The sequence below is a fragment of the Cavia porcellus genome, unplaced genomic scaffold, assembly GCF_034190915.1.
Source record: "Cavia porcellus strain 051 isolate PalLab524CR breed Dunkin Hartley unplaced genomic scaffold, mCavPor4.1 scaffold_32, whole genome shotgun sequence".
Taxonomy (NCBI): Eukaryota; Metazoa; Chordata; class Mammalia; order Rodentia; family Caviidae; genus Cavia; species Cavia porcellus.
In genome coordinates this window covers 18,786,790-18,854,172 of record NW_026947515.1, presented here as the reverse complement: position 1 = coordinate 18,854,172, position 67,383 = coordinate 18,786,790, and the positions used below count along the sequence as shown (strand labels likewise).

The following is a 67,383-nucleotide window of genomic DNA, read 5'->3' as shown; positions in this document are numbered from 1 at the left end:
CAACCAATATTGAATGCTGTTGGGCTGTCAGGAAAAAGGAACCCTTCTCCACAGTTAGTGGAGCGTAGACGGGTGCAACTGCTATCAAAAACAGTGTGGAGATTCCTCAAAAAACTAAACCCAGAGTTTCCATCTGACCCAGTTATTACTCTTCTTGGTATCTTCCAAAAAGGATTAAAAACATCGTACCACAGTGATGCTTGCACACCCGTATTTACAGCAGCACAATTGTAATAGGTAAATCTTGGAAACACTCAAATGCCCATCAACTGATAAACCTGGAGGCATTTGCAGGTAAAAGGGTGACTCTGGACCCATATTCAAGTGAAATAAACTGGACACACATGTATAAATATTGCCTTGTTTCTCTGGTGTGAGAAACTAAAAGTGTAACTAAGGAACAAGATGTGTACTAGACTCTATGAAACAAGAAGAAAATATTGAGAAGGGAAAGTAGGGAGGGAAGAGGAGGAAAGGATAGATAAAAAGAAGATAAAAAGAAGGAAATACAGAAACAAAGATTTGTAAATGAGGAAAAGGAGGGATTGAAGGGAGAACAGGGAATGGTGAACAAAACAGGTTTTAAGATAAATTCGTGTACAGATATGAAGTCCCTATGATGCAAATGATCATTGTATATATTTAAAATGTACCTTTGTATATATCATATATAAAATGTACTATTGTATATATCTAAAATAAATTTAATAAGTATAGCATTAAATAGGACAGATTAATAAAGGTTAATGCTAATACTAGTAAGATGAAATGAATGGGTAACGACAAATGAAATAAATAAAATACAAAAAAATAGTTGGGCGTGGTAGTGTGCACCTGTAATCCCGGCACTTGGGAGGCTGAGGCAGGAGGATCGGTGAGAGTTCAAGACCAGCCTGGGCTACAAAGTGAACTCAAGGCCAGTTGAACTGTATAGCAAAACACTGTCTCAAAAAGACAAGAAAGATGAGGAAGAGGAAAGAAAAGTAGGATAAAGAGCTTTCTTAAGGAGTAAAAGAAAATTAATAAAATTGGATAAAAATAACTAGAAACAACAAACAAAAAGAAAAGAAAGTGGGCTAGGGATTTAGCTCAGCAGCACACGTGACTGCCTAGCAAGTGCAAGGTTGTGAGCTCGATCCCAGGTACAAAAATTAATAAATAAATAAACTAAAAGGGAAAAGATAAGAAAAAGAACAACAAAAAAAGAAAGAAACCCAAGCCTTCAAAAACACATGAAAAAAGAAAGAAAGAAAGAAAGGTATGTCTTTCCAAAATTTTCTCCGTGCTTTTGAACAAGTGGTTTCTTTCTAGGGTCAGCAGTATGGGAATCCACTCTGCAAAGTATTTTGTTTCCATAGTCATCACTTGTGTGTGAATGCTGAATTCTGTCCCTGCCTTTTCTGCTGGGCGTGGTTGGTTAATGACTTGCATCCTGGGGATGTAGTCACCTCAGCAGCTCCCAGGTTCTGATGTCTTCTGAGTGCCACAAGTCAAGTTTCTGGCCTGTGAAATTGTGAGGTGCCCTCCCTGCCCCAGAAGCCCCTCTGTCTGTATACCCCAGGCTGGGGCAACCATCCGGACTAAGGTATATCCCTGCTTAGGTTGATAGGTGGAGAGTGCAAACAGATTACAGAGTGTTATGCCTAATGAGGGTAGCGGGGCAGGGATGCCAGTAGACAGCTGGACTTAACCCGTGCAATTTCAGCCCATCACCCTCTGAAACCACAGGCGACTGTCCTAGCTTCTCATCACGGAGGGCTGGGCCCCTTCATATCCTTCCCAGCCTGAGTTTAAACTTCTCAGGTGGTCCTGGTCTAACCTGCACTGTTGCTCTCTCTTGTGGCTGTCTCCTACCCAGTCACTGTGGTACAGTGGCACCAGAAACACCGAAGTATAGTTGCTCTGTGGGTCAGTCTTAACCAGTTAACTTCTTCCCAACATGGCTCTTGATTTAACTCTTCCAAATATGGTGGCTGCTGTGCTGAATTTTTTTTCTAATTCTAGTCTGCCATGTGGAAGGAGTCATTTTCAGAGTAAAACCCTACACTATTTTCGTAGCTTAAAATAGCCATGAGCTTGTTGGCTGTGGTGGTGCATGACTGTAATCCCAGAACTTGTGAGGCTGACGCAGGACAACTGCCATGAGTTTGAGGCCACGTAGTGAGTATAAGACTACAATGAACTGTCTAGTGAGACTCTGTCAAAATAAAAATTAAAAAGCTGCGGGCTTTTCTTGGGGTTAGTACTGCTCGCACCGTCCAGTGTTTCTCGCTGGACATGCTGACTGTCTCCAGGCTTACTTTGCTCCACAGAGACAGGTCCCCTCCTGGGAGCTGGAGTCACATTTCCAGACTGCATTGTTCTTTTCTCTGTGTTGTGCTCTGTTTTCCAGCTTCTCTGTAGTTTTTAGTTTCTTCTGTTAACTCCTCCTGATTTCTGGAGATCGACTTTTTTTCCTCTCATCAAGTTCTTGTTTTTCAGGTTCCTGAATACCGGGTCCTGAAGAGACTGCATGTTGCAGGTGTTCCCTACTCTTCCATGTTTAATTCCAGCCTATTTTTTTTTTTAAGGAGACAAAGAGAAGTGCCAGAGAGGTGTAAAATATATGACTGGAGGTTGCTGAAAGTTTGAATTATCCCAGTAGGTCCCAAGGAGGGCAACTCCTTTAGAGAGATATCATAATCTCTCTTTAGAGAGATATCATAATAGGAATTTGGTGCCAGAAGCCAAGCAGTGGCCCCATTTTTAGAAAAAGGCACCTCCCTGATTTGAGTGTTGAGTTAGAGAGGGGAATGGCTTTGTCCTTAATGGGGTATGCTCGGTCCTACAATGCCTTCTATGGTCATACGACTCAAGCCTAGGCTCGGCCAGATAGTATTTAGTGTGCTGAGCTGGAATTAAAAGTCTCCTGTTCTTACTTTTTCTTCCCAGCAGAGAAAGAGTTGACTGTTGAGCTTGTTGAAGATTCACTCAGCCTGAACTGATTGTCCCAAAGCTAACAGGCTCTGGAAGGACATGACCTGCTGGTCTTTACTATGATACCTTTTGCTATCACATGCCCAGTCTGTACCTGTGAGTAAATGCTGAGTGTCAAGGCTGAGCTCGTTACCCCAACTCCCTTGATAAAATCTGAAGTTACTCTTACAGACAGCTCCCCAGACCATTTTTCATCAGTACACTTTGAAAGCACATTTTCCTGCAAGCCTAAGGACAGCTGGGTCTTTTCCATGTAGACAGAAGAAGATCCTCTTCCAAATATATAGAAGTTTTTCAGCCAATATGCTACACCGCACTTAGTCTCCTTAACTAGAGGGATGAATTTGCACTAGGAAACCTGCAATCTCTCTGTAAGTAAGTAAGTAAGTAAGTATAATAATAATAATAATAATAATAATGCAATCCTATGGCTTGCTTGTTTTTTTTTTAACAGATAGATAAAATGAGTGTAGAGAGGATTGGAATTTTTAAGGCCACCTAACTAGCACCTAAATCAGACCTTCTGGTTCTTTGTCCAAAGGGGAGATTAAACATGATCTTGAAGGCAAGAGGTCCAAGAAATAGCCATTTTCTCCGACTTACATTGATGACAGTGAAGTCCTGAGTAAGGGGGGAGCTGCTCTGACAGGAAGAGATTACTGATGAAGGCACAGGGAAAGGACATCTATTTTGGGGTCAGCCTGCCCAAGGCTGGGTGAAGAGCCACATCATGTGACTCTTCCTCTTAAGGACCTTGGAACAAATCTTCTACCTCTCAATACTGAGCACCTCTCCTTGGTCATATCTGTTGGAGAACATGACATTTGGTTGAAATCACAGAATAAGCACTCGGATTTCCCACCAAGTGCTGCTAAAAGGATAAAAAAAAATCAGCAGAGATTGATTTACTGAAGGCCTGCTAGGAAATAGGTCCCGGTGCTCAAAGTATCTTATTTTTCGGTACTGGTAGAAGAGGTAGAGAAAAGCAAATACATACATAATTTCTGCTTCTAGCTATGACTAAGTAATTGTAAAAGACTTTCACTTTCCCAGTAAACAACCGTAATTTATGACAAACTGTTTGAGGAACTACTTTTAAGTATTGACCAATATATGGAACAGAACTATAATTCTCAAAGGACAGAAAACATAGGACGCGGGCCCTCTGTTTTCCCGTTTCTTTCTTGGGATGTTTTCTGGATGGCAGTGAAGGAAGAAGTTAAAAAGCCTAGAAAGAAGCCAGCAGAGGAAGTAGATTAGGTTAGAGTCACAGTGGAGTAGATTAGAGACAGTTCAGCGCTGCTGCGGAGTATGTCATCTGAGGGGAAGGTGTTTAGGGAGGAACCAGCTGAATGGAGAAGGGCTCAGCGGTCTGCCTGGGTTTTCCCCAGAGTTTTTGGGAGGCATGATGTGCTGCAGATGCCCAACGGAGCTTTTCTAAGGCTTATCAGAGGGTAACTGAGAGTGAAACAGAAAACCACAGGTTGCACATAGCTTGGAAATGTGATCAGCCTAGTTAGAGTAAAGGAATCGACTAGATACTTAGATGATTCCCTAGAAAGTCCATGCTTTGGGAATATTTTCAGTAGTTAAACATGATTTTTAAAAAAAGCCTAAAGATGGAAAATATACATATGAAATGCTGTTCTTTGTCTTGTGTTATCATGGGAATATAAATGAATACAACAGTAGAATATGGCTTCATATTTTTCATTATGACAAAAATCCAGAATATTTATATTCATACAAAATCCTATATGTGGATGTTTAAAGTAGATTTATTAGGGACAGGGATTTAGCTCACTGGCTCACACATTTGCCTGCTAAGTGCAAAGTCATGAGTTTGATCTTCGGTACAAAAAAAACTAAAGTAACTTTAGTAATAATTGCTAGAATTTGAAAGGAACCAAGATGTCCTTCAATATGTGAATGAATAATAAACTGTGATACATCCTATTTTTAGCATTATACAATGCTAAAAAGAAGTGAACTATCAAGCCATGAAGACATGATACAATTTAAATTCATATTACTAAGCAAAAGAAGACAGTTTAAAAAAGGTTATACACTATATGATTCCAATTATAGACAGTTCATAAAAGGAAAAAACATGAAAACAATTAAAAGATCAGGAGTTTGATTGAGGGAGGTTAAACATGCAGAGTCCAAAGGAGGTTGAGGGCTATGAAAAATACTCTGTATGATAACATAGTGGTAGATACATGTTATAACAAATTTGTATAAAGCTATAGAATATATACTATCCAGCATGAGTTCTCACATCAACTATGGACTTTGGGTGATGATGTGTCAATATAGTTGCATTAATTGTAATTGTAGCAAGTGTACTACTCTAGTGGGGCATGTAATAATAGGGAGTGTATGGGAACCATTTGTATTTTTCATTCAACTTTTTTCTGTAATACAAAACTGCTCTGGTTGGAGGTAGTAGTGCATGTCTATAATTTCAGCTGCAGGGAGGATGAGACAGGAAGATCACAAGTTTGAGATCATTCTGGGCCATTTTATTAAGCTCTATTAAGATTTATTAAAACTTGGTGGCAGGTATGGTGGTGCACGCTGTAATCTCAGCATTTTGGGAGGCTGAGGCAGGGTAACTGCAAGTGTGAGCCCTGCCTGGGCAGTTTAGCAAGGACATGTCTCAAAATAAAAAAATAAGAAAAGAGGGGCTGTGAATCTAGCTCAGTGAAAAGACCATATTCAATGCCCAGTACAAAAAAAAAAGTGAAAAGAATAGAAAGAAAAGAAAGGGTCAAGATACAACTCAGTGAGTAGAGCACTTGCCTTTGTGTGTGAGGTCTTGGGTTTATTTCCCAGCACTGCAAAAAACAAAACAAAACAAAACAAAACAAAACAAAAAAACAACAACAACAACAACAAAAAAACAAGACAAAAGAACAACAGAAATTCCCTAAAAAGTATATTAAAAATTCACCTTAACTTGAAAGGATGTTTGAGGAAAGAAATAGATACGTAATTCCTTATGCGTGAATATGCTTTTGACAAAGATTACAATTTATTTATTTATTTTACTGGCAAGGCACTTTGTATAGTTTTATTTTATTTAAACATTTGAATATGTTGCAATATTTAGTGATTACATCGCTTGGGAGTTTGATACATAAGCCTATTGAATCTTGATCATTTTTATGTTTCCCTACCTTTCTCCTTTGAAATTTAAATTAAAACCAAAGAAAACCAAAGCAACAACAACAACAAAAACTATACCTTAAGACTAAGGATAAAAAACATAAAAAGACTAGTCTTGAAAAAGAATACAAGCAAATCTGCCTGGAATGAATTGCTTAGCAGAACAAAGCTTAATACCCTACCAAGGAAGACAGCACAAACTCTAACAAATAATTTATAATGTTCAGTATAGAACACGCTTACCCTACACACAAAGAAGGAAAACAGAACTGTTTATTTATTTGAGACACGGTCTCACTGCATAGTTTAAACTGGCCTTGAACTCACCATGTATCCCAGGCTGACCTTGAACTCGAGGTAATTCTTGTGCCTCAGTTTCCCAAGTGCTGGGGTTACAGATGTATTGCTACCATGCCAGACTAGAACTCATGATTTTAAAAGAATAAAAGGCAAGCAAGAGAAACAGGCCCTTAAATGAGCCAGAAGTAACTGACTGGAATTTTAAAACAAGTGTTGTACACATGTTTAAGGACCTAAAAGACAACATAAATGTAGCGATTGAAGAGTTGAGGAATCTCAGTAGAGAAACTGAAAGTATGAAAGAGAACTAAAACAAAGTCTAAAAAGAAAATTCCTCCAAATAGGCTTAACAGAATATTAGAGTTTGCAAAAGAAAAGACTGAACAACTTGAAAAGAAATAAACAGAATACTTAATCTGTAAAACATAAAAAAATGTCGAAAAAGAACTCCAGGACTGGAGGTGAGAGTGCTTGTCTGGTGTGTATAGGGTCCTGGTTTTGATCCTCAGCATCACAAAGTAAAAAAAAACCCAAAAACCTTCAGCCACTCAGTGGTCTGTCAGATAATATCAAGTAAGCTTAAACATGTGTAACTGGGGTTTCAGCAGGTAAAGAGAGAGAAAATGGGTAGAAAAAATAATGGCTAAAATTTTTCTATATGTGAGAGAAAATAAACCGCTCTTTTTCTAAAAGTCTCCTCAAAACCTAAACAAATAAATGCAAAGCAAGCACTTAGTCACTTTGTAGTTGAGCTTTTGAAAATTGGAGATAAGTGGAGACAAAGAAAGAACACAAAAGCAGAGAGAGAGGCACAGGGCACGTCAGGCTCAGGCTGCCGCAGCCCCTCAGGATTGGCTTCTCCTGCTCGGCTGTCGCCTGCAGCACTGAGCTCTGTGCCTCATAGATGAATTACAAGGGCTGGAAACTGGCTGAACAGATGTTTCAAGGATTATCTCTTTTTCTGTGCTGATACTTCTTCCAGGGCTCATCTAATCGCTGACATCCCCTCAGTGGTGACCTGTTCAAGAATCAGGCACAGGAGACAGGAAACCAGGGGACAGAAAAATTAAGAGGCACACTAAAAATACTTCGGTGGGGTTTTCATGGTTCAACACCTTCTTTTGTTTCCTGTGAGATGAGCTGTATTGTTTCATACCCAAAACATGAGCTAAAACCACCTATATACTCTTACAGAATTAAGCTACACTTAATTTTTTTTTTTTTTCTGGTACCAGGGATCGAACTCATGACCTCATGCTTGCCAGGCAGGCACTTATGCCACTAAGTTAAATCCCTGGCCACTTAATTCTTAATATTTAATTTCTAACCCAGTTTTAGCCTAAACATATCTGAGTTCCTATCTTGGTAATCTTGTTCTAAAATGGAGAACAGAAAATACAAGTATAACGAATAAATCTCTTATAAATAATACATTTCTCAAAAGTTGTATGGTTCATTATAAATCAGTAAGCTGTTTCAAAAAAATAGAAAAATATCTGGGACATTTTTCAGCAATACAATAATAGCATTTGATCACAACTCATGAAACAAAATAAATTACTCATGAATTCATACTGATATAAATAAATCAATTTAAAAATGTTAGAGAAAGAAGCTTTTCCTTATGTAGAGTACCAGTTAATAACTACTGAAGGAAATAAGGAAGTAGAAATCACTATTAATCAGAGTAGTAATTGTTGCAGTTAAGAACAATTGATGTGCTAAAATTAGTGGATGAGTTTATGAAAAGAAACATGATATTTTCACAGAATTAAAGTATCCTCCCATAAAGCATGTATTAATAATAAAGACAAAAATGGTAGCTTTATAATAAAGACAGTGGGCCAGACACTATCTTAATTATGTAAACAAAGTTAATTTTGCAAGTAATAATTCATCAATATCATGTACTTCCTAATATGATAGACTGAGAAAACAGTATTACTTTTGTTGTTTTCTTGTACAAACATGCCTTGGTATAATGATGAGAAACATCAGACAAACTCAAACTGGAGGGCAATACTTCCAAATAACTGATTTTAACTTTTCAAAAGTGTCAAAATGATGAAATAGACTCTTCCAACTTTCTCTACCACTCTTCCTGTATACCCGGAAGCTTTCAGGTTTGGACAGATTTTCCCAGTTTGCAATTGCTTCTTCCTCTGCTTGCAGGACCCCTCAGCCTGCCCTCAAATGGCTGCATTCACCTCCACCTTCATGGCAGCTGGTAGCTCCCAAGGTTGTATTGTGCAGAGCCTGTCACTCCGAGCAGGGCCACCACCCCAACTGAGGGTCTTGGGAGGGAGCTCTCATTGGATGAACTTGTACCATATGCACATTTTGTCTACTCATCTGTGGACACATCAGAAAGCAGGTCACAGGCAGAAACATGGCCTCTAGGAATCATCCTTGTTCCCTAGGGGTTGGAGGGTGTTCTGATTTGATTCTGGATGTTAACCCAAAGCCTCATGTATTCATAGATGGGGCTTTTCAGAGCTGGCTGGATCTAGGACATGTGATGCTGGGATTAAGGGTGTGTGGTACTAAACTAGTCCACTGATTGGAATTAGCATAGTTCTGGGTATGGGTAATGGAAGCTCCACCTGAGTGTGGCACCCGTCAATAAGTTTATAGCCTGGATGCTGTATAAGGGGAGAGGGAAGGCATGATTGCTGGAGCAGCTTGCTGCTTTGCTCTCTCCTGCCTGCTTGCCATGAACTGTTTCTCCTCTGTGATGTCCTTCTGCCATGCCACCTGCCTTGGAATTAGCTGCTACGTACTGAAACTTCTGCAAACTGTGAGCTGAAATAAACCTTCCCTCCTTTAACTTTGCGTATTTTATCTTAGCAGTGAGAAAAGTAATTAAGACACAGGGTCAAGAAGAAGATGCAGGTTTTTGGAAGAGGGATGGTCCATGGACCCCACTCATGAGTGCTCCATCTCTGCCAAGTCTTTAGTGTGCTTGCCTTCTTGCAGCATTTAATGTATGGGGAACTATCCTTTTATATTTAAAATAAAGAATGGGTTTAGTAAAAAGATAGGAAGAAAAGACTGATAATGTCAGATTGAAGGAGAGTAGGGAAATAGGAACACTAAACACAATATGAGAGCTGGGTATGGTGGTACATGCCTCTAATTCTAACTACTTTGGAGGCTGAGGGAAGAGGTTTGAAAGTTTAAGACTAGTGGGGGCAATTTAGTGAGCTCCTATTGTTGTGGCTTGGCATTAACTGACACTATCTTTAGCCTCGCATTTAACTAGTGCTCTGTATTTGACTCAGAAAAATGGAAAATTACTCAGGGTCCAAGTCCCATGAGAAAAACAGAATGAGCTGTACCTACAGGAGAAAAATTAACCTGCTCAACAAAAGAAGCAGGATATAGGTGTCAACTGAAAATTAATGAAAGATTTGAGCTAAATTGTTTCCAACAAGATGTCTTTTGTGATTCTTTTAAAGCCTGTGTAACTTTTCAGTTCAGGGCTTGTTTGGACCCTAAACCAGGGGTTCTGTATACCAGTAGACCTGAGTTCAATTAATAAACTCCAAATTTATCAGTTTGGCTGCTTGGATTTCTATATTGGATTCCACGAACCTATCTCACCTATCTCAAAATAGTGGTAGAGATCAGTGGTGGAGCATTTGACTCCCATACATGAGGTCCTGAGTTCAATCCTCAGTACCTCAAAACAACAAAATCCAAGAAAACAATGTGGGATCTTGGATTGGATTCTGGCCCAGAAAAAGGACATTAGTGAGAAAAATTGGCAAGTTAAAATTTTATAACTATGTTATTTCACAGTTTTGAATCCAAGTTATTTTTCTGCATTCATTAATTCTGACTTGGTAATGTGAAGTGTGAATATTAAGGAAAGAAAACAAGGGAATTTTCTTCAGCATCTTCACATTTTCTGTAAGTGTAAATAATTTCAAAATTCACAAGGAGATGGGGAGGGATAAGTGGGAAGAGGAGGAAGAGAAAAAGAAAAGGCAAAAGGGAGAAGAGCACAACTGATGGTGGACTTCTCATCAGAGAGGATGGAGAGCAGCGCACAGTGACACGGTATTTTTAAAGTACTCAGAGGAAAATGCCCCTGACAATGTAGAAATTTATTTCTATTAAATATAATTAAAATGGGGGCAAAACATAAAAGCTGAGCACATTTCTTTTCAAGGAAAGTTTCATTTTAATTTTTACTAAATGTAAGAACATTCTTTAGGCTGAAAAGAAGTGATCCTAAATAGAAACTCAGAACTAGAGGATGTCATAAAGAGCACCAGCAATGGTAAATATGTGGGTAAACTTAAAAGACTATTTTTGTCTCCTTATTTAATTAAGAGACAATTAGCTGAAGCAAAATTAAAACTACATTGTGGGTCTGAATCGGCACAGCAGGGACAGAGATGTGCGAAATCTCTGAGAGTGGAGAATTGGTGAACAGAGTTGAGAGCGGGACTGGTGGGGAGCTCTGCATTGACCTGTGGTGAGTGAGAGGAGCGGGGACCCTTCCATAGACTAGGAGGCTCCAACAGAGGACATTTGGGACTGGGCAGACTAACCAGAACAGGGCGCTGCAGTGACTTCAGTCACATATTCCCCTCTCAAGTGGGATTGGTGGGGAGCGCTTGGCCTAGGTGACACCGTAGACTAAGACCCAGTAGGCTAGCTCAAACCAGGTCCCAGAGCCTGGTGGTGCACCCTAGCAGTGAAGCCATCAGTAGGTTGATGTGGAGGGATGGGCCCAGCAGAGGTTGCCCAGGTCTGTGTCTCCCTAGTACACTGCAGTGGGCGGGAACACCTAGCCGGCATATTCAAACAAACTGTAACTGACAAAGAAAGAAACTGGGCCTCCTATATACATTTGTATGGAAGGAACAAAAAGTATGAGCAGAGGGAGCAACAAGAAAGGGTCCTCGGTCCCCAATCCTGAGAACACTGATCCAGTAAAGGTAAATGCAAAGGAGAATGAGGACAGAAAACATGCAATATCAATCATGGCATCAATAGACATAAAGCGATATCTCCAGAGCCTCATAGACGAGTTCAAAAGTGAAGTATTTAATGAAGTAAAGCAAGATATAAGTCGAATAGTTAGAGAAATGCTAAGCACTGCCCAAGAAAAAACAGATGGTGGAATAGAAGAACAGAAAAAAAGGGGGAAATTGTTTGATGGAGAAAATAGAGAAAACATAGAATACGTGAGGCAGGTTCAAAGAGATTACCAGGAAACTAAAAACTCTATTGAAAGCTGGCATAACAGCTTGAAAGAAACTAAGGATAGATTATCTGAACTAGAGGACAGATTTGTAATGTGGGAGCATGAAATGAAAAACTTCTTAAAAATAACAAGGAAACAAACAGCAATAATACAAAGGCTAGAAGATGATAAGAGGATCTATAACTTAAGAATTAAGAACATAAAAGAAGAAGTAGGGACACAAACAAATGAACTACAAAGGCTATTCACAGAAATAATCCAGGAGAATTTCCCTAATTTAGCAAAAGGTAAGGATACTCAGATGTATGAGACATACAGGACGCCAGCCACCTACAACCCAAACAGAGCTACACCCAGGCATATAATAATCAAAATTCCAGAAATCCAATATAAGAACAGAATATTAAAAGCCATCAGAGATAAGAAACAGATCACTTACAAGGGAACACCCATCAGAATTACAGCAGACTTCTCGGCACAAACCATCAAATCATGAAGAGTGTGGGGGGAAATAATTCAAGCTTTGAAAGATAATAACCTCCAGCCAAGATTGATATATCCTGCACAACTGTACCTAGAAATTAATGGAGAAACAAGGTGCTTCCAGGATAAAAAGGAACTAGGGGATTTGCAACCACCAGTTCAACTCTACAGAGAACACTGCAGGATATTTTAAAAAAGAAAAATACCAAGATTCCAGAAATAGTGGCAAGGAGGCCACAATGAATGGAGCAGAAACCGAAATGAAGACAAACTGACAACTAATGACAGAAAAAGAGCTCAACAGAAATGAGGCAGGGAAGGTTGGATGGTAGGAACAACTATTTTGGAGAAAACAAGACATCATAATAGCTAGTGCTGATTTAATATCATCTTGTTTTGAAGTTCCATCAAGCTTTTGTTCTTCTGTCTCCATCGGTCTTAACATGTTGTATCTTATTGGATTTTATTATATGTGATAATATAAACAAAAACTTTTATTGACAAGGAGATTATACAGAAACCATTGTTCATTTTCTGTTAGTTGACTCTAAATACCCTGTACTACTGTCCTTCCTCTTGAATGGTTTTATATTATCTTGATATGTTTGTTGCTACAGTATAGGAAGTTATACTCAAAGATTTCAAGAAAAGAGACACTATAACTACTTTTATGTTGGGATATCTTGTGGTGAAACACTATTTTGCTTAAATGGTTATGTTTTGACCTGCGCTGTTTTGTTGTTATGCCCTCTTTTATCTCAATCTCCTTTTTTTATTGTTTACTTTTTTATTTTTATCTTTCTAATTAAGGGAAAAATAAATAAAAAATAGCAGGATATATTATAGTAACCCACTTTGATTTCCTATTAACTTAATTTGAAAGCCTGTATTGCTCTCACCATCTTGTTTTGACTGATTTTCTTCTATTCTGTTTTGCTTGATAGTACCAAGTTTGAAAGTATAGGCAACAACTGTGAAGACAATAAGATTCATTATGACACCCATTCTGGTTGACTGTTATCTTCTTTTGAAGTCCTGTAATGTCTCCAGTGTTTTGGTTTTGTTGGTTTTGTTCTTTACTGTTTTGTACAATTTTATTATAACTGATGATATAGGCAATTCTTTTTAAGATAGCAAGAGGCATTGTGGTAACCATTGTTGATCACCTTGTATTTGTTTTTACATTATGTATTATGTCTATCCTTTTGATTTGACTGACTCTGTTTTGTTATGTCACATTTGGTTTTACTCTCTTCAAAAAAAAGTAATCAGAACTGTGGGAGTAATAAAACCCAAAATGTGTAATTGTCATTGTACAAAAGAAAGGAAAAGAAAGTGCTCTAAAGGATATAACTGCATGTATGTTTAAGTGTATAAGATAGATAACCATATTACTGAGTTTTGTTGGATCATTGAACAGAACTGTTTGCAGTCTCTCTGTTTGAATGTCCACTTTATATGCTTTAATTTTGTAACTTGAACAACTATTTCTAAGATGACAATATGTACTCTATTAACTGGTGATTTCCTACTGTTTATTTTTTCTGAAATTCTGTATAACTTGTACCCTTTTTCTGTTTTTTTCTCCTTAAATAAAATTAAAAAAAAAGAAAAAAGAAAAAAATAAATTAAAAAAAACTACATTGTAAATCACTATGTAGTTAGAAGTAAAATATATGATAATAATATCATAGAGAATGCAATTGTATTAATGAAATTATATTGCTTTAAGGTTCTTACACGTTAGATGAAATGGTACAATACTAATTCTGGGTAAAGTATGTATAAATTAGGGATACATATTGTGATCCCTAGAGCAAATGTATATTTGCCCACCCACACACATCCTATAAACAAGAAATGCAGCTAGAAAAACAGTAAAGGCGAAAATAAAAGGATTATCTCCAAAGAAAGCAAAATAGAAAAAAAAAGAAACAACTAAGATGTTAGGTGTGAATATAAAGTCAGTTATTATACAAAATGTAAACGGACTCGCTCCTTCCCTTTCCTTGGGCTGGGTGCTTAGCAGGAACTCCCTTGCACAGCCATGGCATGTTTGCCAAGTTTGACCAGGGTTGGGGATTCAGCACATTGTTGGGGCAGGTTGTTGGTGTCAGCGGGGCAAGGCTAAAGAGACACCTAGGAGACTGGAAACTGGCTATCTATGGAATTAAGCAAATAAATAAATACCTAGGCAAAGGTGTAATCAGGGTCTGCGATGTGGCTTTTGCTTATGGATATAATGGCAACACTGTTTAAATGGCTTCTGGCTTAGTGGGCCTCTGCTGCCGTGAGAGGTAGGTAGAGCTGGAGTCTCAAAGCCCAGGACAGAAAGCCTGGGGGGCTTTCTTCATGGGGACTAGCACTTCCTTGGCCCCTTGCAGGTTCCTAGTGTACTCTTGCTGGTGCATATCACTATTAAGATATATTCTAGTGTTTGAGTGGTCTGAGGAGGAAGTGCCCTGCTCTGCAGAGGTGGGGCCTGGAGAAGGATTTATCAGATGAGAGTACAAGGAAGAAATGACATCTGAGATGTTTTGAAAGATAAGTGGAATTTTCCAAGTGGAAAAAAGAAGGAAGTTCAGTCACACAGCAAGGCATGGAGTGCCTGGGAGTGAGAAGTATTTTCTTGGGTTAAAGATGAAAGGTGGGTCAGGGCCACTTGTCAGACACAGTTCCCGCCTCAGGCCTTGTTCTTTACCCTCAGAGTTACCCATTCTGATAGCCTGTACTGATCCAGCTACTTTCTCGTGGCCTCCTGCCCCCAGAGTATTTTGCCCCTTTTAGTTTCTAGAGGTTTTTGGTTTGGGAAAGACCAAGGGACCAAGAGGAAGAATGGGGGAAAAGAGAGTGAGCAGGTGGCCTTTGAGAAAAATAGGACAAAGCTCCGAAGCCTCTGAATCTGAGTTTTGCTGCAGTTAATGACTGTACTCTAAAATGTTTATCCAACATCTATTATTCGCAAGGATGTACTCATAGAGAGACTTCACAATCCCACAGCCTGAGACATGAACTTGTCTTCAGGAGGCTTATAGTCAATGAGAAAACCAAACGCAAGGGAAAAAAATTAGTGCATAAGAAGGTCCAAACTGGTACACAGAAGTATTGAACGGATGTTTGTCAGTTATGTGAATGGCAGCCTGAATGAATGAAGCTTGCGATGACCTGACAGTGCCCCAGGAATCCAAGCGAAATTGTCCCCTGTCTCCGGAGAGGTCCAGCGAGTGGCCACGGCCACCTGGGGCCGGGGTGCGCTGGCGACCCCCGCTGGGCGCGGCCTGGCAGGACCCGCCGGCCAGCGATCACCGTCGTGGGCGGAGGAGGCGAGGCCTGGGGCGAGCGCCGGGCTCCCACCGCCCTCTCCCCGGCGCGCAGTCCAGAAAAGGGCCCGCGGGAGGAAGCGAGAGTCCCGCCCACCGCGCCCCTCCCTCGGCCGCGGGCCAGGCGAGCGCCGCGGGGCGGTGGAGCGCGGCCGGCCGGCGGACACGCGATGCGGGCGGTGCGAGCGCTGCGGCTGGCCCGGCCGCTCTGGGCCGCCGTGCTGGCGCTGGGGGCGCTGGCGGCCGGAGGTGAGTGAGGCTCCGGCCCGCGCGGTGCGGGGCGCACGTCCCCGGGGCGCTGAGCTGGGGTGGTGGGCACCCCGGGGTGCAGAGCGGGGCTGGGATCGGGCTGTCCCCGCGCGCTGCAGCGGATGCAGCTGCGGCTCCTCCGGCGAGTGTGAGTGCGTGCGCGCTGCTTTGCCAGTTTACTCCACAGTGCGCCTTCCTTGTGGGTTATATTTTCCCCCGAGTTTTTAAATTTTAGCGGTTTTCCGCGAGAGCGCTTTTGGAGCAAGATGAGGGCTCTGCCTCCTCCAGTGTCCCCAGGCGGCAGCGGTGCTTCTGCTTCTGGGACAGACCTTGCACCCGAGCTCACTTGGTGTCTGTCCACAGGGACCCGGGACAAGGTTCCCCTGGGCTGGCTGGTTTCCCGGGCTTTGTCTGTCCTGCTGCTGCGCGCTTTGGTGAGGGGAGGTCATGGAGCGCTGAGCCCGCACAGCCCAGGAGAACTGCCCATGGTCTTCCGGAGCATTTGGTGATCTTGCCAGGCTTGGGGAACTCCAGGCTCCGTACATATAAGTGTGCAAGGTACATCAGTACTCATAAAGCAAGTTAGACCTTTCACACCCCAACCCCCAGATTAAGTCTTTAGTTGGTTTTTAATGCTGGGAATGGAGCAATGCATGGGGCACCTCTGTCTGCTGCAGATACACCTGCTTTCATGAACTCAATACATTTATAGTTTATTGCTTCTAAAATTTTACGTGTTACATGTACACACATAATGGGCAGCGTGATAGCTCACACATATATACTTGTACAATGTGTAATGATCAAATCAGGATAAGTTCCCTTTGTGTTGGGAATCTTCCAACTTGTGTTTTAGTTGTTTTGAGATATATAACACATTAAAAACCTTTTGTGATTTTATTAAAACTTCTTTTACAAACCCAGCTTTCTAAATTCATGTATGAGTGTAATTACATTTTCTTCAAGTTTTACAAGCAAATGCTGCAGTAACGTGAGACAGTGCCTAGCACAGGGCTTGGCTCAAGGCCAGTGAAGGTGAAGAACATGTTATTTAGTTCCTCTTCCCCTCCACCTTACCTCTCTCCCTCCCCGGTATCTCTCATGTTGGTGTAGTTCACACAATCGTAATGATCCATGTAGGATCACACTGCTTTGACATTTGCCTTTGCATTAAAGACCCTTTGGGTTTTCTTCTCGCAGAGTCATCTTTGTGATTGGGCAATTCTAGGAATGGTGATGAGAGGCAGGAGAGAGTAGTGTTTAAGAGCTGGCCTCCACAGTCAGCGTAGAAGTGCCTTGTCAAAGCAGGTTCTGTTATATTTACATCTTCTACCCCAGTATTGGTGGCAGAGTTGCCAGTATCAGATCCCTGCAGAAGCAGCCCCCAGCAGGATGCCACTAAGACAGTTGTATTGAAGGGACTCAAGGAGGGCAGACAGGGGATTGGGTGTGGCACAGACAGGTTGGCACAGACAGGTTGTCCCAGAGTAGCAGCTTCTGATACTGGGGGAAGAAAGGCTCTCTGAGGACAGCACCGAGTTTCACATTTTATCTACAAAGATGATCTTTTAGCTTTTTCTAAGAGGTATTGAGTTTTGTGACTTTCTCATATTTAAAGTCTTATTCTAACCTAGCTAGTTTTGAGTGGAGGTGCTTATTTCTTTCCCTTAAGTTTGTATTCTGAAAACTCTCAAACTGAAGCCCTCTAGGGTCTTCAGGCACACAAGACTTGACAGTTAGGGGAAGGGACAGCTATGGCTTAAACCAATAGGATGTAGGTTTGATTCTTCACTTTGCCTCTAATTGGTTGTGTGACCTTAGGTAAGTTACCTACTCTATTTGTTCTCAGTTTCTTCATCTGTAAAGTATAAAAAACAGTGTCTCTGATTATGTTAATTAGATGAAAGGTACAAAATAATGTTTTAATAAATGGCAACTACTGTTGTCATTATTCTTCCAATCTATGGTCTCTACAATATATTGTGGTTACTGCTTCATGCATGAGTACAATTCCGGCATCTAGCAGGAGGCTGATGAGGTCCCTCTTCTCTGGCCACTTTTTACTTTAACCCATGCCTCTTTGGTGGTTTGGATGGACGTCAGTCCCTCTCATCCAGCAAGAATTCAAGATAAGGCCAAGGAGAAAAGAGATCTATACATTTGCTTTATCCATGGGAAAACCTCGACTCTTGTCCCTAGGACCAGAGGAAGGTAAAAGATGCCGACAAGCTGGGTGTTGTAACACTTGCCTGTAATTTCAGCACTATGGGGGACTGAGGCAGTAGGATCAAAAGTTTGAGTTCAGTCAGAGCAACTTAGCCAGACTGTCTCAGAATAAAAAGGTTCAGGATGTTTCTCAGTGCAAAGACCCTGGGTTCAATCCCCAATGCCACCACCATTAAAAAAAAAAGAAAGAAAGAAAGAAAGAAAGGTGTCCACAAAGACTTCAGCCTTCTTGGGAAGAGCAACGCTTCTGTTTTGTGCAATACTCTGTGCCCAGTACCTGGAAGGTAGGCAGCAAGATAAATATCTAGGGGTTGCTATGAAAAAGCATGTAAAGGTGATGTGCCTCACTTTAGGAAACGCAGTATTTCAGGTGAGAGGGTGGGCTTGGGAGGCTGAGTCAGGAGGGTCACAAGTTTGAGGCCAGACTGGGCAATTTAGCAAGATCCTGCATAAAACAAAACAAAAAAACAAAGCAACCAACCGAAAACACAACAAAAGGCCTCTGGGGATGCAGTTTAGTACCAGAGCACTCCTGGTTTCAACTCTCAGTACTGAAAGAAAAAAAAAAAAAAAAAAAAAGAAAATCAGTATTTAAATATTTGCATTCATTCTGAAAAGATTTCCACCTAGACCTTCTGGAGGGTAGTGTGTGTGTGTGTGTGTGTGTGTGTGTGTGTGTGTGCCTGTGTTCTTTACCACTAAGTTACACAATCAGCCCTGGAAGGTGTTAAGGTACAGCCAACACCGTAGTTTCATAGGGTGTTTGAGCCTCTCTCTACTATAGTACTATTTTGACCTCTGATCTAGGGTGCTGGAAACTTAGGGGAGTAACTGCCTTTTTTTCCTCTCATGGTAGTAGCTACCAGGAAGGTAACGTTCTCCTTCACTCCTCTCAGACTTGTGAGTGTGAAGGCAAAGGTGGTGAATGGCAGGTCTCCTGGGGAGACCTTAAGGCAGGACCAGGAGACCACAGTGTGATGGGAGGGGAGCCGGACTTTTCCTCCACAACTCCCCACTCCTCTCAGGATCTCTGGTTATCATCCCCTCCCAGCCCCAAGAAGCTTTCTGCCCTTGTTGGCAGGAGTGGCCAGGAAGCTTGCCCACAGGAGCCACAAGTCATGAATCAGCAGACAGATAATTAACAGGGGAGTGACTGAGCAGCTTTAGGGAGAAACCGCTTGATTTACCCAGTCTCTCTGCTGCCCACGGAGTGGCCGGCTGCTTCACCCTGTCGCCTCTTCTCCCTTTTCCGGAGCCTTGGTCCTTTCTGAGTGGGCAGAGCAGTGTGCCTGCAGCGGCTCAGGTCACTAACTGAACAGGAAGTGGACATGGCAGCACAAGAACGACAGTTTAGGGAGACTGCCTGCTCTCTTCGTGTAACTGCTGGCAATTAATTTTTATTTTTACTTCTGGCATTTATGGAAACTTAGGACTCTTCAGCAAAATGATAAAATCTAGCTTTCTCTCCATGCTCATTGTATCCCCAGAAATAGTTTTTAAAAAGGCTATTTTGAGTTATAATTTATGTACTATACCTTTAAGTGTGCAGTTCTATGAATTTAAACAAACATATAAGGAAGTAACTGCCACCATAATTGAGATAAAGAATATTTTTGTCACTCCAAAACGTTCCCTTCAGGTCCGTGGCAATCAATTTTCTATGTGCTTAGTCCCTGGCATTCACCAATCTGTTTCCTGTGCCTACAGTTTCATTTTACAGAATGTCATCTGAATCGTATTACATAGTTTGTAGCCTTTCAGGTCTGGCTTCTTTCACTTGCTATGATGTGTTTATTCATCCATGTTGTTGCAGATATAACTCTAAGAGGTTAATCTAGGCTATTCCATCTTCTCTGGGTATTGAGGCAATTACCCTCAAAGTAGGCAGGCTAGATTCATTAAACTCTGAATTTCTAGTGTTTTCTAATTGGATAAATGCATTTGCACCATGCCTAAGCTATTAGATTTTCCAACTGCTAAATAGTTAAAAGACTGGAGGATTTTACAACAGCGAACACTTTTATTATTCTTGGTTCTAGAGCAATAAATATTTTGTAGCCAAATATGGTATGTTACAATCCTTGGGGCCAAAAGCTGTTAAGTAAACCTGGAGCTATTGTACTGTCTATTGTTTTTGGTAAATCTCCGTAAAAACTGCCCACTGGGAGTCTTTCTGTTTTTCTGTCATATTTTCACCAAAAGACAACCCCTTTTCTCCATTTCTTATTTCACTAATTCAGTTTCTTTATTTAGTTAGTGAAAATGTTCACATATTCAAGAAACGAAGTTATAAGGTGATGCACATTTATAAGAAAGTTGAATGCTGGAGAGTAAATTTGCTGGTTTCTTTCAATCTGTCTTCTCTATAATACACACTATTAATCAGACACTTTGCTTTTGTATACATGATACTCGTGTGTGTGTGTGTGTGTGTGTGTGTGTGTGTTCTTTACCTGAACTAACATCCCACGTCTCTTTATACAGAAAACAAACAAACAAACAAAAACAAAACAACAACAAAAAACCCTCAGGAAAATGGCTGTGGCTCTGAAATTTAGAAACCAGAGAGTTTGATTAATGGTTCTGCAGGCTTTTAAAATCATCTTGCCTAGAGGTTAGTCAGAACTCATTCTGACTTTGAACGAGTTATCTTACCTCCAAGCCTCAGTCTCTCGAGGTCTCATGAGCTGTGCAGAGGTGAAGGGGAGGATGAAGGACAGATTTCCGTTTATTCCTGCCCTCCCCCAACCTTTACTTGGGGAAATTCGTGCTTTAACTGGTTAATAAGTTGGAGTTCCACATGAGGATTTCTTCACAAAAAAAGAGAAGCCTTGGGGTTGAAGTCAAATTTGAAAAGCTGCATTTGGAATGGATTTCTAGGAATTTGGCAAAATGTACAGTTGGTAGCCACTTTAAAAGTTTCTGTAGTCAACCTGAAATCTCGTTGCTAATGGAATTCTTGGACAGCGAAAACCTGGATCTGCGAGATTCCCTGATGGTTCCAACACCCTGCCTACCACTGCCTCCTCGTAAACTTCTACAGATGAAGCCGTTGTTGAAGCCGCCTGTGAGGAGCATGTCTGACCAACACATCACATGCTGAGGGGAGTGTGGTGCCTCTGTCCTGGGACTTCCACGAGTTGAGAGCAGATAGCGGTTGCCCTGGATGATTTCTGAAGGCTGTGGGAATGGGCTGGTCAAGTTTTATTTTTTTTTTTTTAGAAAAAATTCTCTTCTGTTATTATTAGTCAACAAATTAAAATTGTGTATATTTTTGATATACAACATGTTTTGCAATATGTACTCCACGACATTGTTATTAGTGTAGTCACTATGTGGTACTCCAGATCTCTTGAACTTACTCCTCCTACCTGAAATTTTTCATCAATATCTTCCCATCTGCCCTGTCCTCCAAAGTTTACTTTTGTTTTTCTGCCTAGTTTTGGGATTCCAAAGGCTTTTGAGTTTTGATGCCAAAGTTTGAATTTGTGGAAAGCCCTGCAGCTTTGCCAATGTGGAAAGGGAGGTAAAGCAGAGGACATTTAAAACTGTTTACAAATTTAATTTATGAAAGTAGTTCTACTTGTAAAAAGTGCCACAGTGCAGAAACATCAAACTATAGTATGTACAAGTTCCTTGTAATCTCAGCCTTAGAGATCTCAACAAGGAAACAGGTTTTTAACCTATGTATATGTCAGTATTATAACTATCTATCATTACTATTCCTCAAATGGGATCAACCACAATAGGGTCATTGTCACTTAGTGATGTAATCCAGGCATCTTATTATGTTGGTTTATGGATTTACAGTATTTATGCCAACAACTGTAATTTTAGCCAGGAGGCAGACTTATATGGATTTATCTCATTAAGATCATTTCCAATTATTTGCTACAACTACTACTTCAAAGAGATTCTCAGGGATATAACCTTATTCATTTATTGTGAACCTTTGTTCCAGTGTTTTTACAGACTAGATTTTCTGACCCAAAGTTTCTAGGTCAAAGGGCATGGTATTTTATTTATTTTTTAACTGTTTGTGGTACTGAGGGTTGGTCCAGGTTTCTCAGGCTTATGCATACTTGGCAAGCATTCTATCTCAGTGCTACACATTGTTTTTGAGGTGGAGTCCTACTATGTTGCTCAGGCTGGCCCTGGACTCTTGGGCTCAAATGGTCCTCTTGCCTCTGCCTCCTGAGAGTCCAGAACTACAGGCATGCACCATTTCGTCTAGCTTGAATGTTCTGAATTTTAATGGATGCTTGCAAACATCTACAAAACAATCTTCTAAACAATCTTCTAAAACAGTTGAAGCAGTTTTTCCTCCTACTATGACAGACGGATGGTAAAGACCAGTCTTAGTACTGGTGCCTACTGTCTATAACCATGAGATATGAGCTGAAGAGAAAAAGCCTCTGAACTGGAAAGCTGGGTGCTAAGGTCACTTACAGGGCACCACTGGGCTAGGCCTCAGACAGAACTTGGTATGGGCCTGCCCCTTCTGCAGACTGAATGAGTCAGATGGGAGGCAGGGTCAGTGCCAGTAAAAATTTCCAGAACTCTGAAAGGCAGCATTTAAACCAAGTATCAGATCATTAAGAAGAAGAGTATTGGCCACTTAGTCTCCTAGAGTGTTGGTCACTTTCTGTTGTCTGAGAGCATGTGTACGTTCAAGGTCAACAGAATATTCAAAATCATCTAATCCAACACCATTTGTTTTACAGAAAAGCAAAAGCAAAATGGGAATTCTTGCGAGGTGAAGGGACTTGCACAAGATCACACTAGTTTAGTGCCTTTGGAGGGGTCTATCCCTCCTGTTTCCTGGATTACCTATTTCTTTCCTATGTCCCATCAAAGATGAAACCCCTCTGGTTTTGATTCTGAGGTAGAGGGGAGGAGGGGCATTCCTGGTACAGAAGGTGACTGGAGGGCAGATAAGGGGAAGAGCATGGCTATAGATTGGTATTTTACACATTACCACTGTGAGATAAATATTACACCCACATTTGAGAGCATGGGGAGAGTAAGGAAGGACACAGCTGTTTGGAGTCTCTAGAGCTTGGCTGATATGACTGGGTTAGATCTGCTAAATGCTAGGAACAGTTTTAAATCATGAATAGGGATGTGACTGGATGTTAGAGCACCAGAGCTATGCAAGGGTGTGCCTGAGGTCACCTGGTCAATGGGGATGGCAAAAGTGACTTCAAGACCAGGTATAGTGACACACACTTGTAATCCCAGCACTTGGGAGGCTGAGGAGGAGGGTTGGTATGAGTTCAAGGCTAGCTTAAATTATAATGTAGCAAGACTTAGTCTCAAAAAAAAAAAAAAAAAAAAGAGGCTCATAATGTGAGGTCTCCTGCCAGGCGGCATGCTTTCCCAAACGTCCAAACGTCCATTGTGTTTTTCCAGTACTGGTTGTGACAACCATTCAAAAGATAGGGCTTTTCCACGGGTGGCTTTTATGTAGTCTTCAGTCTTCAGCACATGGCTTCCAAGTAACTTGGTAAATGATCTGGCTTCATTTCTACGCAAGGGGCGGAGTGGCTGAAGGTCAGTGAAATGGGGTTGTGATGCTTAAGCCTTGTCCTACGGGAGTCCACTTGCTCAGGCCCAAACCCTTCATGTCCTCCCTCTGCCCACATGCCATCCATCAGCATGCTCGTGGAGTACACCAGAGTCTGCCCACAGGGTGTGTATCTGCCACCTCCAGAAACAAACCCTGCCATCCTGGATTATTTTGATGATGTCCTAGTTGGTCTGGCTTTCCTGCTATGTGTCTTTCATTTACGGGCCCGGATGAGCTGTTTCTGCTCACTTTTTGTTTAAATCTTCCAATGCTCCCCATGTGTAGGGGATGAAGACCACACTCCCTGCCCAGCCTGTGACTGTCATGTGTTCTGGTCCCCGCTTTCCTAGTCTCCTCCCTGCCCTGTTCTCTTCCTTCCTACTCCTCCTGTGTTTCTTCAATGGGCTGAGGTCTTCTGGCTCTGGCCTTGGGCTCTTTATGGAATGCTCATACTCTAAATCCTCCCGTGATTTACTCCTGCATTTCATTTTGGAATGTCCTCTCAAAGAAACCTTTCCCGACCACTTTTCTAAAGGAGACTCCCTTTTCCTTTTACTCTGCTTTATTTTTTTAAGCATTTGCTGCTGTTTGAAATTGGACTGTTTTTTCTTGCTATGTATGTTTTTATTATCATCTTCCTTACTAACGTGTAAATCTCACAAGAACATGAGCTTTGTTCAGCTGCTGGATGTGGCCCCTGTGTCTAGGAGATGCTGGCACAAGTAGGTGCTCAGCGTTTGTTGATGAATGAATGAATCAACATTGATATCTATAGAGAAAAATATAATGCTAAAGGACCACTTTTCTGATTGGATATCGTGATATTTTCATGCCAAGCTTTTTTTTTTTTGAGGCAGAGTCTCACTAAGTAGTTCAGGCTGGCCTTGAACTTGTGGGAATCCTCCTGCCTTAGCCTCCTGAGTGCTGGGATTACAGGCATGCACAACTATGCCAGGCTAGGCTGTTTTTTTATTTTCAGTCCATGCAAAGTATTTCAGGGTAGTGTTCTTCAAAACTATACTGTATATATTATGGAAATATAAGTCCATTTTTGTTAGTTTTGTAGGGGTTCTGTAACGAAGTACTATAAGCTAGGTGGCTTCACACAGCAGAGAAAACTTTATTCTGCTTGGAGGATAAAAATCTCAAGTCACAGTGTCAGCTGGACCGTGCTTTCTGGGACACTGGGTAGAATCCTGCGTGTCCTTTCCTTGCTGTTGGTGGTGGCTGCAGTCCTTGATGTTGCCTGGCTTCTAGGGGCACCACTCCAGTTTCTGCCTCTGTCACCACGTGGCATTCTCTCTGGGTATCTTATTCACATGGTGTTTTTCTCTTCTTATAAGGGCACCAGTCATGTCAGGTTACTGCTTACCCTGATGACCTCATCTTGATAACCTCGGCAAAGAACTTAGTTCCAAATAAGGCCACATTCCTGTAGGTACTGGGGTGTTACGTCAACAACATACCTTTTTGGGGAATATAATTCCACTGTAACACTCTTTAATATTGGTAGAGGAAAACTGTACAAAAATGTTTCCCAGTGTTAAATATGGTATTTAATTGATCCTGATGCACTTTTAAAAGCCTGAAAATCCCTGAAATCAGATACATCTTAAATCCTTAGTCTTAGATTTGAGGAATTTGGTTACTTGAATTTCTTATTGCTCTTTTGGAGTGTATCCTGGAACTTTTTCTCAGAGCACAGAGGTGTGTGTTGCCTTAAACTACCTTTTCTTTCCTTCCCCTTCCTTGGTTACTGAGCTCTGACTACCTTTAAGAAAGAAACAAAAGTACAGTAAAATTTCTCTACAACTTTGAGGTAGAGAAACCTCTTGTGTATACATAGGGCAATTGGCATGAGACATTTGTGCTTTGATGACTTGTGCAACCAGGTGACTGCGATGAGAGATTGGACACAGAGTCACCCAGTGTCCCTGTGGACCTAACTGGGGAGTGGCCAAAGGTCAGAGGATCCAACCCAGGAGTCCCCTCTGGCAGGGAGTAAGAGAGATACCGAGTATTGCAGCACAAACCTCCTTGTTTCCCAGTGAATACCACGTACTCTAATTAGGATAGTCTTTCCTGAAAGCCCCTGTCCTCATCAGAGTGGCTGGCTCCTGTGCTCTGACATCCCGTCTCATTGAACGGCCTGTCCTCAAAATAGCCTACACTGACGCAGTATGACTTCCCCTGGTGCCAACTCCCTTTTTATGTTTCCTTTTTTCCCCTCTGTTTTTCCCAGCCTTTGTCTTCTTCTGACTCTGAATCATTCTGATGTGCCAAACCACAGCCTTCTACTTCTACTTTCCAGGCATACTTCTTGGCTGGCTTTGTTTCTTTTTTTCTGTTGGACTTCTTTTCTTGTCCCTCCTGCCTAGATTGGATTTTTTTTTTTTTTTGAGATAGGGTCTTACTGAGTAATTCAGGCTGGCCTTGAACTCACTGTGTACACCAGGTTGGCCTCAAACTCATGGCAATCCTCTTGCCTCAATCTCCAGAGTGCTGGGATTATAGGCATGCACCACTACACCTGACCCCTAGATTAAATTTTTGTTTGTTTGCTTTTGTTTTTTAGACAGAATTTTGCCATACAGTTCAGGCTGGCTTTGAACTCACTTTGTAGCCCAGGCTGGTGTCAAACTCTCAGAACTCTCAACGGTTCTCTTGTCTTAGCCTCCTGAGTGTATGAGCCACCACATCCTGCTTCTAGATTGGATTTTTGAACCTAATATTCCTGACCCCATTTAGAAGCCAGTTTGGACAATGGGTCATCTTACCTTAGTCTGATAGATATGTCTCTATGCTTCCATATTTATTGACCCCGTTCAGGGCATATTTAGCTTTGTGCTTAGTGTTCTACAAAATGGTGTCTTGAACAAATACTATGAAAATTAAAACCCTCACTTGTCCTAAACAATTTAAAATTAAGGACAAAAACAGCAGCTACAAAAAATAGCAATTATAGCAGCAAAATTTACTAAACACTTTCTGTGTGCCAGCTGTTGGGTTCAAGAATATTTTAGAGCTTGCATCATTTCATCCTTGTAACTACCCTGTAAAGACCAGGCCCGTTCACCTTGTTTTGCTGGTCTAGCAAACTGTCAGAGAAAAGGGACTGTAGGATTTTCTCATGCTTTTCAGTGACATGCTGGTGAGATCTCCTCTTCTCCAGCAAGAGATCTGAGCCTCTCAGAGGCTGAGCAGAGCACCAGCTTCATGAATGACTGGAAACAGAGTCCCAGGCTCCCGCACAAATTCAGGAGGGAGGGGCAGCTTCAGAGAAGCAACTCACTGTGTCAGCCTGGGCCCAATTTGGAGACTTCTGAGTCAGTCATTTTCAGCCACTGGGTTCCAGGGAAACTCCCCTTGGCGGGACTTGGTTGGGGGTATTATAGGGGGAGGGGAGAATTCACTGCTTCTCACGAAATCAACCTGTGATTCATTAAAAAGGAGGGATAAAGGGGAATGGGTCACCATGACTCCCAAGCTGACTTTCTAAAATATAGATCTCAGCAGCACAGCTCATCTGCTGGGGAAGGGGGCCCTTTTTACCCTGGGAGGGGCCTGATGTTTTTTAAACATCTGCAAGTTTTCTATTGTGGCTACAAGTCAGGGACTGAGGAAAATGCTAATTTAAGAATGAATCGCTGGATACAGGATAGACTGGGAAAAGTTTTCAAAAACAATTTGAAAGTAGTCACACCTCCCACGTTCCTCTTCTGTCTGTAACTCTTTCGTGGTCACCTGTACTTCTCTTCTTCCTAATGAACACCAATGGGATTTTGTCCAGCAGTACCCCCATGGATGACCATCCCCATGGAAACTCCACTCAGAACTGTTCTGACAGGGCAGTAAAGAGAGGCTATAACCATGAGACAGGGTCTCAGTATGAAGTTCAGTATGAAGTGGCCTTGGGCTCACTTTGTGGCTGGTCTTGAACTTGCAAGGATCCTCTTATCTCAGCCTTCCAAGTGCTGGTATTACAGGAGTGCGCCACCACACCTGCCAACTCGTGGGTTTATCACAGCATTCCATTATGGTTCCATTTATGATATTTTAGAATTGAAAAGATCTTTAGAGAGACTCAAGGTTCTGAGGCAACCTGGAGCTTTGAGGAGGTGTTTCAAGGATTCCAATGTAAAGTAGTGTTTTGGAGAAAGCCACGAAAATTGAAATTGAGGAACTCATTTATGCATTTTATATTAGAATTCTATGTATAATTTTGAGAAATGGATATGGTTGTTTAAAAACAAAGCAAAATTCATCTAGTTCACTATCTTTCTATTGGCTCCAATAAATAGTTACTGACCATCTCCTTTGAATAAGAACCAGGGCTGGTCTGGGAGGGCAGAGCAGTTGGCGAGGGACTTAAATATATTGGGTGGTAGCTCTGTTAAGGCAGATACTACATAAATAATTATAGTATGGTAGGAATACTACAGTTGAAGAAAATGAGACTGAAAGGAGTTAAATAAGTCACCTAAGAGTACATACTCTGCTAAATTACATGTATACCTTTTTTTGTTAGATCCTTCAACCCTGAAATACTTTCTGTGAAACTGTAATTTTCTTCTTTTCCTTCCTTTGCTCCCTTCTTTCATGCTGGGGATTGAACCCAGAGCCTTGAGCATGCTATGCATGCATTCTACCTCTGAGCTATATCCCTAACTCCTTAAAATTCAAAGAGTTAAAAATATGATTTCTATACAAATATAAAAGTACATGTGTGTCAAAGATTCGATTCAGTTGGTTAATGGGGGAACCAGTAAGATGCTGGGATTAGTTTGGAAATGGATGCAAGGAAAGAAGATTTGTAATTGGCTAAATAAAGAAATACAGAAATAAATTAGCTAATGTATTCAAAACTAGTTAATGTTCTGTAAAGTAATTAACTTTAATTTTCAGGGGCTACTTTTTCTATGAGACAGAATCCCTGGTGTTTTTGTTGGATGATACTCAGACATTGCTCTCATCAAGAATCATTTCCGCTGTCATTGGTTTTCTACAGTTGACTTTTATTCTTACATAGTTATAAAATATCCTATTTAATAGAAATCAAACAAAGGTACAGCTAGCTAACCCCTAGGTCATTTTCTGAATGTGTATTTGTCCAAGTATTGGGATGGTGGGAATTCAGTCATACCATAATAAAATCACCTGAGATATTTGGATACCTGAGAAGTTTTGGACATATTGGAAAACTCCAACACAGGATGATTTCCCCAGGAAGATTTGCTGGTCTTAACAGCAGGGTCAAAGGAGTCCCTTTGGGAAATTGGAGAAAGGAACTGTCAGGATAACAGGGGTCACGCGGAAGGATGGATCTTTTTTTGCCAACTCCTTGTATTGAAAAAGGCTTTAGGAAGTGGATCTTCGTTGGGCTGAGGCCAGAGGACTAAACTAGGAGGAGCAGGCATGATGACAGCTTCCAAGCAAATACCTGCCTTTTTATTTCTGGCTAGGCTTTAGGGCTGTTTTGTTTACCTTGGCTGCCCCTGCTGCCCTCCTGCTCCCCAGCCTTTTCTCTGCCCTTTGTTAGTATGAAGATTCACATTTGAATGGCATCCGTGGTACCCCCCCTTGCCTCATTAACTTCCTATACAGATCTTGTGAGATAGATATATTGTTTCATGAAGACCGAGTGACCCATGGCTATGACGAGTGACCCATGGCTATGATGTAGTAACAAGGGCGTTAAGAATCCAAACCGACCTCTCTTCCAACTCCCAAGTTCCGCATTCTTCTAACTGATACCAGGCAACATTTTCTAACATTTCCTTGGTTCACCCCGGAGAATTTCATACTTGAATTCCAAGATACATGTATTGAGAAAAATGTGAAGATTTCGGAATATTTGCTATTCCCTGGGAAGCCAGTGGTATGTGACCACTGAAGTTAACCTGCTCATTGCTTCCACAACACTTAGGCTATGTGTTAATGTTAGTGTACCATCCTTGCGTCCTATGTGTAGTGGCTGTGAACATCACTAAAGGAATTGGAGAGGACACACTGTGTTTATTCTGGGGCTCATATTTTCACTTGCAATGTAGATATCAAACCATTTTTTTTTATCGATATCGGGGATTGAACTCATGACTATGTGCTTGCAAGGCAGGTGCTTATACCACTGAGCTAAATCCCCTCAAGCCAGTTCTTTTCATGGTTCAGCCTCATCACTTGTCATCACTGTGACCTTAATTTTCTTTCATGTCAGTAGTCTGTGTTTGCTAAATGTCTATGTTATGTTTCAAACATGTTCTGTGTACCTGAGAGCTGTAGACACGGGCATTTAGGAAGGCTGGGGCCGGTCTGAGATTCTGGGTAACAGGTCAGAAACTAATGCCTTCTTTCTCTCTGTTGCAGAGCCCAACATCTGTGCTACACGAGGTGTGAGCTCTTGTCAGCAGTGTCTGGCTGTGAGTCCGATGTGTGCCTGGTGTTCAGATAAGGTAAGAATCAGACACTTTACCTTGTTACCCCAGACTTTGAGGCTTTTGTATAGGAATAGACCCATGGTGTTCTCCCTTCTAAATGTACACCCCCTCATCCCTCTTGAGCAAGGCTGGGATGAGTCCTTGCTGGTTTTAGATAGAGAGGGGGCATCGTGGAGACACTGCAAGAAATGCTATTCACTGGTTGTGGTGGTGCACACCTGTTTTCCCAGCATTTAGGAGGCAGAGGCAGGATGATTGCTATGATTTTGAGGCCAACCTGGGCTACATAAGCGAGTTCAAGGCCAACTTGTACTACATAGCAAAATCCTGTTTTAAAACAAACAAACGCCACTCAAAGTCTATGGTGAATCCCTACCACAACCAATTTCGTTGGCCTTCTGACCTTGCTGTAATTGCTGCTCTCCAGTAACACACATTTTTTGCTCTTTGTTGGGATAGGTCATCCCAGGGAAGAGGTGACTCAGGCTGAGAAAAGAGACATCGGTTTACTTCTTTCCCCTAGAATTTAAAAAAGACAAATAGGAGTATTGCACTTGTGTATGGGGGGTGTTTAGTTGGAGGGTCTTTTCTCTTCCTCTTAGGATTGGACCTCTCTCTTTTTCTTCTTTTCCTTCTTTCTCCCCTCTCCTAGGTGTCAGTGAGGGAAGGAAGTGTGCCCATTGCTGAGAAGGAAGGGTGACAGGAAAGGGTTAGCTGTGTCTAGGCAGAGGGTTTGTTGTGTCTGAGGCTCTAGGGAATGAGTGTGTCTGGGGAAATGGCTATGTTTGTGGCTTTGATGGGAATTTGGAGCTGGCAAGAGCTGGTGCTGGTGGGAGTGGTAAGTATGACTGGACAGATTTCTAGTGATTATGGGGTCTGAGGTTGAGTTGCTGACTGCTGGCAGGTGGTTACCTGACTCCTGGCCTGGCTGCTGCTCAGCTTCTGGAGCATGTTCTGATCCTCTTTGACCTGCATCATGTTCTGATCCTCTTTGACCTGCAGCATGTTCTGATCCTCTTTGACCTGCAGCATGTTCTGATCCTCTACAGTTTTATGACAACTCCATTTGGGCCCCTCATTCTGTGTGTCTGCTTCTCTTCCTGATCTAATAGGCTTCCTAAAAAGGCAACCTCCTGGGCAGGCTGGAAAGGAGGGGAGCTGGGGGATTGTGTTTATCCCCAACAAGAGGACTGCCAGAGTGCGGGGCCAGCTCAACACGTGATTTTTCAGCATAGGAGCTGCTTTCAGAGGCAGCTGCCCAACATCTGGGCCACATTGACTTCATTTAGCAAATGAACTGGTCCCTGGGGCTGGAGATGGGGGGTAAAGGAGAAGGGTGAGTCCATCTCCGCCCCCACAGGTTCTCCTCCCCTCTGGGCTGAGCTGGCTGCTTAACTGTGATGATGTCGCCTCCTCCCTTCTCACTTGCCATATCCTCCTGCCTTTGGTCATCATCATAATAAGCTTTTTTTTTTTTTTTTTTTTTTTTTTTTAAACAAGGAAGTTGCAATTCTGCAGCAGAATTCTGGAAAAGAGGGAGCTGAGTGTGGAGTGTCTTGCTTGGATTAGATGGCTTGAAGCTAGCTGGAGCATAGTGGGATCCTGAGCAGAAACCTGAGGGTTGCTCAAAGGATGTACCTTCTTCCTCTTTTCTTCCTTTTCAGTATAAAGGAAGAGAAAAAGCAGATAACTCTGCCTTGGAGAATCTGGGGGAGAAGTCCAGGAGGGGGCAGGGGGAAGTTGCAATGGTAGGATGAAAGTTTGTGGTAGGACCAGCCTAGGAATGGAGTGGAATCAGGACATGGTACTGCTGGGACCAAAGAAAACTAATGGGGGGAGATAGAAAGTCCAATGGGATATTTCCCAGGAGGAGAAAATGTAAACATGAAAGCAGCGGAAACCAAGGATTTAGTGAGTGACAATAGCTATCACTAGGCAAGAGGGATGAGGTGGGAGAAGGCAGGTGGAGGAGCCTGGTGTGGGGCAAATGATGTCTTCCAGGGAGGAAAGAAGAGGGATCCCTGGACTGCATGACTGGTATCTTTTTTCTGAGGGAACAGGACTTCCCCTTCATAGGCCAACGTTAACTGCTCAGAGGGCCTTGGCTGATGACTTAAAACCTAAAGATGGGGATGGGGTGCAACTCAGTGCCTTGACTGTTGCCAGCAATGCCTGGAAAAACAACTGGTTGGGCTCAGTTTCTTTTGTTACTCAGAGGACAGTGGCTTTTGGGTGTGTGGAGTGAGTGCTTGGCTGGGTAATAGGAAAACATAGCCAGTGTGAATGAGTGTGGTGTTTGGGCCCATCTGCATAGGGTGTGTTCTTGGATAGTTATGTATTCACCCGGGTTGGGGTGATGGGCTGTACATTTAGCAAAGATACCAGCTTCGTGCAGAGATTTGACTTGTAGTCTTGGCACCATGCTGGCTGGAGTCTAAATCCTCTTGAACTCTTCTGATAGTGAGGATGGGCTGAGGGGCTTGTTAAAAATAAAGGTTTCCAGGAGGGATCCTGGGCCTAGTGTCTCACAATGGGTTGCTATGATGGCAAATTGGATAAACATTGCTAATTGAAGGGGTTGGTTATTGGTCAAGGTGAGCAGAAGTGTAGTTAAGGTTGCAGATAAATACAGAACACCCAATTAAATTGGGACTAAATAACAAGAAATTGTTAGTATGAGTATATTCCAAATTGCTCTATTGGCAGCACTAGCGTAGAGAGAAATGCAAAATTGACATAGAGGACTGTGAACCCGCTGGAAGATGGGCCAGTTCTTACTTAGATGTCCAAAGATGAAAGACGAAGGAGGGGGTTTGGGTCTCTCAAAGTAAAGGAAGACTCTGATAGCTCTTCCTTCTCGTTTTCTCTTTCACAACTGTGGGGGAAAAGTTTAGACTACTCTTTATAGTTCTTTTTAGTTCTTAACAATTTTATTCTACTTTTCTGTGTTTTTTTCTACTTAAAAATTTGGAGAATCAATGTCTATTTTGAGAATTATGTCATTGTTTACAAAAACAAGTTGGAGTGAAAGAATATTAAGAGCTTTTCTTTCCTTGTAAACAATGAAGTGTGACTAGTGATAACTGTATTTTCCTTCTGTCTTCCTTTTGTCCTGTCCACACTCCTCTGCATGTTCAGGTGATTGCTTATGGTCAGCAGATAAGCCAGTCAAGACAATAGCCTTGATTTGTTTGTATTGGAGATGTTTGGGCAGCTCTCTGGAGTAAAATACCTAGGTATATTTTCCCTTGCTCTCCTCCAAGGAAGCAGTATTTAGTGACCATATTAGTTAGTTACAGTGATACTTAAGAAGCACCCTTATTTACTTTTATTTGGTTATCGTGTACCCAAAAGGCTTTGAGTGTATTTGACTCATGTTGAGACTTTTGTATTTCAAAAGCATGTCACATTCACAATCTCAGTTTATTTCCTGACCAACTCTGTGAAATAGCATAATGACAGCTATTTGTGCTGTATTTCCCCAGTTTCCAGAGCAGGATTAATGGGGGAAGGGTACTAACAACATGATGTGTCACTCTCCAGGAAGTGGAGGTAATCTATCAGCTGGCACAGTACACAGGCTGAAATCTCCCCCTTCGGTGCTTGGAATGTCCCATGGGCCTTGGTTATTTTTGATTTTTTGTGTATGTAATATCCGGTTTCACTGGAAACTAGAACTTTAATATCCACCCATTTCTAGTTTTCTTGCTGAGTAGCCTGGAGACAGCCTTTCTACCACTTCAACCTGGGTTGTTCAGAAAGGGAATGTTGCCTGTGGGGGCTGAGGTCACTGTCTTGTACCCCTTGGGACGGGAGGCTCTCAGGGAGATCTGGGTTGATGGGTGGGCCTGTTATGTTCTAGACCTCTGACATCAGAGTCAACAATGGGAGGAAAGGAAGAGGGAGATAAATTTTGTTTTTCAATGTTTATTTTTTTAAGGACACTCATACCAAACCATAAGCATGCCTCCTAGCACTAAGTCCTCTTATAATTAGGACTGCCTCGTCAGAAAATGAGAGTGTGGACAACCCTTTCATGAATAATCTCTCCCTTTTCAGATGAGAAGATAATGAAGCTTGCTGTTCTCATCAGCTTTCTGGCTTCCGCCTCCTAGCTCTCTCTTTAGCCTCCATCTTATCCTGCAAAGGATCACTTATTCACAGCAGCATCTTGTGATCCAATCATTGCCTTTTAGGGAAGGTTTTCTCTAGGCTTATGTGGGTGGCTGGGATTGGACACAAGACTTTTTTTTTTTGACTAAGAAAAAGGTGCTTTCTGAGGGACAAGGGTTGATAGGGCAGGAATCAGGGGAGGCTGAGCACAAAACCTGAAATGCCCAGTTTTCCCTGTGGCCATTCTGTTCCCTGGCCAGAGCTGGGTGTGAGGAAGGAGATTTCCATCTCTTTCAGAATTATGGAGGGCCCATGGTGTCTATATTGGGATATCTACAGTCCGGACGGTTAAGTCCTGTGCTCTGGTTCCCATTGCTGAAGTTATTTCTCTGCTCTTGAACCTTGTAGAGTCCCAGAAGAAGCTCTTTTCACTTTGTGTGTGTGCTGGAGTAGGCCTCATACAGCTGCTGGTGTCTGTCCATGTGGGGAAGCCCTTCAGCTGATTGGAGGAGGACGGGACTCAAGAAGACATGGACTTTGAGCATTAGGAGGGGTTTGGGGCTACTGAGATTTGGAGCACAGGTGGCCCACTGTGGCTCTGTTCTTTTTCCCTGGGCATTTGGGCTTCCAGGGCACATGAACACACCGAGGGGAAGGAATTTTATCTGACCTTCCTGTCACATCTCACATCCACATTTGCATTCTGTTCTGTACCTGAGGCATTCTCTTGGCATTTTTACACTCCTGTCTCTCTGCCTGAACCCTCTCTTTATACAGAATATACTAAAACTGATTTTTTAAAAGGATAGTCGCAGTCAGAAAATCTAGTTAGCCTACTAGGTGTGCCACTTACTGGCTCTGGAACTTTGTGCAAGTTATTTGACTTCTCTAAGCCTTGGATTTCTTATGCAAGATTTCACTCCTCATGTGTGAAACTTCTGGACATTAAGTCTCTTACTTGTGAAATACTAATAGTTGCAATATTGCAGAACTGTCAGGAGGATTACAGTTACACACGTAAAATGCTCATCCCAGCGGCTGCATATAGAAAGTGCTCAATAAATGTGAACACTAGGTGTTTCACAATATTTGTGTGTCGGTTGACTTTTGGAGGTGGCTGTGAAGGGTTGGGTAGGAGAGACTAAAGGCCCAGGCATTGTGAAATAGGCTCAGGCAGGGGCTTTCTCTCTTTCTGGTCACCCCCCTCAACCAGGCAAGGAGCCCTTGTGAATGTGCATGCTTACAACACTGGCTGAATTACACAAGTAGTCTATTGAATTGGCAAGGAAACAGACTCACAGTGACTTATCTGAGCTCCCACAGCCAGCTGATGGTTAAACCTATTTCCTGGTTTCCGGTATTTTTTTCTAGTATAGCAAGTCAGTCATCTAATAGTTAGATATGAGTACACCGTGAACCCACAGAGGGTGGCAGGATGTAGGCCGGAGGTTTTGAATGGGTATTCAATTTGCTCTTTGTCTAGGATGAAGGAAGAAGATGATAGGACAGGCTGTGGTCAGTAGTCTGGCATCATGACATGTTTCTCCAGCTTATGAAGTTTATTTATAATTAATTTACTCAAGAAATATTTATCAAGCATCACATAATAATAGCTAACATTTATTACTTACTGTATGTTAGGTACTGTGCTGTGTGTTTTACATGCATTGTCATATTTAGCCCTACATGTCATCTCTATGAGGAACGAGCAATTATTATTATTATTATTACTATTATGATTTCTTTAAAAAAGGAATTTATATTGTGATAAAATGCATATAACAGGATTTACCATCTCACTCATTTTTTAGACATATGGTTTAGTGGTATTAAATCCATTCATAATGCTGTGAAATCACCGCCATTATCCATCTCCAGAACTCTTCATGATGTGACATTGAAACACTAAGCTCTTTGAACAACCAGACCCATTTCTCTCTCTCACAGATCCTAGCAATCACCATTCTGTTCCGTGTCTAGGAATCTGACTGTTCTGGATGCCAGTGGAGGGCTGTTATCTTCGTGTGATAGCTGAGGATAAGCTTGGAGAGTTTGGATGATTTGCCCAAACTCTGAAACCAGTTAGTGCTGAGATTTAGTCCGGGTCAGTCTACTCTTTTTTTGTCTTTTATTATACTGTTATCCTTTACCTTCCTCCCTGCTGCCTTTCCCCTGTCACCTTTGTCATCAGTCCTGGGCTGCGTGCTAGGAATAGAAAAGGAACAGGACATAGTCCTTGTCTTCATGGATGTCACAGCCTGGCTGGGTCTAACATAGCAGTTTCCAAATGTTTTGGCTTTTAACTATAGAAAGAAATACACTGTATGTCATTCATTATTATATGTGTTATACCCCGTTCCTCATTAAGTAAAAGTTTTACAAAGCCACACTTTTACTATTTATATATGCTGACACTATTTTATTCTGTTCTGTTGTATTCTATTCTATTCCATTTTATTTAATGAAATGATGATTGAGAACCACCAAATTGATCTTGGACTCTACAAATGAGTGGCATTTCTGTTTGAAAAATGCTTGTCCAACAGGCATCTTACTGTCAGGCCCTCTTTTAATAAAGCTGTCAACCCATAAACAGGGACTTCCTTAGTCCTTCTGATACCTCAGTTTCCTGTTTCTGTACATAGTGCTAGGGATTATCTGAGAAAGAACCACACCAGTTGATTATGCTGGTTTAGCTCTAAGGTACTGCATAAGCTTAAAGCCATCAGGAGACAGCAGGGCCAGCAGGAGCACAGAGCTGTCACAATTCTGACTACAGGGCTTTCTCTTGGGCTCCTGTCTTACAGAACCTGCCTCTGAGCTCACCCCGCTGTAACCTGAAGGAAAATCTGCTGGCGGATAACTGTGCTGTGGAATCCATTGAATTCCCGGTCAGCGAGGTCCAAATCTTGGAAGCCAGACCCCTCAGCGACAAGGGCTCTGGAGACAGCTCTCAAATCACTCAAGTCAGTCCCCAGAGAATTGCTCTCCGGTTACGGCCAGGTAGGGCTGGGACTCAACTGCAGGGAGAAAAGTGGGATAGATGAGCCAGAGGGATGACACAGAGGTCTGAGCAAGAAATCTGACTAGCTCCAAATGGAGATGAGGGAGGAAGAGAAGGATGGGGGTGGGGTGAGCTGTGGGTGGGAAAATGAAGAAAATGGGAATTGTTAGGATTTGAATCAGAATAACTGAGTTCCAATGATAACTCCATCTTGGGAAAGTTGTTTAATCCTCCTGACATAGCAGATGCTCACAACTGCTTTTTCCTCCCTCAGGCCTATTTTACCCAACTTATACCTTTATACTGATGTGCGAATGTGACAAAGGATGAGAAAGTAAATGTTTTCCAGTGGGCAGGAGCATATGGCAGAGAAGAAATGTTAGGCTAAAGGATGCTGATCTGTGAAGTACTGGTGTGTGCAAGGCATGTGTGGGGTGTTGTGGGATTCAGAGAAGTGCGGGTGTAGTTCAGGTCTTTCACTGAGTCTGAGTGTAGTAAATGTCAAAATCTCTGTGACTCTTGGGACCCAGATGATTGGACAGATGGGGGTTTAGACAGGGTGAAAAACTCTTAACATGGAAATGAAGAGGTGAAAAACAGGAGGGTCAAGAGACTGGGAGAGGAAAGAATTGTAAAGGGAGAGAAAGGACCAGGGCTTTATTTGATCAAGTAGTCTCTTAGTCCCAGATGTGTCTAAATTTATTTATTCAGTCTTAAAGGGAAAAGAAGAGAAAAAACTAACATCTTTCTGCTATTCAGATGATTCCAAGAAGTTCTCTATCCAAGTGCGGCAGGTGGAGGATTACCCTGTAGACATCTACTACTTGATGGACCTGTCTTACTCCATGAAGGATGATCTGAGGAGCATCCAGAATCTGGGCACCAAGCTGGCCTCCGAGATGCGCAAGCTCACCAGTAACCTGAGGATTGGCTTTGGAGCCTTTGTGGACAAGCCTGTGTCCCCGTACATGTACATCTCCCCACCAGAAGCCCTCACAAACCCCTGCTATCAGTAAGTTCCTGCTCCAGAAGCCAGGGAAGCACGCCTCTCCTTTTGCCACTTCCTGGCTCCCATTTCTAGCTCGAGGTCATTTTATGAGCCACTTTCTGGCCAATCCATAGCTCCTTTCTGCCTTGGTCTGCCTGTCTGGCAAATGGGCTAGCCTGCTAATCTGGGTGGGGTGTTGTACCAAGACATCCCAAGGCTGCTTGAGATACTAGAAAAAAAATTTCATGAGTATTTTGGTTTTTGTCACAAATAAATAGGAGGCGAAAGAGACTGGGAGGGAAATGATGTTAAAAGCAAAGAAATTTATGAATAAATAAGCAGAGGAATTATGCTTTTGGAAGGCTTGACTTTATTGTTGTCACTGTTCTCATCATCAGATTCTGCAGAGTTAGAATGCAGGAAGTTAAGCCCTAGAGGACATGTAAGGGTGGACATGACAGCTATTGAATCCTTTGACAGTGTATAAATGGATAAATTTATGCCTCGATTTTTGCTTTTTGCTTTTTGTTTTTTTCTGATGTGGTGGGCATGGAATCCAGGTAGGTGCTGTATCGCTGAGTGCCCAGCCCTGTGCCTCTGTTTCTTGTATTAGTTTATAGCTGAATGACACTTAGGTGGCAGAGGCTCTACAAATTCATGTGTTATAATAATTTAAAATGATGGTTACTAAGCCTGAGAAGATGTGAACTTACTTTTTAATTTTCCAACTTTCACGATGTAGCTTTTAACCTTCCGTGTGGGCTGTAAACTTCTCTAGTAAACGTATCAACTATTTTTTTTTTTTGTCTTTTTCCTTTTTATCGGTACCGGGGATTGAACTCATGACTGCCTGCTTGCAAGGCAGGTGCTTATGCCGCTGAGCTAAATCCCCAGCCCAACACATCAACTATTAATTTAATAAACTGAGTCTAGAGACAGCAGTACTCTTGTCTGACAAACCTATTCATTTATTAATGGCGAAAGAGGCTTTGATGTTTGATGGACTTTTGCCTCATTTTTACTGCAGAGGAATGTTAATTATGAGGTGATAGCAACAGTTTGAGCTTTGTTGTTGTTTACATGTTTACTCCTATAAACCTTGGGATAGTGCTTTTGAGATGGGTGCTGTCATGTCCCTGTTTTCTTAGGCCAGGCTCAGGGAGGTGTGCCAAGGGTTCCATGACTGGGATTTGAATACATGCAGTCTGTTTTCCCAGCTCGCTCTCCTATCCCCGAAGGTACCTGGGGGTAATGTTGATGTGGTGCCCTAAGGTAATTTGAGCGGTTTGGAGCCTGCCTGTCTGGGTCATGGTGGTTGTACAGAACCCATCTGGGTACACCGTGGTCCATATTTGTCTCTCCCTTTCCTCCTCCCTTTCTTCCTCATGCTGTCTTTCCCCATCCCTGTGTCTGCTTAACTTGTCTCCCATCCCTACCCAGTTTGAAGACCCGCTGTTTGCCTATGTTCGGCTACAAGCATGTGCTGACACTGACTGACCAGATGAACCGCTTCAATGAGGAAGTAAAGAAACAGAGTGTATCACGGAACCGGGATGCCCCAGAAGGTGGCTTTGATGCCATCATGCAGGCCACAGTCTGTGATGTGAGTTTGGAGGGCATGGGATGCCAGACACAGATGACAGATCAAAATGGGCAAGCAAGTGGCTCACTCTGCAAATGTCTGTTGTGAAATAAGAGATAAAGATTAAGCAGAATTTTGTTCATTGTGAATAATTAGTTGCTTCAGATATGCAGCCTCTGCTTTTATTCCCTCCCAGCCAGAGCTGACATGTCTTGGAACCTCAGTGGTCCCAAATGTTTTCAGGGAAGATCATCTTCCCACCTTCTCCAAAACTATTTCAGAGTCGAGGCTAGGTTGATGTTTGCAGAGAATTTCTCTTAGCCCAGCCCAGCTCTGTAGATGAAAGGTGGTTTCTAGATGGGCAACATGATTATCATTGGAAGAATTATATTTGGAGTTGAAGGTATCATTTGCCTGTTTGAGTTAATCAAGTATGAGACTTTTCCAATAGGACACAAACCCCTGGATTGGGGTTCTAGTTTGGATTTCAAGGACTTGCACTGACATTCTTCAAAATGACTTGCCTGGCCCTTTGGGCAGGTAGGTCCTTGGATCATTATTCTCTACCAATGACGTTGCTGAAATTGCTTTTCCTCTTTTGCTTTTATTTAAACAGGAGAAAATTGGCTGGAGGAATGATGCATCACACTTGCTGGTGTTTACGACTGATGCCAAGACCCACATAGCACTGGATGGCAGGCTGGCAGGCATTGTTCAGCCGAATGATGGGCAGTGTCACATTGGCAGTGACAATCATTATTCTGCCTCCACTACCATGGTGAGATCCCTGGCACCGCCCAGAGTTCACGTCTACTATGACTAAGGTTGCCCTAGTTCAGTCAACACCTTTGTATGAACATGAAAATGGCAGCCCTTCCTGATCCCTTCCTGAGCAGTGGGCAGGGCTTAGTTCCAGCCGACTCCTTCCCTGCCAATAGGGTACCCTTACACAGGGCATAACGTACACAGCTCCTGGAAATTGCCTTGACTGTGACTGTTGTCATTGGTTCCACTGCCGTCAATACTAGCAGATGTGTCACAGTATCCCGAATAGATCCAAAGGACTCTTATGGGGCCAGGTGGGAAGTAGGCCTTCTTCCCTAACTAATGGTGAGCACCATCTTGAAATACCATGACACTTGTGGTTACTGGGAGAAGACAATGTTTGTGGTACTAGTGGAGGATCACAAGAAGAGGGCTAATGTATTGGCCAGTAGCTCTAAAACAGTAGGACCTATGTTGGTGCCCAGCCTGTGAAGCCCACGCTGCTACTGCATTGAATTAGAGTGACAAGGAGGAGCTGCTCAGTTTTGATGTCATTAGCCTATACCTCTTCATCTGCCTCTAGTGTTCACAGTTAGGTTTGTTTTGCTACTTTGTCCTTATGCATGTGTTAGCCGAGTTTTGGTTGCTAGTAACACAATACCACAGACTGGGGAATTTATAAACAAAAGAGGTTTATTTTGACTCATTGTTCTGGAGGTGCAGGGCTGAGGAATCCTATCTGGTAATGGTCTTCTTGCTTCCAGTGTCACTAGATGGTGTAAGGCATCATATGGCAAAAGTCAGGAAACACAATGGTCCATGCATGTATCTTCTGGTTTCTCTTCCTTTTCCTATAAGGTCACCAGGATTTAATCATGAGACTCCACCTAATGACTTTATCAGATCCTAATCACTTCCCAAAGGCCACACCTCCAAACACCATAGTCAGATTCTATTTTTACCCTTCTGACACCGTTCAGTGGGAACTAAATGTTAACACCTGAAACCTTGAGGGACAGCAAAGCATAACCCAATCATAGCACTTCATTTTGACTATGGGGCAAAAAAATGTAAAACATCACTACTGTTTTTGTCATAGCCCAAATCAGCCAAGATCAAAAGCTTAGAATTCATTGACTTATGTGAGATGTTAAAACTTTCATGTCCTCTCTTTCTCTAGGATTATCCCTCTCTGGGGCTGATGACTGAGAAGCTATCTCAGAACAACATCAATCTGATCTTTGCAGTGACTGAAAATGTAGTCAGACTCTACCAGGTAACCCTACTTTGAGGCTGAAGGGTGGGTGGCTATGGTGGGTGGACCTATTCCACGGAGCCAGCCCATGCTACCGTAAACAATGGCCCAAACAAGAAAGATCTTGCTTCAACTCATTTCTCAGGTCTTTAAAATTCCTCCCTGTGACCTTTTCCCTCCAACCTCACACTTACTAGGAAAGGTATGTTGATGTTTGCAGTGATGGATTGGATGTGTCTCAGTGTGGTGAGAGTATGAAACGTTTTCTGTAATTTTGCTCAGGACTGAAAAACTGCTAATATATTTCTAATAGTAGCAAGTGAAATATCTCCAATCTTCACTTAAGACTTTCAATCTGATTTGGTACAGAGACCATTACTTTTCTTTGCTACGGCTCTGAACATCTTTGTCTTCCTTTCTAGAACTATAGTGAGCTCATCCCAGGGACCACAGTGGGGGTTCTGTCTGCCGATTCCAGCAATGTCCTCCAGCTCATTGTTAATGCTTACGGGGTAAGTGTCTTGTGCTGGGAACAGGCCTGCGGAATCTTCTGGGCTTGGCTTACGCCATGGGGCTCAGATTTGGGGGTGCTGGCTGCCAGGTCAACATGTAGCCTTGATGACTTTCTCATTTGCTCCCAGATGCTGAGCAATGGCCAGTCCTGGGAGGGAGGGATGCAGCCTTCTGAGAAGGAAATGACCCCACAAAGAATGCCAGAGTACCTCAGGGACTTAGGAGGGCTTAGAGAGGTGGAAAGGGAGGGATGGGGGATTAGATGGAAGCAGTTGTAGGAGACAATGGAGGGAGAGCCAGGCTCTAGCAACAGAGGGAAGAAGGAATTGAGCCATGGGAAAGGTGAGCGTATTTTTAGTTGTTATTATTGTACTGCAGGTTTCACAATAAGCTACCTCCCCAGTCCTTTTTTAGTTTTCTTTTTTTTTTTTTTTTGAAGTTTTAAGACAAGATCTCAGTAAGTTGCTAAGTTTTCTGGGCTGGACTCAAATTTGAGATCTTCCTGCCTCAGCTGTCCATAGTGGGTAGCTCTTGGGTATTTTTTTTTTTTTGCCCACTCACGTTTTCAAAGCTCCTGGGTATTTTGACAGCTGGTAAACAGTAAGTCCAAAGCGACCTAGCAGAGGTTTCTTGGGATGAAATTGGCTGTTGCCCAATTACTTTTAGCTCATTTCCTGAATTTTTTTCTCCTTTCTGTTCAGAAAATCCGTTCGAAAGTAGAGCTAGAGGTCCGTGACCTCCCTGAAGAACTGTCGCTGTCCTTCAATGCCACTTGCCTCAACAATGAAGTCATCCCGGGCCTCAAGTCTTGTGTGGGGCTCAAGATTGGAGACACGGTGAGGCAGGCGGGGCCGGGAGCTGCAGGTCTGGCCCTGCCTTCTGTCTTGCATATTTGATCGAAAATGAAAGTATTTCTTACCTTGGGCTCCTAACCAGTTTCCAGCATCCCTTAGGATAATACCTTTTATTTCTCCACAACATAAAATTTAAATTATCTACAAATTTTTATTGAGCACTGACTGTGTGCCAGGCATTATTCTGTTTTCTGAAGATTCAACAGCAATCAAACAAGCAAAAATACCTATCCTTGGAGAATTTGAGGATGCAAGTGTTCACTCTGGCTCTGCAGTTCCTTCATGGCTTTCTTTACTTGGTTCTCCACTCAAGGAGGGAAGGATTGGTAGAGAACAGGGAGAAAGGGAGAGAAGTAAATCTTATAATTCAGTGATCTTTCTGTAGATCTATTTACTGATAGCTTTATCAGTATTTTCAAGGCACCTGTTCCCACACCCCACGTAAGAAACATTGGTCTGTGATGAAATGTGATATGGAAATTGAATAGCTTATGGTTGTCCACTTTGTGGCGTTGTGTGGTGCCACATAGTGGGGTTTTTTTTTGGTACTGGGGATCGAATTCATGACCTGGTGCTTGCCAGGGAGGTGCTTATGCTGCTGAACTAAATCCCCAGCCCCTACATAATATTTTGTGTATCTGTTGATATTCAGTAATTGGTCCAGCTGGCTTTGTTGATTTGAGCAGAGTGTTCACAAGACCACAGACTCTGTTCTGTTTGATCTAGTTTATTTCACATGTGGAATAAAACAGCCTTTTTCTTCTGAACTGTAACTGTGTCTCTGGGTCTCGACGTATAGGTCACAGCCTCTCAGCTACGCCAGTGCCCTTGTTTGGCTTTGCAGTGGGGAGGCTGTGGAATTCCGGACTGCAGGAGGGTTAGATACCCCCTCTGGGTTTTCCCTGATCGGGAAGGGAGTAGCTTCTTTTCCTCTGGTTGGAGATTGACTGGGCCTGCTTGCCATTTTGCTTCACACCCAGGTGAGCTTCAGCATTGAGGCCAAGGTGCGCGGCTGCCCCCAGGAGAAGGAGAAGTCCTTCACCATCAAGCCTGTGGGCTTCAAGGACAGCCTCACCATCCAGGTCACTTTCGACTGCGACTGCACTTGCCAGGCCTATGCTGAGCCTTTCAGCCACCGCTGCAACAACGGCAACGGGACCTTCGAGTGTGGGGTGTGCCTCTGTGGGCCCGGTTGGCTGGGGTCCCAGTGCGAGTGCTCTGAGGAGGACTATCGGCCTTCTCAGCAGGACGAGTGCAGCCCTAAGGAGGGCCAGCCCGTTTGTAGTCAGCGGGGCGAGTGCCTCTGTGGCCAGTGCCTCTGCCACAGCAGTGACTTTGGCAAGATCACGGGCAAGTACTGTGAGTGTGATGACTTCTCCTGTGTTCGCTACAAAGGGGAGATGTGCTCAGGTGAGTAGAAATGTGTGCCCTAAGTGTGCACAGCGCTCGGTAGCCATGCATGCTCACGCTGTAGCGCAGGAAACAGGTGAGGGCTTGAGCTGCGCGAGCGGAGGAGATGGTATTCTAGTCCAAAGGCAGAAAAACAGAAATGAAGACGGGGGGAAATTGATCTTTCCCTTTACTCATGGGGTAGAGGGAAGCTAAACTGAGGGTTGTAAGGGGCAGGAACCATCAAAGTGAAGAAACGTTTTGTTTGTTCTTACCTTTCTCCTACCCACTCTGCTAATGCTTTAAATTCCCAGTCTTTTTGAATATAAGGACTAATACATTTTTGTCATTAAAACATTACTGATGGTGATTAAGATTTTAGTACTGATAGACAGGAAATACATGATGTCAGAATGTATAGCAATGTTGTATTTTTTTTTTTTTTTCTTTTTTGGTGGTACCAGGGATCAAACTCACGACCTTGCATTTGCCAGGCAGGCATTTAAGCCACTGAGCTCAATCCCTGGCCCTGTTTTTTTTTTTTTTTTTTTTTTTTTTGAGACAGAGTCTCACTATGAAGTTCAGCTTGTTCTTGAACTCATGGTGAGCCTCCTGCCTCAGCCTCCTGAGTGCTGAGATTATAGGCATGTACTACTACTGTGGCCTAGTAAAGTTAGTAATAATTTCACATTTTATTACAAGAGATTCAGTATATATAGTAGTCTCAGTATACAAATACATACACACATACAAACACATATATACGTATCCAATATGGTGGAGTCTATTTAATGAGCTAATATGCTTGGAACAATGCCTGGAAAATGATATACTCTTGTTAAATGTTAGCCATACTTTGTCACTACTTCATTAGTATTGGTACTAGTGTTCCTTTTTTTGATTCTAGATCTGTGTTGTCCGATATGGTACTCATTAGTGAGATGCCCACATCTAAGGGAGAGGGATTGCCCTAGGAGAGACTACAGACAGCCTTTTGGGGGTGCCCTTGCAACCACTACTCCAGGGTCTGATTGTCCTGAGCTGGTGGGAGGGTTCCCAGCCCTGAATCTGCTTTCTCGGTTGCTGATCCCACCGAAGGCACCAAAGAGAGCTAGCTGCCTGCTCAGCAGCCCTGGTTCCTGCTTTGACAGTGTGAGAATAGCTCGTCCTCAGGGCTCCAGACTCATTCATGGGGGAACCCACGCAGCTGAAGCAGCCTCACTCTATAACTTCTTCCCAGGGTGACTGGTGCCCAGTGGCTCACATCTGGACCCCTCGGTGTTGCAGTCATAGCCCCAGTGACAGGACTCAGGGGCACTCAGTCACTGAGTGTTTCCTCTCTGTGTGCATTCAGCCCAGTGTGAGTCCTGACCTCTCAGAGCTGGAGCCCAGTTTACCACTGTCCTTCACCAGAGCTCCTGGTGTCCTGTTCTTTACCATGGGCAGGAGTGCCGTGTCTCTGGTCCCTGGCATCTAGGCATAGCAGCTGATTGCTCAGCACACTCCCTGCCTGTTTTAGGTATTTTCTTAGGTTGTCCACTGTCAGCAGCCTGCTTACACATCAGGGAGTGTGTCCTTTTCCTCAAGGTGCTTTCCCACCCGCTGCATTCATGAACACAAATGCATTAGGCGTCCTTTGCTCCGTTGGGAGCCAGATTCTGTGCTGTCATCATGCAGGCTAGAAAGACTTAAGAGTTTTGCCCTCTATTACCTTACCTAAAGGTAATTCACAACATGAGGCAAAATCTGCCAGATCCCAGAAATGAAGTGTCCTCAGGGAGTTTTATAGATTTCTCCTGGAGAGAAGTTTATGGTGGATGGGGAGATCTGGTGAGCTGCCTGGAGGAGCCTGGTTCCTAAAGGACAGTGGTTCTTAGAGGAGAGGAGTGGACAGGAGTGAGCCCAAAGGTCAAGCTGTGCAGGAAGAGTGATGGCATTTCCTCTGACCTGAAACACATTCTCCTTCGTCCTTCCCCCAGCTGGATTCTTTCATTTCAATCCCCTGCCCCCCACCTTTTGACTTTCCTATGAACCCAGGCAGGGTGGGGAGAGGGGTGCCAGGCCTGTGACATTAGCACACTGTGGCTTCCTTTTAATGGCTACCGTGCCAGGGCTTGGGGTCAATCTGCTGGCTCTGGCAAGTCACTTCCACTCCCAGCTTTACTCCCCGAGTGGCCTGGCAGATCATCTTGTCAAAGATCACTTTGTTTTGCTTCACAAAGGAGATACTGTGGGACAGGAATTTCTGAGGAGGCTGAGGGCTCTGCTGTTGCCAGGACTCCCTGGTGTCAGTCTTTCCCCATCCAGGAGCCATGGACAAAAGTAAGGCATAGTGGATACTGCGGGCCCCTCTGCTATGAGGCTTGGTTGATAATGGCTCAAGCTGCCCTTGCTTTGCAAACTGACCCTTGGCTGACAGGAGCTCCCTTCCCCTTAGATGCTGACCGGGGAGTGGAGGACCAAGGGGTACACAAGGCCAGTTCCTTTGCCTCAAAGTGGACCTAGGTCCGTCATACTAGTCTTGGTCCAGAGCTGAAGGCAGTCTCTGTCTGAGACTACATATCTTGCTGACTTTGATTGCTGCTGTAAACTGCATCCTGCCCTCCTTTCCACTGCCCCAGCAAGTAAGTCACTGGAGCAGGAATTCTCACTGCAAGTTGTGTATTAGGGAACCTAACCTAAAACTCAGAGCCTTTATTCTTTCTCTACCCTCCTCCTCCGTCCTCAACATCACTAATCCCCAGATATACTTGACAGCTGGGCTTCTGCTCCTCAGGCTTCCTGGGAAACAGCCATTTCTTTCCAAGCCAGTGAAAATGTGGTTGAGCCTTACTGTTTATTTAATTTTGGTGTATTTAAACTTTGAATGCCAATATGGTTACTAGAGGAAGGTGCTGCGGCCCCAGGCAGAGGGACTCATAGTGTCAGAGAGACACTCTTGGGCCCACTGGCATTGCTGGGAGCGGCAGGTGCCAGCTAGTTGCTGTGTGAGCCTAGCTTTGAATCACCCTCTGCTCCACCTTTTCAGAAGGGTAGGCACAGTGATAATAATTTCCAGAGCAATTTAGGTTATTTTTCCTTTGCCTCCTGCCTTTCCTTTGATTAGCAATCAGATTTTAATTATGCATCCACTTCTTCCTGATTCAGACTTTTGGAGAATAAATCACCTGCAAGGTTTAGGAACCAACTTTTTCCTACAGAAGATGTGAATTATTTTCCTTCCACTGGGAATTGAATGCATGACTTGTGCTTAGCAGGCAAGAGCTTGAACCACTGAGCTAAACCTCCCACCCCAGGAACCAACTTTTACAGTCTTGTTGCATGAGTATTAGGGGAATGACTGCCTTTAAGCAGCATGACCCCCCATTCTGGGTCAGTCTGGGTCTGTCGAGGTAGGTAGTAAGGTAAATCATCTTTCGCACTGGGAATGACAACGCTTAGTCTTGTAACAGCGTAACACAGGGCAATATGCTTGTGTAGACTGTAACTTCTATAATAGCAATAACTTTGTTTTCCTGTTCACTGCTGAATATCCCTTGCCTTGCATGTGGTATGAACTGAATAAATATTTGTTGAATGAATGTTAGTGAGCAAACATTAATTGTATGCCTACTGTATGCCAGACTTCATGCTAGCCACTATTAATCTGGCATGTTCTCTTTTTATCAAGGAGCTCACTATTTAGGAAGAAACAGATAAGCAAGCAAATGGCCATAAAATAATGGTAGAAAGAGAAGTAGATATAATGTGCTTGGAGAACACACGAGCAGTCGGTTGGTTCTGCCTGAAGAAGTCAGAAAAAAATGCTAAGAGAATGGAACATTTGAGTAGGGCTTTAAAAGAAATTACTGAGGGGAAGGAATATTTGAATAGGAGTTTGGTAGTGATCACAGGATGAAAGGACATTCTTGGTAGGGGTAAGGACATTCTGGCGGTGTAGTTCATTCTAAGCATGACCTCATGGATATAAGCATGATGGAGAAGATGGTTCTGTGTGTTGGCTGATATGTGGAAATGGGAGGTGGGTGATGAAGCAGATAGAGCCCATGAATATTTGCTAAGGACTTTGGACTTGAGGCAATATGGAGTCTTTGCAGGGTTTTTAGCAGGGAAGTAGCAAGGTAATGTTGACTGATATTTAAAAACTGGTTCTCAGCTGGAGGAAAGGAGTCATTTTGTCTGAAAGGAGACATTTGACAATGTCTGATGACTTCTTTGATTGCCATAATAGATAGGGTCCTACTGATGGTTGGAGGCCACTGGACTATGTAAAATATGATCTTTACTGCAGGGAAATCTCTCATTTCATTTGCTTCACTTGTTGCCTGTTTTTTTTTTTTTAATTTAGGATATTGTATACCAATTCAGAACAAATTAAATAGCTTAATTTATTTGATAGGCACATAAGCATTTGAAAAGTATAATGAAATCCAATTATATGGTGCATAATGTAGACTAGAGTGGAATTTAACATTATACAGACATTTGCTGAGTGAAAGCTCCCTGTAGGACCATTACATATAAACATGGGTACAGTATGTGCAGACTAATTCTGTGGAACCTTTTTGAGATTCGGAATCTAAAACACAATGTTTTTCAGGTAGGCACCAAGTTATTCAAAAAATTTTTTACAATGGTTGTTCTGTCATTTCTTTTATCAGACAATCTATTTATAACAACAATACATAAGATTTGCCAGGAAGAAAAAATCCAAACAAAAACATCATTCCAGATCCCATACACTTAAATGTATCACTTATGAGAATTGCTGTCAGCATGGCCTTTGCAACTAGCCCAAAATACATATTTGAGAAGTTTTTATAAATTGTTTGTGGTGTTCATTATGTTTAATTCTTATGCTAAACTTTTTTTCTGATGAAGACAGCATTGTGCTTTATGCAAGAATGGAAACTTCAAAATAATCATCATAAAGCTTCTCAGACTTATAGAGAATAAACTAGAATGGTCCACAGATATTCAGATGAAATCCATAACGTTGGACTTATAAATGTTTACAGTAGCCCAGACTAGAAGAATGAAGTATGATAGGGTCCAAAATGTATCCTTTAAGTTTTGTCTCCATCCTCAGTCTGACTAGTGAGGATGATCAGTTTAGTCCAGCCAGCAGAAATTGACTGCTGTATTTACTGTACTGAGTATGTACATTCTAGAAGGTTCCTTTAGTGGAGAAGTGCTAGACTGTTGTATTTTTTGTTCTAGCAATGGGAGGGCATGGAAATTCCACAAAGTCATCAATGAGAACAGGCCATGATCCTTCATCATAGGTAGACATTTCATCTTCAGCTATTGTAGGGAAGTCTAAAAGAAGATTCCAAGTATCTTTTGGTATTGATTGTTTATGAAATCCTGACAAAAAGATAACTTCATAAGTCTAAGAATTTAAATCTTCCAATAAGCACTAAGCTCCAGTAGACAATGGCTACTGGATCTAATCCTTTTGGTCTTGAATTCTTTGCAAAATTAAAAGTAAACTGGTAAAAATCCTTAAATCATCCTGGTTCTTTCAGTTCTTGTTCCATCTTGAGTATCTGAGCCGTTAGCTTTTCTATGCTATCACATCCTAATTCTCTCATGCCATCCATGAACAACTGCTTGGAGAACTCACATTGTGTTGTTGCTGCTCTGAACTTCCATGCAATGATCAGAACACTGATGCTAGCTGGATCAAGTGCCAGGTCATCACCAAATTGCTGTATACCATCTATTCCAATTTTGTTTTCATGTTGAGGCTCTTTGTACCTAATGTACAGTTGTTCTAACTTCTTCCTGTCTAATGATCCTTTTGCATTCTCTCGTATGTAAAGTTCAGGATTTTGGAAAACATCTGTTGCAACATTTAACTTTCAGTCATTTTGAGAAAGACAACTTTGAGAAAGATTTTTTTCACTGGATTGTGTGATGATAATAAACTGTCGAACTTTATCTTTCTGCAATGATTTCAACTTGTTCCCATTGGTGTCTTCCAGGCCTCTCCTCTCCTTCTCTGGCTCCGCAGTCAGTGGACTGTGGTGGCTGCGGCCAGCTCCTATGACGGTTCTGGGCAGGCTCTATTTATTCTCTTACACAGTGCTCCCCCCACCTGGCACCGCACTTTCTGTAACTGTCTGACGGAGATGGAGGGATCGGAGAGGCATTGGCCATGGGGCTTACCTGGGGGTCCTCCTGTTTGCTGTCTTTTCTCTCTGGACTTCATGTCCATATAGGACCTCCAAATGATATAAGGAAAATATTAACTCCCAAACAGCTAGATAGATGTCTGATACGCTCGAGTTTGTATACCCCAGAATTGAAGAAAGAATTCTGAGAAGCAACAGAGGTTAAGAGTAGGAAATTTTATTGAGGGGGAGACAGTGTCTGCTCCTGCCTGAGAGAAACAGAAAGTGAGTTGCCAGCGAGTCTTTCTCAAAAGGGTAGTTTTAATAGAGCAAAATCACAAGATGGGTATAAAATCATGAGGTGGGTTCAACATGGGACAAAATTATGATCAACCTATAAGATTACAAGTATAGTTGTTTAGGTAATACTGATCCAAGGGGGAAGCAAGTCATGTAGCAAGTGTACATGGAAAGAACAAGGACTCTTTTGGAAGAGATGAGTCAGGAAGTCCTGGTCACTCATCTGGGTGACTGATGCCTATTTAGAGTGGTGATCATTATTGTTTATCCCTCGGGGAGATATGTAGGTGTAGTCATTCCATCTGTGTTTGAGGCCTGGCCTTCAATGAATGCATCTCCAGCCAATTTTAATGTGTTCTTACTTTTGCATTGACTCCTTGTAGGGCCTACCCCTGCCTGACTGCCTATAATATTTCTGCCTAACAACTGTCTATAATAACAGGACTTATTTAGCATGTTCACAATGGGAATGCAATAGATATGTCCCATTGCTGGGTGCTTCTGAACCACCAGTGGGATGTGCATGACTGTCCCATCAGGTGGTACAAGTTGCCTGATTGGATAGTCCTGCATATACCACTGATGATTCAAGGTGGCAGGAATATATTAACTTCCTCAACAAGTTGGGAGATAGGCCATATTTGTTCTTTGTGCTTCCTTGGCTTCTCTGCCTGACTGTATGGACTTTTGGCACCTTCATTCTGTCCTTACCCCAGCTACCTATACATCCGGGACACTGTTTGTATATTCCCTTTCCAGGCATTGGACACAACCCCGTGCTTGGGCCCCTCTATTTTTTCACCTACTAGAGTGCAGGTTTCTTGCCTATATACTTCCGCAGAGCCCACCCTCTCACTTTGCAAGGTGGCTGATAGGAGAAGTAGAATGATAGATGTTAGTAGTTGGTCTGTTAGTGGGAAGAACCAACTTGTCCAAACCTAAGGCTATGTTCATGTTTAATCCAACTGGGAAAGGGTAGATGATGGCAAGAGAAGGTCTCTCAGGTGGTACCAGGTCAGGTCAGGGAAGGGAGAAGTCTTGTTAGAGTAAAAGGAGAGATTTTTGGGGCCTAAGAAGTCTTTTGCCATCATCAGGCCACATTGTCAAGGATCTTGAGTGCCTTGCAAGGGTGCTGACTGTGACAGAGTACCATATCCATCCTCTGGGTTAAAAAGCTGTCTTCTAGTCCTTGGATTGAAGCTGGCAAATTGAGAAGCTAGAATGATTCAGAAGAAGGAGGAGAAAGTTGGGAGGTCTGGACAGATCCTAAGACTTCTTTGCTCTATGGTGATTTGGATCAAGTCCTGTCACACCTTGAGACACCTAGAAATTTGAGTTTGTCCCCTTGGAAAGGGGTAAGCAAGCTCTCTACTAACCTGGAGGATTAACATCTGTCTGGTTGGGAGAGTATAGTGACAATTTGTGGCTTGTCATGGGACCGAGTCCTTGTCATCCTACCCACTTCTTGAGCTGTGTGCTTGCAGGCCATGGCCAGTGCAGCTGTGGGGATTGCCTGTGTGATTCTGACTGGACTGGCTACTACTGTAACTGTACCACACGCACTGACACCTGCATGTCCAGCAACGGGCTGTTGTGCAGCGGCCGGGGCAAGTGTGAATGTGGCAGTTGTGTCTGCATCCAGCCGGGATCTTATGGGGACACCTGTGAGAAATGTCCCACCTGCCCGGACGCCTGCACCTTTAAGAAGTGAGTTGGTGATTTGGAAAGTGGAGGGAGGATGGGAGCTGGAACATTACTAGAACCCTTGCACTAGAATCCTCAACCCTGAAGATTTCTGAATCTGCTCCAGCCAAATGGCTTCTTTTCCCTTTCCAGCAAAAACTTTGGTAAAGTTGGAGTAGTGCCAACTGTGAAGGGCCAAGGTGATACTAACCGGTCTCTAGTTGGAACAAACCCTCTTGTAGGTGACATCCTGAATGTCTCAGAGTTGGAAGGCTAAACCAGATATTCTCTGGAATATGCCAGGACTGATCATATCCTATAGGAGATGCAAGGATTGGAGTTATGGAGCACATTATGTGACACAAGGCTATTTCCCTAGTGCAAACTTCACTCGCGTGGGGATTAGACAGGCCCCTTTCAGCCAAGTCTGTGGCTTTGCCATTCCTCTTACTGTCTTAAGCATGGCTAGGTCCACAGGCATGCAACCTGCACAGCTGTATAAGACTTCATATTTGGAAAGACCTTATGCTTGTTTAAATGGTCTACTGTCACTGTCTTGAATTCTTAGTAATTTTTGAATAAAATTTTCATTTTACATGTGACTGATTATGACTTTAAGGCTCCCAGAGGTGTGTGGGGTTTACTATACTGTTGCAGCCCCAGATGGTATATAATGAAGTTTAATGAGGATCTAGGGACTTCTGGCTGCCAGGTCCTCTGTGGGTGAGGGGGGTACCCCACTTCTGAACTCCGCACTATGGATGTTTTGATTTTACTAAGGCAGAACAGCTTTCTTTATGTGTGGAGGTCGGAGCTGGACTGGGCTGGGCTTGGGATTCTTTCTGATTCTTTGCTTCCGTTGGTGTTTCCTGTCTCCCTTAGGGAGTGCGTGGAGTGTAAGAAGTTTGACCGAGGAGTCCTATTCGAGGACAAGACCTGCAACCGTTACTGCCGTGATGAGATTGTGCCTGTGAAAGAGCTCAGTAAGTTGGCAGGTCTGAGGGTCACACAAACATGGATTCTAAATGTTTCCAGTTCAACTGCAGAACCTATTCAACTCCCATCTATGCAATGGAAGAGAGATTCCCATATCCAGCAATGCAGAGCAAGCCTGGTGCGTTTTGGGCACGTGGCTTTCTGAAGAAGTCTGGCTTTCTGAAGAGTTCATCTTTACCCCTAATAAAGTGTTCCTCAGTTCCCTTACTTCACCTCTTGCCAGGAAAGGAAGGAAATGTACTCTCATTTTACAAAAGAAGAAACTGAGGAACAGAACTGGAAAGTGGTTGTCTATGATTGTCATTGTCTTAGCTTAGTTGACTGGTATGGATTTGCCAAATTTACTTGACTAAGAATGGTGAGCAGTGCCCCGTTTTTTGCTTAAAGTTTTGATGGTTTAGAAGGAAACCCTCACTCTTATGAATTTGTAATCAAAATGTCTATCCTGAAGCCCTCTGACTTTCTAGCATTTCCCCTGCCAGGACCTCCCTACCCCACAATAAAAACATAAAATGACAGATTCTGGGGAGCAAAAACTCTTGCTTACAATTATTCTGGTCTGTTTTTTCTCTTGTTTAAAGCTTGACTTTAAAGAAGATAATCTTTGCTATTGTCAGCACATCAGATAAATTATCTGGGCTGGTGAGACACTGGATGGTGACAGGGAGATGGTAATCATACTTTCAGTGAGAGCCACAATAAGGCATAGCAGGTAGTCAGCTTTTGGGGAGAAAGTTACAGAAAAGAGCCAGATCTCTGGACCTTTAGCTGATATTGGAAGCAGGCCTGGGATGAGGTTGGTGATTTGGAGATTGTTTGAAGAAACAATTTTTTTCTGGAGGAGACTAAGTTTTCTATGACTAGCTCAGAGGAGAAGCTGTGGAGAGGCCACGGAGGTGAGATATTTTTATCTTTTAGATAAAGCAAGTATTAAGAGTTAATTGATAAGTACTCCCACTCTCTTCCCCACCAGATTAATCATAAATATAAATGTAAATATGTATGAAATTTATAAAAGTAACTTTCCTGCTCCTTATGTGTTTTTGTCTCAGCCTAATGAAGTAGAACTGTGGTAGTGTTGGTATCTACTTTTTAGGGATGAGACAGTTGAATTTCAGGAGAATTGATTTGCGCAGGGAAGAGAGTGGTACATTGAGATGAAAACTAAATTCCCAAACCTTTACTGTTTTCTTTGTATTATAATATCACCGGTGTACTGGTGGTCTTTTGACTTATCTCTGTTCATTATGCTTTGAAGCTCATGTTTTTGTCCTGCTGTATGATCTTGGCACACTTGTGTTTCATCTCATTTGTGTATCAGTTTGTGTTAGTTTTGCCCATCTGATTTCAGCAGTATAGGACGTAGTGTAACTAGTGGAGGGTAATCTACAGTGTCACTGGCAGAATAACAAATTTTAGAGTTAGAAGAAACGAGATCTATAACACTGATGGGAATCAGAGAGGAGAGATGGCTCCAGGGAGGCACACCAGATCAGAAACAAACATGGTAAAACTCCAAGGGCTGCTTAGGCAAACTATTGAAAACAAACTATTGAGCAAGCAGAGAAAAGTTGGTTAAGGTTAGAGGTTACTGTAAGTTAGGGCCTATTTTATGCAACTTAACTCCCCATCAACCCTATAAGGGAGGCATAATCCTTCTTTTGTAGATGAAGAAATTCTATGAGCTCAAATAACTTATCCAAGATCACACAATTGGTAAGTGGTGACACAGGCTTCGAATCAGAATGCATAATATTGTCACAGCATGTCCCTTCTAGAAGAAGGAATAAGAATCAAATGGGCCTGTTAGGAACAAAATATATTAGTGAGGGCCAGTGACTGCCAGGTATGATGGTTATCTTAAATCTAGGCATCGTGACTAATGTCAGGCACAGAGTTTCCTGCCATGTTTTCCCAGAAGATCAATGATAGGAATTTGAATAGACTTCATCTTCCAGAAATTGACATGTTTTTCATTTTTCCATATTTTGCCCTTCTGCACTCCAGAGGACTCTGGAAAAGATGCAGTGAATTGTACCTATAAAAATGAGGAAGACTGTGTTGTCAGATTCCAGTACTATGAAGACTCCAGTGGGAAGTCCATCCTGTATGTGATAGAAGAACCAGGTGAGTGAACTCAAAGCCCCATCCTTGCCTCTGGGAGAGAAAACGATGTTAGGCAGTAATTTCTGCATATTTCCCCTCTTAAACAGAGCAGGTTAGGCATGGCCTTAAAAATTGTAAGTTAAGAGTTTGTCTTCATGGTGAGAGCCATCTTCATAGTGAGGAGAAAACAGAAGTTTTACCAAGGTGACTTGCTAATGAAGGAGATACAAAAACAAGAATGTGGATAAGGAGAGGAAGAAGGTAGGTATAGATATCATCAAGAAAAAAAAATATTGTGACCTTTGTTGAGGTAATAATGTCAAGAAGTCAGGAATTCAAATTGTGACTTGTAGGAGCTTATAGCATTTGGCATATGGTCCACTGTAAGTGAGATGGTTGCCGTGAGGAACCCGTGTGCTACTACAGAGGAAGTCCTGATGGTGGGAAGATTTGACCTCAGCAAGTCTGTAGCAGAATGTAGGGATGGATTTGACTCAAGGCTGCCTTGACCAGTGAAAAGATACTGCTTGATCTTAAGCCCTCTGGAAGCAGGAGGAATCCATCTTACCATACACAGACCAACTCTCCAATACTGTAGACTCTGCTTCCCCTACTATCCTCCTAGCCTTGGTCTTTGTTCCTTTTCTGTTGTATAACAAAGTGCTTTACGCTAGGAAATGTATAATGGAAAGAGGTTTATTTGCGTTATAGTTTTGGAGGCTGGAGTTTCAAAACTGGGTGACTCATTGGTACAGCTTCTGGTGAGGATTCCTTTGGCTACATGACAGTCTAACAGATAGCATCATGATGGAAACGTGTGGGAGGGAGAGAGCAGTCACGGGATAAGACGAGAAATAATTCAGGGGCCAGGTAACTCTTATGTATTAACTTATTTGTTATTAGATATTGGACCCATCTCGAGCGATCTGCCACTGAGCTAGCTATACTTTTAGTCCAGGCTCACACCTTTTATCACAGCTCTCCACTAAGGGAACTAACGAGGGTCTCAAGAGAATTACACTAGTCCCTTCTGAGAGAAGTGACCTACTTACTCTGCATTAGGACTCACCTCTCAAAGGTTCCATCTCTTCTTGAACATTGTCATACTGACATACTCAAATCATACCAAATCGTAGTACTTTTCTTTATTTAAACAACAGATTAAGATGTGAACCATTAGAAAATAATTTTGAATATACTGGACACTGTGCTAAGTGCTAAGACTTAAGTAAGGCAGATGTGGCATTCACAGGCCCTATGCGAGACAGACCCATAAATCAGTCATGATATTGCGATGGGTTAGGCTATACAGTGTTGGGGGTGGACAAAAAATTATGGGAGTGATTATGAGAACAATCTTTGAGGTTAAACCAATTGATCTCTTGACATTTACAGAAATAGAAATTTCTTGAAATCATTTTTTAGACCAAGGGCCAGAAACTACCCATCTGTGCCATTGTAGCAGCCATAGACAATATATGAATGAATGGGCATGACTATATTTATAGAAGCAGGCGGGTTGCATTTATTCATGGGCTACAGATTACTATCCCCTGCTCTAGAGCAGTGGTTCTCAAACTTTGGTATGTTCTCTTCTTTAAAAAAACCAAAAAACCCAGAGCCCTTGCATAGTAACTAAATTCCACCTGGTTTGGAAAACCCCACCCTTTCCTGAAAGAAACCATGAACAATTAACGACATTCTTTTGAGACTTCATAAAAGTGAAGTGGCTCCTTTGTGCAGAACTCTGTGTCTGAGGCAACCAAATTTACAATTTCTTTCCTGAGGCTGGGCTGCTCTGCCTTTGGAGTAGCTGACTCTGCTGTATTTCCCTCAAGGTTGCTCTGCTGATGGGGCAGCCTGTTTTGCTTCTTAATCTGCTCTGCCTGTGAGGTAGCCTGATATGTATCTTTTCTGTAATACGCTTTGTTTAATTTTTAAAAACATCCTGAGCACTGCCCTACTTGCACAAGTTAACATCTCTGGGTTCTTTCCTGGTGCTCCTGGGAACTGGGCTACACCCTGCCATTTGAGGGCTTCTGATTTAGATGTCTTACTTCACCTTCTAAGATCTCCTCCAGCTTCCATTGCTGACAAGGTGTGGTACTTGTTTGATTGACATAGCATCTGGGCTTCCTTTAGAAGGGATTTCATTGTGCCAGAATTAAATGCTTCTTTAATCATCTGCTCAGTAAATCTTAAGCTCCATGAATTCAAGAGCAATGTCTATTTTATCTAATGTTATATCTCTATACTTAGTAATCTACAAAGAAGGTGTTGAATAGATGAGGTTTGAATGAACTAGAGAACTGATTAGTCCCAGGAAAGAAGTGGGCTTATGTACATCCTGGTATCTGGTAGGATAATTTTGGCTTAGGGAAGGAAGGCATGAAGGGGATAAAGGGGGAGCAGGAAAGCCTGTAGGAGCCATTTTGTGTGGGTCTCCCTAAAGGCTGCCACGTCTCTGTCACTCAGGGTGTTGCTGTCTTCACCATACAGGATTGTATAGTGTCCCCATCTGGGATGTTGTCTATCACTTCTTCCTAGAACCCTCACTGTTTATATAGGAAAAGAAAGGTATATAAAGGATTATGACCTTAATTTTATTTAGTGATTCCAGGAAAGCTGACAGGAAGCAGACATGGATTGGTTTGACCATGACTTCTTCATATGTGTCCATCCACCCACATTAACACACTGAATGAATATTTTTCTAATGTTTTAAAATTTTATTTTAAAGAGGATAAAACAGAATAAAACCAACCAAAACAAACCAGTGTAAGAGATACAGGACTTCAAAACATTACAAAATCAACAATAGTTACCATAATGCCTTTTGATGTCTTCAAAATAGCTGCAGATAACTTCAGACATAGTACCAATCAAACAGAACAGAATAGAATAGAAACAATAAAAACAAAACAATGAGTGCAATAAAGGACTTCAAAACAAGCCAATACTAAATCCAAAATTGCTACCATAATATATCTTGCTATCTTGGAAATAGCTTCTCCTGCCATCGGATTTAACATAAACAAACCAAAAGAGAATAAAACCTGACCCAACAAAACAATGGAAATGATATAGGACCTCAAAACAAGACCATAAGAAATCAACAATGGCTACAACCCTCAGAAGGAAATGCCTGCCCCCTAGATGCCACACTGCTTACTGCTGTCCTCTGAACCTGTGATCAGACCGCTGGCCCCTGAATTGCAATATTAGTGAAACACCGAAGCACCAGAGGCCTCCAATTGCATTTCACCTCGATAGCTATCGTCACAGCCTGGGTTTCTCTGGATAAGCCAATTGTTTACAGCAGGGGTGAAGAGGAGATGGTGGTGGGATTGGGCAACTGGTATTTCTTGTTTGCCAGCCTGCTCAAAGGAAGAGGTTGGGGTCTAATTGTTCCCAGTCAGGCAGTGGCCTATGCACAGTGCTGATTCCCAGACTGGGCTTGCTTGCTAGTGTGGCCTTGTTCTCTGAATGAATTTTTTTTTTTTCATCCTCACTCTCCTGTATCTTTGTCCTTTCTTATTTCTTTTCTTTTGGGTCTAGCACTATTTTGTCCTTTTGCTAGAACAATTTGCTGGTTGGTGTTCCTTCTGAATCACTTACCCAAATCTTTTGGCCTGGGATTTTGAGACTGGAACCTACTTCCTAATGTTATGGGGGGAAAAGGTAATGATAACCCACGAAGTACAGATACACTCTGGTAGATAACTTTCAAGGTCTCTACCAGTAGACTCTTTTGCAAGGAGGGACTGGGACCCAGGTCCAGAGACCCACAGTTCTGTTCTATTTCGTAGTGCTGAGGATTGAACTCAGGGTCTTGTCATACTAGAGACATGCTGTATCCCTATCACAGACCTACATTTCCTATCCATCTCTGCCTCTTCTCTCTCTCTCCCTATCTTGAACCATTTTCCACAGGCTTTCAGGGGAGTGCAGAAGCTGGGGGCCCAGAGAAAAGGATATAGTTCTTTTCCTCAACTCATGATTTTGCAGATGCTCTTTTGAGCCCCTCTAGGGCAGTAAAGAGAGTGGCTAGGATTGGTCAAATGGGGATAAGCCACATAGTTTGGGTTCCTGAGCTGGGGCCTCTTTAATCCCAGATAGGGCTTCCAGATAAAATATAGTATGTTTTGTAAAATATTTGGTACATAGTTATACTAAAAATAACTTGTTGTTTATCTGAAAATCAAATTTATCTGGGCATCCTATATGAATAATTTTGTTGCTAAGTCTGCCAACCCTACGGGGGCTCTCCTGACTTTGGATCACTCCAGAATCCACCACTGTAGCTAAAACAAACACAGAGGAACCCTGCCAATACCCCTGTTGTTGCAGATAAGTAACAAGTTGATTTTTCCTAAAGACCTCCTATGACTCTATCTGTCCTGTTGAGACTAACATGCAGAGTTGAAGAAACTCACTTTGATATATAAGGGCCAGGCCTATCCAAATCTTTCAAAGAATTCGTAATTACTTTTCCCAGAAGAACTGGGGCTCTTCATTCCTGGGAATATAGACTTTAGAACTTTATGGTTCCTTTCCAGGGACTCGTTTATTTATAGACAGTTGCAGTTTGGTGGGCTGGGAAATAATCAGCTTGGTTTGTGGTAGTGGTTGTTTTTATGTAGTATGTGGTGAGCATAGGGTTTATGTTTAGAGAAGAAGGTGGGAGATAGTGTGGAACGTGGGTGTGACTTCCTCTCTAGACTCGTCAATACCCATATATACAAACACCTGGTTTCATAACCCTTGAGGTTGTTACCAGAGTGAGGTCACTCGTCAAACAATTCACACTTATGGGAAGCAGAGTTCTGGATAATTGGCTGACCCTCAGAGGTGGACTGCTCCTGTTGCTTTGGTTGTTGACTGGGGTTAACAGCATTAGTACTTTGGATGACTAAATATTCTGGGAAAGAACTCCAAATATTGTAGCTGGCAGGTCTCCTGGTCTCTAAGCATGCTAAAAAGGGTCATTAGGTTCACAGTCCCCAGGGATGTAAATATTGGAACCAGGGAAATAACCGTAAGTGCCTACAGGGGCCAAGTAAGCTAAATAGATTAATGAAAGATCAGGTATAAGAATACCAGTAATAGGGGCTGGGGATTTAGCTCAGCGGCATAAGCACCTGCCTTGCAAGCAGGCGGTCGTGAGTTCGATCCCCAGTACCAATGAAAAAAAAAAAAAAAAAGAATACCAGTAATAGCAGTAGCTGATATTTATTGAACCCTTCTTCTGTGTCTGGCATTGTTTGGAGTAAATAAATTTAATTATTCCTTGTAACAAGTAATAAAGTAAGTTTGAGTATTTTCTCCATTTTAAAGATGGAGAAACAGAAGACACCAAGAAATGTCAGTTTGATGAAACTCATAGTGAAGTCAGTGCTAAGCCAGGATTCAAATCCAGGCAGCAATCACTTTAGATTCCTGCTATTGCTACTTGTTTTCCTTGGTCTGACTCTGTCTCTGTCTGTCTGTCTCTGTCTCTCTGTCTCTCAGTCTCTCTCTCCCTCTCTCTGTCTCTCTCTGTGGGAATGTGGCTCTGAGCTCACACAGGCTATGCAAGTGCTTTATCACTGAGCTACATCCCTGTCCTCCCACCCTTTCTTTTTACTTTGAGACAGGGTCTCACTAAATTCCCCAGGCTAATCTCAAATTTGTGATCCTCCTACTGTAGCCTCCTGAGAAATCTTTCAAATTCTTTATTCTTTGTCAAGAAGACGTTGTACCTAGCCAGTTCAAGTGGTTTCTGCTTTTTTCTTCCTGACAGAGTGTCCTAAGGGCCCTGACATCCTGGTGGTCCTGATGTCAGTGATGGGGGCCATTCTGCTCATTGGTCTTGCTACTCTGCTCATCTGGAAGCTCCTCATCACCATCCACGATCGGAAAGAGTTTGCCAAGTTTGAGGAAGAACGAGCCAGAGCAAAATGGGACACAGTAAGAGGCTGGGCTGAGCTGGGTGCTTTCTTAACTGTTTGATTCAAGAGTCTAAAGAGGAAGCAGCAGATGCTGAGGGTGCCCAGGCATAGCTGGTATTGTAGTTCATCTTCTTTTCTGGAAATTTGGAGATGGTCTGAGTGTTCTATTGTCTTTTAGCTTCCTGAAAACCATTTGGTCTTCCACCACACAGAGACACAGTGCTCAAGGGCTACGTCATGAGTACTGATTGAACAGAAATAGAACCCAGCTCTGTTCTAACACCATGAAGAAATGAATAAAGAAATTTTTTTTTCCCATTTGAGGGAGCCAGGGTAAACCTACATTGAGAACATACATTATATAATGAACATACATTAGTGAAGTCCAAAGCATTAAATATAAATAGTAAAATAGTAGCTAACATTTACTGAGGATTTACCAGAAACTCTTTCTAAATGCTTTTTACATGTAAATTTATTTCATTACTATAATGACCCTATGTGGTAGGCAGTATTATTTTTTCATATTTTATAGACAAGGAAACTGAATGCAGAGAAACTAAGTAATTTGCCTCATTGTGGGAGGGAATTAGGTAACTGGAAGAATTACTTTTTTGTGTGGTACTGGGGATTTTAGGTCAGTCTCTTAGAAATCGTGACAGGATGTTAATCCATCATGTTCTCATCTTTCTCTTCGAATGATGACATAATAGCTTCCAAATCAGACTCTTCTCTCAATTAAACAAGCATGTGTTGAGAAACTTTTATATATTTAATTTTACTCTATTCTTTTTTGGCTCTTCTTTCACTGGACTTTCTAAAGGTCCATTTAATTTCCTGCAAGTTCAGGATTAGGCTGAAAGTTTGTTCTCAAGGGCTTTGTACCCAAGAACTCCATAAAGGCCATGTACAACGTCCTGAACCTCTGAGGCACACAAAAACGTGCAGGGCCTCTTGAAGCTGCCATCAAAGACTACTTGATCTTACGGAATTAGTCAATTTTTTGTTGTCCTTTTTCTTAATACCATGATAGTTGTGCAGGTAGTGATTGAAGAGAGGAGATGAAAACAAATTAAGAATTATTTCAGCAATTGCTGACCTCTGTACCTGCTACATTTCTGTTTCAGGCCCACATCTTCCAGTGTTGATTACCACAATGACAGAAAATGGGGGAAAGGCAACAGAAAAAGTGGGGAACAGGGAAAGAAACAGGAGAGGCTGGGAAAAAGCTATCCTAGAATGTAGAATATTTTGAATCTCCAAAGAGGGCTGAAAAAAATAATAAAAACACGGGCTGATTTTTAACCCTTAGAAATAGTAGCGAGAGGGCCACCATATCTCTCCTTATTTCCCGACCCTAAAAGCAAAAGTATGAGTAAAATGTGTTTGTTTCGTCCATGGTATGTGTTGGGCAAAACTTTTAGATGAAATAAGCCCTTCAGATGAGGTGAAAAGAAATTAAAATTTATTTCAGCGGATATAAATCAGGTAAGGAAGAACTGAGGAGTTGACTGTAAGCGATCCTTTTGTTTTCTCCACAGGCCAACAACCCACTCTATAAAGAGGCCACATCCACCTTCACCAATATCACCTACCGGGGCACTTAACAGCAAGAAGTCATCCTCAGATCATTAGCAGACTATGCCACGACAGTGGGCGTCTGTGCCATTGTGTTTACAGAGGACAGTGTTTGCGGGTGGGATTTGGGACCTGGAGTGGGGTGGGCTGGGAGAATATCAGTGTGTGAAAGTGTGAGGCTCTGTGCTTGCGTGTGTATGTGTGTGTTGCATGTGGGGAAATGTGTAATTTAAAACTGGTACTGTCTCCCCAAGCAGAGCTCAGTCTGCTTTTGTCTTCAGAATGCCTTTGTCCTCAGGATGCCCCCACAGGGATTTTTCTGCTCAGCTTGAGGGCAATCTATGGAGCTGAGCAGGTGTTTATTACCTCAGTGAGAGATCAGCTTTCCCTGCCAGGTCATTGTCCCTGAAGAATAGGACAGGGCGGAGGTCTCTACTTCCAGAGGAAGGTACAGTAACCCTGGGCTCCATCCTGTGTTTGTAAGTTTATGGTTTTTGGGTCCAACTCTTACCATCGATGGTAGGAATTACTGGAGTCGCAGCCCAGTTGATTCTGTCTCCTTTCCCTTCCCTTATGCTGAAGGGTGAGTCAGGGAAGAGCTGAACTCTCAGAGCTGCCTGTGCCTTTTGCTATTGCTTCAGTCTAGCTGTGGTTCTTTAATAAAGGGAGTCTTTAATACCTAATTCTTTGATCTTTTGAGAGTGAGGTTCGCAGGGCTGCTCAGGGGTCATGCATGGCCTGGGCCTGTGTTAGTATCCTCTAGTTCATACTTCCTCAGATTTGCCTCATTTGGCAGCTGTCTTCTGGAGGTTTCTAGAAGTGTCAGCCTTAGATTAGCACCATCTTTTTACTGCCTCCTTCCACATCCTCACTGTTGCAGATATTTGCTGCATATGGGAATTCTTCTCATGTCCAGATGCTGTTCCTCCAATGGAGAGTGCTATGGTTAGAGCCAGAGGTCTGACTCTCCACTACAGACCTTCTATGCCTTGTCCCAGACATCTCTGCAGCCTAACTCTGGGCCTCTGTGTGCTACGTCCTTCCATGAGGGTGGTTGCATTTACCTACCTCTTGGGTGTTTTGTGGAGAAGTCATTCGCATGAGTTTGCTGAACATAAAGGCCAGGATGGAATTAGGGCAATTATATCAGCATGAATGATTTGTTTTTCTATGGGCTGGATAACCTCATTTTAACAAGTCTTTAATCTGAGAGGTCACAAATGCAATTTGACTTTATTTCTCTCACTGGGGTACCTGAAATCATGATGAGGTTTTCTTGATCTAATGGAACATGTATATAAACATTCTTGTATTATATTTGTAATTTTATTTGATGACAAAGAAAGCCTTAAAAAACCCACACAGACTTGGATGGGAGCCAAACACTCCTACTGAGCATTATTGGTGGCAAGTTGCTGCCCAACTGCTGGGTCTGTAAGAGGCTGTTTCTTCCTAGAAATCCATGGGGATGGACATATGGATATGCTGGACTTTCCTGAGGAGGACGGTTTTTTTGTTGGCCTGGCAAGAGCAGTTGCTCTATTGGTACTGACTTTTAGCGAACATTAAAGACCGAGCCCCACTGCCCAAGGAAAAGAAAAAGGCCTATAAGCAGTGGCCTGTTGACTGGAAATCTGAGTTCTAGACTTAATGCTGCAGCTTCAAGAATGTTTACCATTAATTAGTAAGTGTTACTTACAACATTGCGTACTTGCTTTTCCTCAGGACTCGGTTTTCTAGTTTGAAAAATGATGGGTTTGCACCAGTCAGACCAGTTCTTTCACTGTCAACATTCTAAGATGCTGGGGTTCACTGTGCCATGAAACATGCATTCAAGATCCTGTGATGGTTGGGCCTGGGAAGCTCAGTAGTAGAGTGCATACAAATCTAAGGTCCTGGGTTTGATCTCCAGCACTGACAAGAAAAGGTTCTGTGGGATAGTACTAGTTTTTAATTGAGAAGTTTAAGAGACTTTAATTTTGCAACCGCAGATGTCATTCTCCATCATATTCCTCAATGAGAGTCACATCCTACTTGCTTTTAGATCCCCTGCTCCAACGTTTGTTAGCTGCATTGTCTTCTGATGAAGCCCTTAAGCTCTACTTTGTTATATTTCCTAGCTCCCTTTGTAAACATTTGCATTCCTATTTTAAGAAAAATTAGTAGGAAGAACTGTAGTTCACCCAGGTATTAGCATTGAGGATAAGCCTCAAAATTAAGAATGAGGCCAATGACTGAATGTTGTCTTTCCCATGGGTTACCCTAACTTTAGGAAAAAGGAATATGATAGAGGGATAAATAGGGAAGGGGAAAGGATGATCAAAAACCCAGGGAGTTTAGAAACTGAACTATAACCTTTGGCTAATGATACAGAGTGCATGAGAGGAGTAGTTGGGCATGAGGGTGGTAGTTTGGCGTTTTCTTTAGATAAGATGGTTTATGTGAAGAAACTATAAGAAAGCTTGATCAAAAGATGAAAAAAATCATAAATCTTTTATCTGAGCTTCTGGGATGAGGCTCATAGCTCTTGAAGACCAGAACTGTTTGTCAGTATGTGGGGACAGCTGTTTATCTGTGTTCACCAAACGGCGAATAGAAGTCATTTTTGGTGTTATGTAGGATGGACGTGTGAATAGTATTCTGGCATCAGGCAGCACAAAGCAAAGCTTGTGTCCTGCCATTTTAGAGGTGATTTCGGTCCAGTCTCAGGGTCTGTGGACAATAATGGGAAACTGAATGTTACTGACAAGTTCCTGCATTGAGTCAGTTCTTTACCTCTCAGATATTCCTAGACTATCTATGATGTTAAAATATTTACTTCTTTTTAATTATTCCTGGTTAACATTGTATAAGTGCTTTCCTGACTTCCTCACCACCTCCTCTGTTTGAGTTGTGCTACAGTGAATTAAATATACTTTCCAAAAAGAACTGGCCTGTCCAGTACTTTCTGTGTTGTTATTTCTGTCTCCTTTGGGTGAAATAAAAAAGTGTCACTACCTTAAAATTGATTGTTTTACAACAGCAGGTTCCAAATATGGCAGAATAATGACTACTGTGGGAACCAAAGCTAGTTTTAGAGTCCAAAACTTTTCTTTAGACTTTATAAGATTTTCAGAGTGAGTAAGTTATATTACTGTTTTAAGAATTTGATTTTTAAAATTTAGGAATTTGTGCAATCTCAACAGAACAGATTTCAACATTGCCTATCTTGGGAAGCATAAATTGGTAAAGGCTTAATGACAAATTATTTATAGGACCATTTATATGTCACAACTTTTATTTCAGGTAGTAAGTAGGAAAGTGTGATCCTAGGGCCAGCAATATTAATATTACCTGAAAACGCATTAGGAATAAAAACTGATAGGTCCTATCCCAGAACTATAGCCATAAGTTCTGAGAAGCGAGTAAAGCAATTTCATTATGCAAACATCACAGAGTGTATTCACACAAACCTAGGCGGTACAGGTCCATCACTCTGTGTGACCTCTTGATGGAATCAAGAGATGCAGTAAGCATGAGATGTATGAGGATGCTGCTGGTATAACAGCACACTGTTTTACAGTAAACCTTTTTTTAATAAGTAAAAGAAGCACACTAACAAAAGTATGGTACAGTAAGTGCATAAACCAGTAACAGTTGTTCATTATCATTGTCATATATTATACATTGTGCATAACTGTATGTGTTATAGTTTATTTACTAGCAAATCAGGCTTGTCTACATGTGAGCAATATATTACATGTGAGCATGACATTGTGATTGCTGTGATGTCACTAGTAGGAATTTTCATCTCTAGCATAATCTTAAGTGGAACACTGCCATGTACACTGTCTGTCATTGACTAAAACATTTTTACTTATTTCCTAAATTTTTATTTTTTATTATTACATGTTTGCAGTAATACTGAATACATTCCTCATGGTGAGTTGATACATGTTTATAATGTATCTCGATTCTTTTTTCATCTCTTTCCTTTTCTATTTGAAAACAATCCATCTGTTTCCTAGTGTCTATCTTTTATTTTGCTTTTAATTTATATTTTGGGTTTTATTTTGCTTTTTATGTATATTTTGGATTTCTCATATAAGATAAACCATGTGATAGTTAAGCTTATGTGTCGGATTTATTTTACTTAACCTTATGGTCTGAAGGTGAATCCATTTTCTTACACAGTCCAAGATATTTTTATATAGCAAGTGATGATGATCACTGAATTAGAAAATCTGATTTAAGGAGTCACATATGTATCTTTCTGACCTAGAAAA

General features: G+C 42.2%; 1 protein-coding gene and 1 pseudogene across 2 annotated transcripts; one reads left to right on the top strand and one right to left on the bottom strand.

The window, feature by feature from the left end:
- The first annotated feature begins 15,331 nt into the window (after positions 1-15,331).
- On the top strand, positions 15,332-66,046 carry Itgb3 (integrin subunit beta 3). Of its 2 annotated transcripts, XM_063242543.1 has the most exons (15): positions 15,332-15,717; positions 29,876-29,961; positions 36,867-37,062; positions 37,823-38,075; positions 39,492-39,654; positions 40,250-40,411; positions 41,579-41,674; positions 42,076-42,165; positions 42,868-43,002; positions 44,001-44,430; positions 52,310-52,532; positions 53,391-53,491; positions 55,512-55,631; positions 61,393-61,559; positions 63,082-66,046. In XM_063242543.1, the coding sequence occupies exons 1-15, from the start codon at positions 15,639-15,641 to the stop codon at positions 63,145-63,147; spliced, it is 2,367 nt and encodes a 788-aa protein (XP_063098613.1). In that variant the 5' UTR covers positions 15,332-15,638; the 3' UTR covers positions 63,148-66,046. The 2 variants fall into 2 exon arrangements, with proteins under 2 accessions (XP_063098613.1, XP_063098614.1); XM_063242544.1 differs by lacking the exons at positions 15,332-15,717; positions 29,876-29,961 and adding an exon at positions 36,147-36,163.
- Positions 49,794-50,623, bottom strand: LOC134474464 (DCN1-like protein 1; annotated as a pseudogene).
- Positions 66,047-67,383: the final 1,337 nt, after the last annotated feature.

What these genes read in the sequence shown, in the direction of transcription:
- Itgb3 (XM_063242543.1), top strand. Translation starts at nt 15,639, where the DNA reads ATGCGGGCGGTGCGAGCGCTGCGGCTGGCCCGGCCGCTCTGGGCCGCC. An exon ending in GTGCCTGGTGTTCAGATAAG is followed by an intron (nt 29,962 to 36,866) that starts GTAAGAATCAGA and finishes CCTGTCTTACAG; the next exon opens with AACCTGCCTCTGAGCTCACC. An exon ending in CAAAGGGGAGATGTGCTCAG is followed by an intron (nt 44,431 to 52,309) that starts GTGAGTAGAAAT and finishes GTGTGCTTGCAG; the next exon opens with GCCATGGCCAGTGCAGCTGT.